Below are 69,518 nucleotides of genomic sequence, written 5' to 3' on the forward strand. Positions count from 1 at the left end.
TAGTTACCCACTGGGCTTCTAGTGCTCAACCTTTACCTACTGACAATTGGGACACTGAGCTACAAATTAAGCTATATCCTTCTTCACCCCGTCCCACCAGTAAATCTCCTTATTATCATAGTACATTTTTGTTGTCCCTGGATGAATAGAGTAACAAGAATGATGAGCTTCTCCCATAATCTATCGGCGTAGCCGTGCAATATTTGGAACACATAATCTGCCTCGATAGCTAAGAACTCTGTCTTCAGATATTTCAAATGGTGACTTCTTTTTCTGAGAGGTCGTGTATCTATAATGAACTAGTATGGATCCTTGTACTGGCTCTCCTAGACCTCAGCTATTAATAATGAGGTTGTTGAATCTTGAATAGTAACTTCTACATCACTTGAGTCTAATAATCGAACACCTAAGCTAGCTAACTGGTGAAGCTGATGAGCTAATTCCCATTTCTCTGGCCGCAAATAAGATAGGCTACCCATGGATCTACAGCTAAGGACATCAGCCACTACATTTGCCTTCCCTGGATGGTATAGAATATCAACATCACAATCTTTCAACAGCTCTAACCATCGCCTCTGATGTAAATTCAACTCCTTCTTCTTGAAGATATATTTAATGTCACGACCCAACCCCGTAGGGGGCGGACTGGTGCCCGAGTGGGCACCCAAACACAATCACAAGTGTAAACAGAGATGGCTTATATGGACACAAATATCAAACGTGTCTCGGATTATATCAAAGGCGTCGCAAAACAAAACTCAAACACAACCGAATATATATCAAAGCGCAAGGCTATCAAATGGCGCATCGGCCCAAAACATATACAAATGCCGAAAGCGAGGCTAATTTGCCACGCGAACGGGATCGCCCGAACATATATCATACACACACAATCGCATGCATGGCACCCAACCCACATACATGTCCACGGACCTCTAAACGGACAAACGGAATCATATGACGGACGGGCCTGGCGCGCCCCCGAACAAATATATACAAATGCAACAAACGGATATATACCAAAATATAGGCTCCGGGGAAAGAGGGAGCACTCAAACGACGGAGAGGGTGTCCTGAATAGGTGGATCACCAAGCGTGCGTTTATTTTTGCGGGCATGAAAAACGCGACCCCGAAGAAAGGGGTCGATAAATATGTCGGGGTATGCAAAGCGAGAAAAATGTGGTATACAAGTACGAGTCAAAATCGACACGGAGGTACGAGAAAATAAATGCATTTCCAAAATATCTTACTTTAAAAAATACGAATCACGCACGTGGGGCACGAGTAAAATATGTCGCACCGCCCGTCGATGACGCCATAACACGGCATAACACCGTAAAAGTTTCAAATCTCCGAATCCCCGTCACATATCACAACACGAAGATAACGCCAAACACGACATAACGCCCGATATAAAAGCGGAACCGGCCCTCGAGCGAGGAGCTCTCATGGAACCGTAAACACAAAGATAACACCGAGTATATCATAATGCGCACGACAAACGAACCTGCACGGGGACTCGGCGAAAGATATAACAAAATGCACGAGCGGAGTCGTGGAAATCATATGCATAAAATCATTGTCATAAATCCAAAGATAAGTAAAATAGTCATATTTGAAATCGAAATAATAATTACAACATTCTCTTTCAAAAATTGTCGAAATTACATAAAGGAGCGTCGCGGGACCACGGACGGGCGTAGACCCGAGCCGGTCCGCTCATGGAAAACATACTCGTCTAACATCATACAACCTTCTACGAAAATCTCAAGGCAATCTGAGCTCTTCTGTGAAAGTTATGGGCGTTTGTAGTTTTTGGATCGTTAAAGAATAAACTCTTTAAAAACCAAACTTTCATGCAACCTTTACAAATCAAGAATTCCAAGAACATAGGATCAATATTTCATAACATCAACATATGAATGTCAAGAAACAAATACGTATCATAGACATGCTCGGATTGCGAGAGTAGAGTTTCCTCGAGGTTCGTATCATAGCCTACGTGAAACTAAAGCATGCAAAAGAAGGAATAGTTAAGCTTGACATACCTCGTACGCACTCAACGCTAACTCAAGACTCAAGATAAATCCCGGCTACGTCTCGGGCTGCCCAACGTCTACAAATAAATCATAACATGCCAAACATTAGATATGGACGTTTAGGCATTTAATTCCAAATTTGCCCTTAATTCTACGAAATTTGGGCAGACATTTCAGTAAAATGAGCCACCCCGAGAATTTAAATCGGCCAAATCAATCAACAACAACAACAACAACCAACCTAGCAACATCAAAAACCAATCCGGAAGGCAATACAACAATAAAACTCTCTTTTCCATCATTCAACAACATTCATAAATTCAATTCAACGTTACCTTCAAGCCAACATCGATGCTTATACAATTCTAATAATAACCGAACCCACATTACCAACAATATTTAAAGACATTTAAGCAATTATAACATTTCCAACAATCCAAAAATTGCTCCAACCTACCCGAGTAAATTTCAAACACAGAACCTCACTTTAATACATTCCTCATTTCCAAATCATGATTTGCATCCACAATTCACATTCTAACAATGCTATTCTCATCAATATACAAATTACATTAAAAACACAATAATCTCCAAATCAGTCCGCAACAATTACAACATCAATTTGAGTCGTTAAACATTCATTTCCAACCTAGAATTCATAACGACGACTAAAACATTAAGCGACATTAATTCGTTCTTTGTCATATTCCATGATCATTTTCTTCCCACACACAACATATATACATATGGATAATTCTCATTCATTCTTCACACTACAACCACCAGCATACTACATAGGACTTAATTCATCACTAAACATAACACAACACACACACACTTCACACGGCCAATCTTCACTCCACATGGCCTCAACTCTAACATACTATATTTCATGAATTTCCTTCATTTTAGCATACTACAACATACATACAACCTTTATAACACATAAAACATAATCAAATCTTACCTTTCTTCCTTCAACTTCACAATAGGCTAGGGTTTTCAAGGATGAAAACTAGCGGATTGATCGCTCCAACAACGCTTCCACGCTACTTAGGGACCTCAAAATAGTGGGTTTGCATCATCAAAATAATTTTAGAAGAGCTAGAAATGGGACTTGATTTTTGGGGTTCTTGGCCGAGAGTTGTTCTTCAACTTCTTGGTTCCCCCTTCTTTTTTTTCTAAGTGTTAGAATGAATGAATGAAGACTAGAAGTCATCTTTTGTGCTTATAATATGATGTGCACAAGTGTCCCTTGGCCCAGACAAGTGTTGGACCAATTAAAATTGTCCACAATTTGTGTGGGCCAACTCCACATCACAGCCACAACATGGAAAAGTGGATGATTTTCAACTTTCATTTATTCCATTTTTGGTCCCAAATTTTCCTAATTGATCCATGCCAACAAATTCATGCACAACTTATGTCTCAAAAAAAAAAATCGAAGGTCCAAAGTCTCGACTTTGTATCCCGGAATAGTTTTGTCCTTAACTTGCCATAATTAATCCGGATTGTTCCAATGTATAAAAATGCGGGTTATAACATTTAAGGCTCTTATGATTTGTATGTACGTCAACATGTACACCATATAAGTAATGCCTCCACATTTCAGCGCATAATCACTGCAGCTAACTCTAAATCATAGGTCGGGTAATTCTTCTAGTGCTTTCTCAACTGTCTTGAAGCATAAGCAATAACATTACCGTGCTGCATTAACACACAACCCAGGCCGATGCCTGAAGCGTCACAATAAATAACATAACCCTCAGATCTTTCTGGAAGTGTCAGGACTGGTGCCAAAATTAATTTATCCTTCAATGTTTGGAAACTTCGTTCACAAGAGTCGATCAACTAGAATTTAGTTTCCTTCTGAGTCAACTTTGTTAGAGGCACTGAAAGAGAGCAGATACCCTCTATAAACCTCCTATAATAAGTAGCCAAACTTAGAAAATTGCGAACCTCTATTGGTGTTGTGGGTCTAGGCCAATTCTTTACTGCTTCAATCTTCTGTGTATCAACCCTGATACCCTCTTTTGATATAATATGCCCCAAGAAAGGCACAGAGTTCAACCAAAACTCACATTGAGAGAACTTTGCATATAACTTCCGATCCTGAAGAACTCTGAGTACTGCACGCAAATAATTCGCATGCTCGGCCTTTGATCGAGAATACACTAGAATATCATCAATGAATACAATAAAAAACTGATCTAAGAAAGGTCTAAACACATGGTTCATCAAATCCATAAATACTGCTGAGGAATTAGTCAAGCCGAATGACATCACACGAAACTCAAAGTCACCATATCTGGTTCTAAAAGCTGTCTTAGGAATGTCCTTCTCTTTGACCCTAACTTGATGGTACCCTGACCTTAAATCTATCTTTAAAAAATATCTAGTACCTTGAAACTGGTCAAATAAGTCGTCAATCCTCAGAAGTGGATACTTATTCTTTATCGTCACCTTATTCAGCTGCCTGTAGTCAATACACATCCGTAACGAACCATCTTTATTTCTTACAAGCAACATAAGTGCTCCCCACAGTGATGTACTAGGCCTAATAAAACCTTTCTCGAGCAAGTCTTTCAACTGCTCCTTCAGCTCCCTCAACTCAGCAGGTGCCATTCTATAAGGAGCAATAGATATTGACTTAGTATCTGGTAAAACATCAATAGCACAGTCAATTTCTTGCTTTAGCAGAAGACTTGGAAGCTCGTCAAGAAACACAACTGGAAACTTATTAACCACTGGAACAGACTGAAGGGTGGGTGCTTTGCTTCTACATCCCGAACCAGGACTATATGATATATACTACCTTTGGCAATCATCTACCTTGACTTGAGATGGGAAATAAACCTACCTCTCAACGATTCTGTAGTACTCTTCCACTCTAAAACTGGCTTTCCTGGAAACTGAGTAGCATAACAAGAGGCCAATCAATCCATAACCATAATAACATCAAAGTCTACCATATCTAATTCAATCAAATCTACTATAGTATGATGATCATACACCATAACTACACAATCTCTATACACCCGTTTAGCTATCACTAGATCATCAACGGGTGTAGACTCCTCAAAAGGTTTAATCGACTCGAATTTCGCCCCTAACTGACCCTCAACAAAAGCAATAACATACGACAATGTAGAACCTGGATCTATTAACATATATACATCACGGGAAGATACTGATAGTATACCTGTAACTAAATCAGGTGAAGACTCGAGATCATGTCAACCAGCAGATGCATAAATGCAGTTCTGAGGGCTGCTCGAACTAGATGCTCCCCCTATGCATCTACCGCGGCCTACTAATGTCTGATAGCCTAGCCCCGAAGGGCATACAGATGATGAAAAACTATCTATTGATCAGGTAGGCTGAACTACACCTCTACTACCCCTCGATTGACACTCAAGCATAATATGGGGTGGGCAATAGCAAGCGTAGCAAACATTTGAACCCCGCGGCCTTGTCCAATATGTAACCTGGCCCGATTTATCATGGTAAGGGGCCTCATGCGCCCTGCTCGTCTCATCTCTCTGCAGGGGAACCTAATGCTCGGAACCTTGCCACGGTCTGAATAAGTAAGTACGATCAAGAAACACCCCTTGCATATGACTAGAGCCGCTAATAACCCTTTGAATGGGCTAAATGCTTAGAATGCTGCGCACTGCGACCCACACTGCAAATCTTGGCTTTGAAGATAAAGCTCTTCTTTATGTGGCCCCGTATCACGTTCGGTAATTCGCTATAGCCTACGCTCCTCAAGATTCTAAGCGTGCGCCTGAATGCGAGAAATATTTATACCTGTCTGAAATGAGGCCGTCATGCTGTCATGAATTAAATGTGGTCCCAAACTGCTCACAAGCTGGTAAACACAATCCTCCATCTCAACTACAATTGTTGGGGCATACCTAGCCAATTAGTTAAAACAAAGACTCCTGTCTAAGGTTCAGGAACATATCAGCTCGGGCCCATTAAATCTCTGGCGGAAAATAATGCCGATGGAAGGCATCTATAAGCTCCTTCCACACGGGTGGGAGTGCATTAATTCCTCTAGATGACACCCAGGTCTCACACCAATGAACAGTAACATCCCGTAGTCTATAGGAAGCCAACTCTACTAACTCGGTGTCTGAAGCATATATTACCCGCAACGTCCTCAACATCCCATCTATAAAATTCTGCGGGTGCTCATCTGGCTTCGATGTAAAGAATTATGGAGGGTCTAAATTAATAAAATATCGGACTCTTGGCACTAACAACCCTATCACCATAACCCGTACCCTAACTCTGGGCCAGAGCAGCTACTAACTGAGTCAACAATAGAATAGCATCTAGCATCTCCTATCTTGAGGCATCAGGTGGAGGTACTAGGGGTGCTGGAGCTCCTCTATACTTTCCTCCCAGCGGCGAGCATGCAGAGGCCCGAGATGAACCTCGTTACGGGACTCCCTTCTCAACATATACAAGTTGTACCCGACCAGTTCTCCTGCCGGCCAGTGACTTGCCCTTTTGTCCTGTTGAAGCTTTTCTCTTCACGAGCATTCCCGAAATCACAATACAAGGTCAGGAAAAGAGAATCCTCATAACATGGCTCTATCGCATGATCTATGATGAGAAAGAAAGGTAATCTTCCTAAATGTCTTGCAGCCTCCTGTTTATAAGTGCGGTGCACTTTACACCGATAAACAAGACTCTACTAAATACAGCTCGTAGACAGCCCTAGGATGAACTACTCTGATACCAAATTTGGCACGACCCAACCGGAGGTCCATGATGGGCACCCATATCTAACCTATCGAGTACTACAGAATACACATACGTCATCAAGTTGAACCCAAGAATATTCAAGCTGCAAGGCTGTTAAGATAATAATACAACAAAATATGGACCGAGAAGATCATAAGACATCTAACTGTGCATATCTGTCTACGAGCCTCTACTGGAGTGCATAACATAACAAGAATGGGACAGGACCCCGCCATACCCATATATTCACAAAAGAATCATACCAAGCTAAACTGCAACTATGGAACAAGTGGGTGCTCTAATAAGTCACCAGAAGGCAAATGACCACGGTTCGATCCGTCTCCCTGTCTACCTGCGGGCATGAAGGTAACACCCACAAATAAAAGGACATCAGTACGAATAATGTACCAAGTATATAAGGCATGAAGAACAATATAATAAAGATATGAAAGTACATGAGATAAACAGAAATAACTTGTACATCTGAATGCCTCTGAAGGCGGATGAAATGCATGCTTTCCTTTAAGAAAAACATTTTCATACATATATGTATAAGCCACACTATAAGTTGTATCATCTTTATTAAGCCACTCTTGGGCTATCATTATCATACCGTACCCACTGCAGTGATGTGCACAATACGTGTCGCTCCGACTATAGCGAGGCGCGGTGGCATAAAATAGCTACATATATATATATATATATATATAAAGAATGCATGAGAGTACAAGGAAGAAATACATCTCTATAAGAGGGACGTAAGGTCGTTATATCTCCGATTACCATTTTTGAACTATCATCGTCGACATATTTCACCTTGAAGGAACAATAACCATAAGATGAGATCACCATCCATAAACAATGTCAATAATCATGACACAAGATCAATAACATCATAGGAAGATCAAGAGCATAAGCCTGTAATATTTCTAGGAATGAAGTCATTATGAAGGACATTCGTATGTGTTCGTATCAATATGATCATGCCAAAGAAAAGAAAGGGACAGCCTTAACATGCCTCAAGTCTTTCAAGTAATCCAACAACAAGCTTATCTCCACTAAAGCGCCACTCCTATAACAAAAAATACATATACGACTTAGATAACGCTTGTGTTGACACCTAATTTTTGACCTCCAGTAATTTATTTCAATCACTTAGAATCCCCGGATAATAAATAAATGAGCTAAGCATTTTTAAAGTCCTTAAATGATTTTTATAAATTATCCAGATCAATATTTCTTCCACTTAAATTAACAAAAAGGGATTTTTATGTATCATAAATTTTATTTAGAGATTAATGAGCATTTTCATGATATTTTGTTAAATTTAATTAAAAGGAAAAGGAGAGATAGAGGAAGGGTTCTTATTTAATTATTTAAAATTATTTTGCAAATACTTATTTCCTTTTTATTTTATATTTGAAAATTTGAATAATTTAAGTAATTAACTATTTAACCTTTTTAACTTCTGATTTTTATATAATTTGCATGATTTGTCAAAATAGGCATTATTTCTAATTAATTAATTAATTAATTAAGTGATAATTATTGCAAAATTGTGCCTTTTATATAGATATATTTTTTTCCTTGGCATAATTAATTTAATCAGTTCATAATTTTAAGAAATTAGAGTTGTTTTGCAAAATCAGCCTGTTAACATTTGATCTGAAATAATAGGTTTAATTTAATTTCCAAAATTGATTAAAAAGACCATAATTGAAATAATTATGCTAGGCTAATTAATTAAGGCCATTTTTGGCCCATTGACAATTTGACCGACTTTTAAAAATTAATTTAATAAAATAATTAAAGGCCTAATTTTTCCCGTAATTAAAATTTTCTCCAATTTTAGTTATCTCTCTAATTATTTGGTTTTTTTAGGTATTAGATATCAATGTATACACCAAGTATTTGTTTTTTTTAGGTATTATCTCTTTAATTTAAATGGACCTTATAAGCTCATGCATACACCAAGTGTGTATATATATATATATATATATATATATATATATATGTATACACTATATATGTATGCATGATATTATATATATATTTAAATTAATATTGGAATTTGGACCGAGTCTAGCCCAAGCCAGGCTGAGACCTGGCCCAAGTCTTTTATTTTTTATTTTTTTAATGATAGGTATACCCACCGCCCAAATCCTTACTTTATTTTTTTCATCCCCCCCCCCCCCTCTCTCTCTCTCTCTCTTTCTTTCGCATGAAACCCTAGATAGCCGCCATGCTCTTCCTCGTCTCTCTCATGCCAAAAATGGCATTTTTACAGGCGTATGCTGACATGCACAACATTTGTATGCTCTTTGTGGTGAAATATCAAAGATTCACTTGGTTACATGATTTTATTTTGCCCAAATGTGATAACAAATCCTTACCTTACTCTGTTTTTCAGATTTTTTAGTCAAAATTGTCATTATTTTTACTTTAAAGTTTATTTTTTGCTTGCATTATTACTATTGGTATACGTTTGTTTGGTCAGATCGACCCAAAAAAGGGTCAGATCTGATCGTATGTTGGCTTGCCTTAAGATCTGGGTCATCGATTTGTTGTCTATTGGGTTTGATTGTAAAAAAAAAAAAAAAAAAAGAGGTTTTGTCCCCCATCATTGTTGTTTGGTTTCAGTTGAACTTTTGTGGTTCTATAAATACAAACCCAACCCTCGTACAAGAAAAAGTGGAAAAGGTGAGAAAAATAGAAAAAAAAATATAGAGAAATTTGTGAGTAAAAGAAGTGGAAAAACTCAGATTTTTCGAAAAACTTCTTAGTAAAAGAATTTTAAAAAAAACCTAGACTAAATAGTTGGGGTTTGTTAGTTAAAATATTTGGTCCTTACTTCATTTATTTTTTCGTGTGTGTGTGGCTGGGTTGCTGAGGTTTGGAAGCATAGAGGCTCCCAAATCCGTTCTTTTCTTGGCTGTGCACATAAAATGTAAACCTTAATTTATTTCATTTCATTTTATTTAGTATTCGGCCTAGTTTAAGTATGCTTGTAAGTTAGCTATGTTTATATGTCTAATGGTGCTTATTTGCTAAATATGCCTTATTTGGTTCTATGCTTAACATGTGCTTTATTTAATACAAACACAATACGAATTAGTGTAAAGGTTATGATGAAATTCATTTAAGAGGTAGGCTATTTGAACCACCTAATTGATAAAGAAGTGTGTGTGAAATACTTTTAAAATCCTTTTCCTTTCTCTTTCTTTCTTGAATGGTTTGTTAGTTTATTGATTATGATCTTAAGTAGAGTCAACATACAAAGTTCAACTTATTTTAAAGAAACGGATGAGACAGCCTATGTGTTGATATAGATGAATGTGGGTGATTGGCTTGTGGGTTGTGCTTGTGATTATAGTTAAGTCCATACTTTGTTAATTAGTCATGAACTGCCCTTATTGTGAAGTGAAGTCTTTTTGTCAAAAGTCTTAACTGTGGTTGTTTGAATTTGACAAGTTGGTTTGAACATAACTCTTGATGTGTTTTCTTTCTTTTAAAAATAAATAAGTAAATGAGCACTTAGGTAGAGTTTAAAACTGTTTACTGAACCTCTAAACATATAACAGTCGATTACCTTATTTCTTCTTTCATTTCCTCTTAAATGATCTTGCTCACTTAGAACAGAGTAAGACAGGATAAATTAGTGGTTTGTTTGTTTGTCAATATACTAAAACAAAGGAGTATCAGGTTCACATTTTAAGCTTATAGATTGGTAGATTGTTCATGCTAGTATTTGTGGTTGCGTTATCATCTAATGTAGGCTAGACTATGTGTAATCACCTGTGATTTGTTGCAAATGTGTGCTAATTGTCCATGACTTATAGCAAATCCTCGAATCATTATGATTAAGGCATTTGAGTGTGAATTCTATTTCCCTTTTTGGTTTGCTCAAGGCTGGTTTTCTTGACTGAATTTGTTGCCTATACACATGGTGTTCATAACTTGTTCTGTTGGCTTATGTCACAAGTCCTTCACCTGGGAATAGTCTACTCCTAAATGTGCAGAGTTTGATAAAAAAAGGAAAAGTGAAAATGGAAAGAAGTGATTAACTGTAGGAACTATAGGATTAAGTCCTCACTTAAAGACTAATTAGAGTTAATCTAGTTGACAACTGGCTAATAGGTTGACTGTCAACCTGTAGCTTAGTCATGATCATGTTGAAACTGAAAAGTATAAAAAATAGAATGAAATGGTGTCTAAGAGAGAGGTTTGTTCTCCTATTTGTGATTTCTTCTTGTTGGTCCTGCCCTATTAGTTATTTTACTTAAAGGGTGAAGTAAATTTATTATGAAAAAAGGACTGATATGCTATACTCTTGCATCTGTGTTGCTTTTCATCCATGTATGGGTCTTAATTTGGTAAGTGATCATAAGTGTTCCAATTTTATGATTTTAAGTGTTAAAAGAAGAATGAAAGGAAGCAGCTTGGTTTTGATTTGTCCAAGTCCTGAATAGTTTAGGGACAAAGGCTTTTGCCTTGAGACATGAATTCTTTCTTTGCTTCCCTGTGTGTATAAGGGGTTGATCTAATAATAATAACCCCTATTTTTAAAGCTGCCTAGGCTTAAAGATGGAAACAGATAGAAAGAAAAACCTTATGATGCTAGTCTAAGTAAAAGAAGAGTATGAAGAAGTAGAAAAGAAGAAAACAATAATTGAGAACTTAAGAGAAAAACATTTGTCTTTGATCTGTAAACTGTCTAGTATCTTTTAGTATGTGATAAAGGGTAATAAAAGATCATAAGTGTAGGGGTTGAGGTTGAAAACCACTTGGATAGATGGGGAAGGTCTTTTAAAGACATCTTAGGAGAGGATCGAGAAAGTGCTTGACCCATAGTATCTTTTCTCCCAAATAAAAGATTGTCATGGCATTCCTCTCAAGCCTATGGGGGTATAACCTCCTACCTTTGCACTTTGGTGTTTCCTTGTCATTCTGTTAAGGTTATTGAATCCTAAAAGATGAAACTTCTTGTACACTTGTTAGTTGTTCACTAGGACTGATTAGCCTGGCTTTGTTGTATTTTTCCTAATGTGTCTTAAGAAAATGGTTGGATAATGTATGATGATTTGGAAATTTTAATAAAACTGGAAAAGAGAAAAGCTATTTTTTTCAAAAAGAGAATACTGATTGTTTTGGCAAACAAAGTAGAAGAGTTTTTATTTTATTTTATGAAGATGATATGATAATATATGAAAGACTCTTTAATAGTTAGTTAAGTTAGGATAATGATTTAGACCCCTTGAAAGGTGATTTGTTCTCCCCTTGTATCCTAAGTCCTAACAAAGGGCTTTTTAAAAATAAGATTTTTATTCAAGATAGCAATGTAGGCTGGGTGGGGGGGGGGGGGGGGGGGATATTTGACCCTTTTTCTTTGTGATACTTTGGACAATAAGTCATGCTTCCTTTCCATCTTCTTCTTTGAACTGTGTTGTGAGTCCATTAATCTAAAGTCCCAGTAAAAGATAAAGCTGAACCTAATCTGGTTGTGTTGGAAGAATGTGTTCTCCTTCTGTGCAGCATTAAAAGTTAGTCAATAATATGTGATGTTTGTCAAGTTTTGAAAAAATGAAGATTAAGATAAGGCCATAGCTAAGTTAGGTGCATCCCTTTAAAACTAATCTAGGCTTTTCTGCAAATGGAATAGAATCAAGAGTAAAGGTGTGGAAAATTCCAACTCTGAACTTAGAAAAATGTGAAATTTCTGTGCATTCCTGGGACCTTGACCCTTCTATTTGCCTAAGTTATGTGTTAAGGTGTAATTGTTGTACCTGAGACTTGTATATTCTATATGGGATCATGATTGTTGTCTCTTGGCAGTTTGTTTCTACAAATGATCCTAGTTTGGTTTTTATTGTTGCTTTTGCCTTGAAATTGGTTCTGTGAGAAGTAATATAGTATCATACCAATAAAGGGTTGTTCCATTTTAAAGAACTCTGATTTTCACCTACTTGGTTTTGTTATACCATACCTGTTAAGATTACAATTTGGTTCCTTCTGTTTATTCTTTATCTTCCCTAGAGGAATCATTTAGACTTTGGAACATAATCTCTAAAAAAAATGGCAAGAAATCTTCACTTGAATTGTCCATAAAATGTCTAGGCTCATTTGAGGGTTATACTTAGATAGTTCCACATATACTTCATGCATACCAAACCTGTTGCGATTGTACTATACCTAGAGGATGGTTTTTCCTTATCCCTGTGTGTCTCTATACTTTACCACATCTACTTGATTCAATATTGTCCAGAATTGCATTGTTTCCATGTGACTGTCACTGTTGTGATTATTTGGTTTAAGTTTAGTCTAGGCCACACTGTGCCCATACAGATTGCTTTCATTTTCATGCTCAAGTCACTTTATCTCTTCTCTACTTGTCTCATCTATTCTTGTTGGCTGATAGTTGTTCCATACACATGTATATTGGGCCTATCCTATTTATTCTGAGCCTTGTGCATGTGTATGTGGATCTGTGTCTTCCATGGTTGTTGGTTGAGAGGTAGTTTAGGTAAAGAAGGGTCTTGTTTGAACCCTTCCCTAGTGACCAGCCATGCTGGAGGTTCATGAAACCTCTTGGAACTTGTGCGGCATCAGGAATAAAAGAGGGTGATGACTTGGCCTTCCATCACCGAGTTTGGATTTGAGTTTGAGGACATGGAACACACATATGCCCCTCACATGAGCTTGCGAATAAATATGATATGTTCCTTATATATGTGTATATTTATGTATAGAATGGGACTTGTAAACAGTAGTGCGTTGTGTATATTATGTGCATATATCATGTATATGATAGGAACAGTAAAATATAAACTAACCGGGGTCTTTTGTTTTCTCCCGCCCTCTCCCCTGCATGGCCACTTGGGCCAAAGTCCAGCCACCCTATTGTGCTAAAAGCCTAATAGGGAAAATTCTTTCAAGTGTCTTTGAGTCCAAAAAGAAGAAAGAGAAGCGAATATATTGAAGGCCCAGTCATGGGTAAAAATGACATGAAGGCCCAACCATGGGTGAAAATGGTTGTGGTTTGGTACACCCCATTTCACTTTGCTTCATTATATTTTTCTATTATGCTTCATTGCATTGTATTCGTTACTTCTAAAACCCACAAACATTATTGAAACCATTATATTGTGAATTAGCCATCTTAGGAAATATGGTACATATGCCGTTTAGATTGGCTTTAGCACCCAAACCTTTTTTTCAAAAAAATCTGGAAATAATGCGTACTGATTTTTGAGATAAAAATGGAAAAAAAACTACTTTTTATCTTAATAAACGGGGAGCCAAAGAGGTCTGTTTTGATAGAGATGGTATAACGTGTAGAATAAAATTAAGTAGATGAATACATTAGACGAAAAATTTCTTTTTATCTCTAAAAAAAAACTGTTAAAATATGTCTCTTTTCTGGTCATGAGTAAATAAAAATTCAAGGTTTTTGGGCCAAAATCCACCCGAGTCTTTTCCTTAAAACTAAATGTTTTCAAAGAATACTTTTGGGCCAAAACCCATTTCAGTTTGGTCTTTACAAAATAAGAATTTGTATAGAGTCACCATTTGGGCAAGGAAATTCTGTTTGGTTTTTTCTACATAAAATCTGAGGCAAATAAAAGGAAACTAGGGCCCATAATGTAAGTGGCCAAACGAGGTATATTTGGGCCAAGGCCATTGTTACACCCCATAGTTTTGCATGTTGATACTCGTTAGGTGTTGGTTGTTTTAAGTATGGACTCTGGTGTTACCTTCAAGGATATATAGGCTTATATGTGTCTATATAGGATTATATGTGTCTATCTTATTGCTATGAGAGTTTAAGTTTATATAATAAGCTATGGAAGGATTGGAGGGCAAGTGAATCAAGGAAATTAAGTTTGTTCGAACTTTGGAGAAAATAGGAGGGGCAATTTTGGCCCAAGTTTGAGAAAGAATATCTTTTAGTATATGAGGAGTTTTGAAACAAATTAAAAGCCTAAATTAAAGTTCATGAAGCCTAGTTTCCAACGCAACAAACCGCTCGTTGATAGGTCATCGGAGTAGAGAGTTATGGACATTACACGTTAGGCCGCCAGAGCAGGAATTTACCCTGCGTGAACGCGACCAAAGGGCCGCGAACGTGAAGAGTAGCAGGCATTAACCCTTCGCGAACCGGACCCATTGCCACGAACGCAAAAGGGAAATTTTCAAGTCAGTTTCCACCAACTTCCACACATTATATAAGGGTCAAACCCCTCATTTTCACCACAAATATTTCCCCAATAGCTCAGCAACCTATTGGAGAGTGTGTTGTTATAAAAGTGAGGAATTGGAGTGATTTCGAGTGGCGGAGTATTAATTCAGACCCGGGTAGCTATAGTTGTGATTATAGCATTATTTTGCGGTGGATCTTGGTTTGGATTCAAGGTGAATATTGAAGGTATTGTGACTCTAGTGGGAATAAGGTAAGAATCTCTCCTTATTAGTATTGAATTAAGCTTATTTACGGAGGAAAAACTATTAAATGATCGTATAATGAATTTGTTAGTTGAGGAATTTAGAAAACATCATGTGGGATGTTTTATGGAATATATTGGTATGGGTAATGGTATTGTTGATAGCTGTACTGTTGTTGTTGTTGTTGGTTATGGTATTGTAATTTTGGGCTAGGCATATAAACAGGGGAGATGCTGCCCGAACTTGGGCAGATTTTAAATGGATTTAAATTGAAGGTTTAAGACGAGCATTTGATGGTGAGCCTAACAATAGTATGAATGGTTTTATATGTAGATTTCAAGACAAAAGGTAGGTTGGAAAGTCAAGAAGTGAGCTTCCAGGTATGTTAAGGTTATCCTTTCTTTCATTTTGGCATGATCTATGATAAGTACGAACGTGACGATACTCATAATGAATCCAATCCTAGATGTAGAAGCTCATGTCCCTATGTTTATATTGGTGTTGTTCATATTCTGAGTTCCTTGGCTTCTTAAGTCCCAAATGGACATCCATAAGTTGTATGTTTCCATAAGGGTATCTAAATCCCGAAGGGGACATTCATAAGGTTTATTTATTCATATGCATTTCATATTTGATCTTTAAGTCTCGAAGGAGACAAATGAAAAGGGGAAGAAATTCCCATTCTGAACTAAAAGTTGCTACGAAGGGATTCTTTTGATGTTTTACAAACATTATTATGCATTTGCACTGATATATATGTACGACATGATATTATGGGGCATGGGAAGGGCTATGGCGTTATATACTTAAACCACCTGATCAGCTGGTACATGATGATTGAGATGCCCGAAGGGGCTGCCCGATGGGGCCATTATGGTATGATTCCTGATGGGGCGAAGCTCGAAGGAGCGAATGGGTAAAGGTGCATACATATATATATATATATATATTTATATATATACACGTTTTCAAATGTACATTATGCTATTATGCCCGAAGGGGCTACGAGCAGGGCGAAGGCATGCATTATATACATATATATATTCATGATGTATTAAAAGTTCATATGCACATACATGATTGGTAGTGTTGGTCACAGGTATAGATTGAGTCTACTACTCCTTTATCATTTGAGTTGAGATATACTGTTTCAGTTCTGCCTTAAATACTCAGTACATTGTCTGTACTGACGTCCTTTTTGCCTGGAAGCGCTGCGTTTCATGCCACACAGGTGTATACAGATGAGTAGAGGATGTTTGCTGTAGGATGTTCCCAGGCTATCAGCTGGATTGGTGAGCTCCGTCTCTGTTTGGAGTGTTGCCGAGTTAGAGTACCTATGTATGTTCTTGAGTCAGATGCATTACGGGTATGCTAGGACCCTGTTCCAGCTCATGTCATGGTATCTCGTTTTTGTTAGAGACTTTTGCAGACAGTGTCCTGTGGATAGTGCTTCGAGATTTCGACAGTTGTGTAAAGCGGTCATGTAGGTCGATGTGTTCGTACTTTGTTTTTAAAGATCTTTTTGTGACTAAAGGTTTTCTTTGAGTTAACGATAAGTAAGAAGTCTCTGATTTGATGAAAGAGTGTTACTAAAAAGTTTTTCATGTTTTACTTGATGGAAGTGTCATTTCATAAATTAAATGTTCACAAGAAGTTGTGCCTCATGGATAGAATGGTAGAATGGCACTCAGTCGATTAGGGTCTTAGGTGTCAGTCGCGACTCTCCGGTTTGGGTCGTGACAAAAGTGGTATTAGAGCAGTTCATCCTAGGGGATGTCTACAAAGTCGTGCCTAGTAGAGTCTTATTTATGGTGTGTTGCGTGCCACATTTATAAATAGGAAGCTACAGGACATCTAGGATTGTTGTCTTCTTTCATATCTAAGATCGTGCGATGAGAGACAAGTCATAGGAAATGAAATTGCACTAATCCTCGATTTCAGCAGAAGAATGGTATTGACAAAGTAAGTGAATGATGATATTGGGATTACAGGGACAATAGAAGTTGAAGGAATTAGTACAGAGGTAAGTATTGGAAAAAAAAAAAAAGATTATGAGTCAGATATGGTAAGAATGTTGCACGTATGATTGAAATGTATAGCTAATGAATGGAAGAGGAAGTGATTAGGGAAGTATAAAAGGTATATTCTGAGTTGTGACATAGGAGGTAAGTTTCTTCATCTTTGCATTTCTGTTCGATATTGAGAGCCCTATGTGGCTAAGGTGTGCTAAGTATGTACATATTTGGCCCTGTGAGGCATTATATGTATTTTTTGGTTTGCGTGCAGGTTTTGGATAGTAAGAAATATAAGGGACACTCTGCCAAAATTTTCCTAAAATTTAAGGACAAGGACCAAAGATTTAGGAGGTCATGAAGATTATACGTTTATGATTGCTACGGATTGATTAATGGGAAAGTATGGGACAAGTTGATATGGAATGATAAGATGAAGATGCTACAAGTGGGCATCAGGCATTAGTTATTGGAATAAAAAGTACTGTTCTGGCTGGACAAATAATTGGGCACATCAGTATTTCGACTATCCCCATGGGTTATTATAGGCAAGATTTCAGATTTAAAGTAGTATTTTTGGATAATGATAAGTAGAGAACTTGAAGGATTCATAAATGTAAGAACATAAGCGATGACGAAAGGATTATTATGGGATGAAATTTCGTTCGAGAATGGCAATGGAATATAACACCATAAGGTAACACCTTTAAAGGGGGAAGCAAGTAAGCTTGAGTACGAGCACAAAGACTGAAATAATATGTCGTAAATATTGTATTGGGAATAGATTATAGATATAGTTTGAAGTAAGAATTGTTATGGAAATAAGATTGGGAATGGATTATAGATATAGTTTGAAGTAAGAATTGTTGTGGAAATAAGATTAACAAGATCTGAAGGCTAGTCAGCAAATGAATAGAGTAACTAAAGAGTATCTTTTGAGACTAGACTGGAAAAAATTCGTGAGGAAGAAAAGAAATTGAATGATATTCCAGTGGGGAACTTAATGTCTATAAAATGGGAAGGACATGACAAAAAAATGGAAGGGAATGCAAGGGAATTTTAAGATGGTCTTAGTGTGGTTTGAAGAGTGATTTATGAGGAAGATGATTAGTAGTCCGCATGATTAAAATAGGTTACATTCGAGGTTTTGTAGGAACAGGGTCTATTGGGGGATTCAGGGAAAGTCGACAAATGAGTTCCACTGCGGCTTAATATAAAGAGAAGGTTTTTACGACTAATTCAAAGAAATGATTTATAGAAAGGATTATGGAATCGATTATATGTTAAAGTTGAGTTAAAGAATGTCATAAAGATATGAGTTGTTCTTATTATACTTTGGGATGCTGGAAATATTAAGATGATTTTATATAGGTTAGATTAATGACTTAGGGGGTACTTAGTTCCTACAGATCGGGAGTTGTCAGCAAAATGAAGTAAAGTCAGAACTTATGTTTTCCATTGATACAGAGATGATTACGTTGAGCAGAGCTATGACTAGTTAGAGAGTTAACATAATTGCAGAGCAAGGGTTATGAGAGTTTCAAGAGTTAAGTTATGAGATTTAAAGGTAAGTAAGGTAAATACCAATAAATGCGAGTAAGAATATTGACATCCACCTCAGAACTAACTCTGCTCCAACATTTGAGGACGAATGTTTTTAAAGGGGGGAGAATGTTACACCCCGTAGTTTTGTATGTTGAGATTCGTTAGGTGTTGGTTGTTTTAAGTATGGACTCTGGAGTTACCTTCAAGGATATATAGGATTATATGTGTCTATCTTATTGCTATGAGAGTTTAAGCTCATATAATAAGCTATAGAAGGATTGGAGGGCAAGTGAATCAAGGAAATTAAGTTTTTTGGAACTTTGGAGAAAATAGGAGGGGCAATTTTGGCCCAAGTTTGAGAAAGAATATCTTTTAGTATATGAGGAGTTTTGAAACAAATTAAAAGCCTAAATTAAAGTTCATGAAGTCTAGTTTCCAACGCAACAAACCGCTCGTCGATAGGTAATCAGAGTAGAGAGTAATGGACGTTACAAGTTAGGCCACCATAGCAGGAATTTACCCTGCGCGAACGCGACCAAAGGGCCACGAACGCGAAGAGTAGCAGGGATTAACCCTTCGCGAATGCGAACCAAGGCCATGAACGCGAAGGGAAATTTTTAAGTTAGTTTCCACCGACTTCCACATATTATATAAAGGTTCAAACCCCTCATTTTCACCACAAATATTTCCTCAAAAGCTCAGCAACTTATTGGCGAGTGTATGTGTCATAAAAGTGAGGAATTGGAGTGATTTCGAGTGGCCGAGTATTAATCGAGGCCCGGATAGCGTATAGTTGTGATTATAACATTGTTTTATGGTGGATCTTAGTTTGGATTCAAGGTGAATATTGAAGATATTGCGACTCTAGAGGGAATAAGGTAAGAATCTCTCCTTATTAGTATTGAATTAAGTTTATTTACAGAGGAAAAACTATTAAATGATCGTATAATGAATTTGTTAGTTGAGGAATTTGGAAAATATCATGTGGGATGTTTTATGGAATATATTGGCATGGATAATGGTGTTGTTGATATTGGTACTGTTGTTGTTATTGTTGGTTGTGGCATTGTGATTTCGGGCTAGGCATATAAATAGGGGAGATGCTGCCCGAACTTCGGCAGAGTTTAAATGGATTTAAATTGAAGGCTTAAGACGAGTGTTTGATGGTGAGCCTAACAATAGTATGAATGATTTTATATGTAGATTTCAAGACCGGAGGTAGGTTGGAAAGTTGAGAAGCGAGGTTCCAGGTATGTTAAGGTTATCCTTTCTTTCATTTTGGCATGATCTATATTGGTGTTATTCATATTCTTAGTTCCTTGACTTCTTAATTCCCGAAGGGACATCCATAAGTTGTATGTTTCCACAAGGGTGTCTAAATCCCGAAGGGGACATTCATAAGGTTTCTTTATTCATATGCATTTCATATTGGATCTTTAAGTCCCGAAGGAGACAAATGAAAAGGGGAAGAAGTTCCCATTTTGAACTAAAAGTTTCTCCGAAGGGAGTCTTTTGATGTTTTGCAAAGATTATTATGCATTTGCACTGATATATATATGTACGACATGATATTATGGAGCATGGGAAGGGCTATGGCTTTATATAAGCAAACCACCTGATCAGTTGGTACATGATGATTGAGATGCCCGAAGGGGTTGCCCGATGGGGCCATTATGATATGATGCCCGACGGGCGAAGCGGGAGAGAGCTCGAAGGAGAGAGATATATATATATATATATATATATATATATATATATATATATATATATATATATATACATGTTTTCAAAAGTATATTATGCTATTATGCCCGAAGGGGCTACGAGCATGGTGAAGGCATGCATTATATACATATATATTCATGATGTATTAAAAGTTCATATGCACATACATGATTCGTAGTGTTGGTCACAGGTACATATTGAGTCTGTTGTTCCTTTATTATTCGAGTTGAGATATACTGTCTCAGTTCGGCCTTACATACTCAGTACATTGTCCATACTGACATCCCTTTTACTTGGGGACGTTGCGTTTTATGCCACGCAGGTGTATATAGATGAGTAGAGGATGTTTGCTATAGGATGTTCCTAGGCTATCAGCTGGATTGGTGAGCTCCATCTCTGTTCGGAGTGTTGCTGAGTCAGAGTACCTATGTATGTCCTTGAGTCAGATGCATTACGGGTATGCTACGGCCCTATCCCAACTCATGTCATGGTATGTTGTTTATGTTAGAGACTTTTGCAGACAGTGTCTGGTAGATAGTGCGTCGAGATGTCGGCAGTTGTGTAAAGCGGCCATGTAGGTCGATGTTGTTACACCTCGAAAAATTTCCTGTTAGCGTACAGTGAAGTAGGCTAACGAATGGTAAGACGTATGCGATGTTTTGATAAGTAAGAAATAGTATTTGATGGTCCTAATTAAGATTTTCGAAGACATTCGAGTTAAGGAAAGAAAGTTATTAAGAGAAACAAGTTACATGTTGTGTGTCGGGCAAGAATATCGAGTATTGAAATAATGAGAGTTTAGAGACATCTTGGAGAAGAGTTATGAAGACCCTTAGATTATTAATGAAGTGCTAAACAAGTGTTAAGAAGGTTCCACAAGGATCGGAGATCAAACGAAGTGATGAAAATAGGATTCAAAGGAACTGATGGGTTATACGGTCCGTATAATGTTATACGGTCCGTATAATAGACCGCAGAACCATCACAGTGAAGGTTCCTCACTGGTGGGATTATACGGTCAGTTATACGGATCGTATAAAATTATACAGCCCGTATAATGGACTGTATAATGGTCACAGAGAGCAGAAACTGAAGGGTCCATTTAACGGTCACTTATACGGACCGTATAAATTATACGGACCCTATAAGTGTCCGTATAATTGCCCAACGGGATCAGATTTTAAGTTATTAAAAGGAGACCCAAGTCATTTTAATTCATTTCATTTTCATCCCACACAAGTCAAGAACTCTCTAGAATATTCTCTACACTTCATCCTCAAGAAAACAAAGGAAATCAAAGATTAATATCAAGAATTTAAGGGAATCAAGTGTATGAAATTCATCAAAGTTCATCTAAGTCAAGAAATCCCAAGAGAAGTGAACTAGGGTTTTGGAGTAAGAAGAGTATTGCCACTCAAGGCTTGTTTCTACACTATCTAAGGTGAGTTTCATGATCTTCTCATATTATTTGAAGTATTGAAAAGTTGAAACACTTGGATTGTAGAAGAGTATAGAAAATGGGTCATAAAATGTGTGAATAGTGTCATTGTTGAGTAGTAGTTGGGAATGAATCATGAAAATGGATATGTTGTGATTATGAATATGTTATAAATGTCATTTAGAACATGGAATGAGTATTATATGTGAAAGAACATGATAGTGAATTATGATCATGATTTTGGAGGATTGGAGTGAAATTGCGAAATGTGGATAATGTGAACAAATGACGATTATTGTTTATGATATTGTGATTGTGGTTATGAATGTTTGGGAGTTGATATGGAATATGGAGGAAGTCATATAGACAAAGGAAATGCTGCCCGATTTTCTCTAGCTTTAGTAAGCACGTTCTTATGATTATTTAGCTAATGTCGATACGAATTCTCTTGAAGGTAAAACGTGCGCATTAAAGGAGAACGAGCAAGCGATAGATTAGCTAAACGACAAAGATATGTAAGGCTAGTCCTTTCTTTCTAAGGCATGAGTCTTATGGCATGATTTTTCCTCCTCCTTCATGAATTACTTATCTTCAAGAAAACTAAGAGTCCTTGTTCATGATTAGCCATACGACATAAGAGATACACTATGAGTAAGATAATGATGATGATAAGTTTAAGTCTAAAGATGCTATAGTCCATGATATGATGTTCCTATAAAGCTAATGATGCGACCTATAATCCATTGATGTTTATCATTACATACACTCACCTTATATAATAATTCCTTCAAGGTGAGGCAGAATGTTTATAAATGTTCCATAATGAAATCGGGGGTTCACGACCTTCTGTCACCCCGATAAGGTATAGTTGTCTCTGAGTTCCTATGCATGCATTATGATGATTACATTATGATGAGTTATGATAAGTGCATTATGATGAGCATATGATGATGATATTACACCGCGCCTATATGGCCGGGCAGTCACCGCTAAGGCGGGCAGCTATACACCATGGCCAGAGGGCATGGGCAGACACCACTAGTGGGCGGCAGGAAATGGTACCCCGGACGCGGGAGGCCTGGACGCAGGCTAATGCTAATGCTATTGATTATCACACCGCACCTATATGGTCGGGCAGCTTATACATTTATGCATATATGACATGATGATGATTATGACGATGCTTGCATGCATTATTTCTTTTATGAGTCAGTCAGTTATAGATTGCTCCTCATTTGATGCCTCCTCATTTCATTGATGCTTCATTATTGTTTATGCCTCATATACTCAGTACAATGTTTGTACTGATGTCCTTTTCCTTGGACGTTGTGTTCATGCCCACAGGTAGACAGGGAGATGGTACAGATTCATAGGAGCTATTAACAGATTTCTAGGAGCCCTCCTTTATCCCGGAGGTGCTATTTTGAGACAGTATTTTTGTGTACATATATTTTGGGCACGACGGGGTCCTGTCCGGTCCATATGTCTAGTACTCTAGTACAGGCTCGTAGATGCGCAGTGTGGGTAGTGTGGTCTCACAGTCTTCATGTATATGCATGTGTATATATTCTTTTGATAGCCGAAGGGCCTATGTTTATGAAAGTAAATATGTTTCAAATGCTAATAGTTTCTATGATTATGAGTATCTATATTATGAATGAGAGCAGAATGAGCGGTGTTCGGTGGTTAGCCCCGGACAACCGTCATGGCCCTATTCGGGTCGTGACAGATGTGTTCCTATACTTTTTTTTTTAAGATCTTTTTGTGACTAAATGTTTTCTTTGAGTTAATGATAAGGGAGAAGCCCTTGATTTGATGAAAGAGTGTTACTAAAAAGTTTTCAAATTTTACTTGACGGAAGCGTCATTTCGTAAATTAAAGGTTCACAAGAAGTTGTGACTCGTGGATAGAATGGTAGTACGTCACTCAGCCGAGTAGGTTCTTGGGTATCATTCGCGGCCCTCCGATTTGGGCCGTGACAGCCCAAGGGGGTTGTTTCTTCAAATAGATAAAAATGTTTCTTTGGGTCAAAGACCCATTTAATTTTTTCCTAAACCAATGAACCCATGACTAAAAGGATTTTTCTGGCTAATGCCCATGTTTTGAAGAAATTTCAGGGAAGTATACTAAGGCCCAAAAACGAAATGGACTTTAAAATCAAAGTCTTATCTTTTGGAATTAAATCTGGAATTTTTATAAAAACATATATGGAGAGTATATTCTGTAAAAGGGAACGTTTACGACATTTTAGGCCACAAACATAATTCATTTTCCTTTTAAAAAACCCAACTGCGCAAATACAAAGTGTTCTTTCTTAAAAGGGTCAAAACACTCCAATTACGCCTAGTTTATAAAATTTAGGTAAGGGTATTCTATAAACGTATTAAGCGGATTAACCCGGCCTATGTGTGAGTAAAGCATGAATAGAACTTAAATCAATAAAACAAATAAATAAACTTTCCATCTTTTTTTTTTCTTTTTTTTTAGAAAACTACTATCCTTATATATAAAAGAAACTAATTATACCCGGATATTATAAGTCCGAACCTAAATACCCTCTATATAAAGGGGATATATTCAATTCTTTTTTCAAATAATGATATGCAACATGACAGTTTTTGCGTGAAATAAACACTAAATAAACAGTTCATGCGAATACTCACAAATTAGAATTCGAAAGTCAACTGTATAGTACGGATCCTTAATACTAGGGTGCCTAACACCTTCCCTAGGGGATCACCAGAACCCTTGCCTAGAGCTTTGGATTAAGAAGGTTTTTTCACGGTGTATGAATAAACCCTTCAAAACTGGTTTTCCTAATTTCCTAAAAATTAGGTAGTGACTCTTTTAAAATAAAGTCCGAAAGAGCACCAACGATTTTGAAGTAGCTTTTTCGAGCGCTAACCTCACCCGCAAAAATGTGAACCGTTGCAGATGATGACTTTGCTGGGGACTTAAAGATTCTAACCATAAGGGTTCTAATATAATGTGGGTATATTTGCTTTAATTGTTTATGTGTTTACTTTCCCGCAATTATCAATTGTCATTGCATGCATATCATAACTCCGCCACTCCTGGCATTTATTTTACATTTTGTTCCAAAGGCGACTTTGCGGAGCACGCGGTCGTACCTTCACTAAAAACCAAAATACTTCTTTTGGAACCGTTATAAGGGGGGTTGGTTCGTGATCGTCCAAATGCCTTGACGGTTAAGCCCCAGTTGTCTGCTCGGGTTCCCGGTCTTTTGTGAAAAACCCACTCTAGTAAAACTAGGATAGAGCTAAGCCAAATCCCTACTGAACTAGAGCATTCATATATAGACGAGCTTTGGGTATCTCAGACCTACCTGAAGCTCATTAAGAGAGACCATCTTGTGCTCGGACGGTCTATGACCCAAAGAACACTACATCTCATTTATATGCTATGTGGAAGCATGCTTAGTTCCTATGTGATAAACCATTGACCGTGTGGGGGATAGGGGAATCCTAACGGTATTCTGTTTGTAGATGGAAGGCCGCATCCGCTTTGACATAATTGTCGAGGCTTCGGATCTATTGAGGGTTTGGTGAGCATGGTTAGGTGATGCTCACAAAAAGACAATTAGCTACACTCTAGGTCACTTGCAAGCTATCATGACGATGAAAGGTCGTGCGGAACTAATAGAGGTATTAGCCGGACATTGGAAGATAAGGAAATGTTGTTCCACTTTAGCGAAATTGAGATGACTCTGACCTTGAGGAGATTAGGGTTGCCATAGACAGTAATGGAGCCTATCTAAGGAGACGATACAAACCAGATCACCACCTGTTATTTCCACAGCGGCCCACAGTCGGCCAGATCATGAAGTTCCTTACACTGACTGAAGCACCCTGGGCATGAGGGCCCACTGTAGCCTTTAGAGATTTGTATCGGAGATGCCACCGGATATACTCTGTATCAGAGAGAGTTCAAGAGTAGAGAAGAGTGGGAAGCTGTTAGACCCTTGGCGTTCGCCATAGCCTTGCTAGGCATTATGGTATTTCCACAGGGCGATTCGATGACCATAGACACCCGAGTGATCTACTTAGCCCATGCTATTTTCTATGGTATAACCAAGGACTAATAAACGAGGTACTTTGATTTAGCACCCGTCATCCCGGCAGACATTTTTCGGGCTTTGGACAAATGCCGGAATGTTTTTCGATACTTCCAAGGATGTAGCATTTTGTTACAATGGTGGATTATCAAATTCATAAGTATGGCTAAGGAAGTAAAATATCTGAGCAACCACAACAGGGTAGACCGTCTTACAAACTATTGCCCGAATCTTGGTTACATGTCCAAAGGGGCATAGGCAGGCTTCTTTGAAGAATCGGCTGAAGGTAGAATCCAGTGGATGTTTCCTAACTTCATATCAGAAAATGTGGTGGTTCGAAGCAAGAATTGTCCTTTTGTGCCATTAGCTGTGTTATACGCCATTTTAACCGGGTCAAAGCAGAGTACAACATATTGGTAATTCTTAAATTATTTAACTTAAGGAGTCGCCACCTAATTTTTTTATAGGTGAATTAGGACACCTATTTTAACTAAATAAATGCTTTAAATTAACTCTCATTGATGGTCTACTTAACTAATGTGATTCTAGGTAAGGATTCTCAGTTATTCTAAAGGGAAGGGGTAAGGCATCCTTTAAGATCCGCTTAAATATGGTTAACCGGCCAAACTTAGGTTAATGAAATTAAAGCTAAGGAAACGTAGATATAACCTTTTAGATATTTAAGAAAATAGCTGGCAACTATATGCAAATATTAATGATGTTACAAAGAGAGGTTTATAAGGATAGTCGTAGTTAAGTTAATTAAGGCAGTATATGTAGAAAATGATTTTAGCACCAGTCAAGATCTCTAAAGTTTAAAATAACTCACTGTTAAAGTATCAATTTGTTTAACTATTGAAAATAATATTAAGTGATCAACTAGCTAATATTAATTCGCAAAGTAGCTTTGAAATCCCTTTTTCGTTAAAAAATAATAGGTCCAGACTTGATAAAAAGAAGGCTTCATAAGATACGAAACATAGTTAAAATCTAATTCCAAAGATGCACTAAAACAGTTTACAAAAATCATTTTTCCTTCATATATATATACACCCTCCAAAGAAATACATTTTTCCTTAAATGTATGAGGTAAATACTCCATCAGATAGAATAAATGCACTACAATAAATTCTCCATTAATAATAAGAGTGGAAATTCTAAAGGGCTTAAGTGAAATATTCCTAATTAATCCTATGTTAAGCAGTATGTCCAACCAAAAACAACCCAAATCACATAAACAAAAACAACAAGAAGAAAAGGCAACAAAGTAAATATATAAAAAGGCGACTCCAATGCACGGGTTTTCTAGGGTATGTCGAGTCTCGTCTTGACACTTCCAATTTTGCGAGAGCCTCGAATTAAGATTCCATTTGCTCCAAAGTGTACATGTAAAAGAAGGGGAAATAAAGAATTAGCAGGAAGTCATGATTGATAATATATGGAATATACATATCAGTAACATTTGACTCAACAAACTCTTAAGCAATTTGACCATAACATTTTTTTTACACCGAGTAAAGCAAACTTAAAATCAAGTCCCAGAATCAGTTACAATAATATTAACTAGCTCATTCCATATGCATATATACCACTTACAAAAATGCCACAAGACATGGTATTTGAACAAAACAACATTTTTATATTCATGCTCTTTATTACGAATGCAAACAGATAGTAAGGTGCAGTACATGAACATACGATGGCACTTTAGCTTTAAACAGATTCATGACGAGAGGATTTTAAAAGTAGGGATGTCAATCAAAGTGTAAAGACTACTTAATACCCAAGCATTTTTAAGTACAAAAGGGTATAATCAGATTTCCTTTTTTTTTTTTTTTTTTTTTTTTTTTAAAACTCAAAGTTCACTATTTTTCAGATGTGAATAAGAAAACGCACAGGCTACAAACCAACAAAAGTTTCTGCGACATTATAAAAGAATTTACTACCTCAATATTAGAAGACAACAAGATAACACAAAATCCATGTTCAACTACGTGAAACAGTAAGCGCATAAAAGAAATTCATATATTAATATCTTGAACATACCTAGGAGTATTCCACATTTTATCTAACAAGGTAGTAAAAGATGAATAATAACTTCAGCATAATTCTAGTCAAAATGTTTCCCCTAAATCAGTGTTTCTAATCACATACACGAGAATGACATTTTCTGACAGAAATCAAATAAAGGCTTTCAGACATCAAGAATACTTACTAACAATGCAAAAAAAGGAAAAAAACCAAACTACATTCAGATTTATATTTTGGCCACGAACTAAGCTAACGAGATTAAAAAGAAAAAGACTGACCTTTTTTTGGTGCAGTGAAACTGGGGTGCGAGGCCTTAGATCCGACGTACTCCGACCTCCCTCACAAACAAAACGACACGATTACAGCCGAATAAATTTTCTCAAAGGCTAAAGACAACAAAGAAGGGAGAACACGTGATTTAAAGCTTATATTTTGGAGGATAACTATGTAAACAAGGAGTATTGCAGAAGTTTGAAGGGGGAGAGGAGGCGGCTCCAAACTTGGTTCAAAATGAACTTGAAGAAAATATTTATAGGGAGAAGAAACAGCTATGGTTTCACTGGCCGGGAATCTGAGAGATTACAATTTTGAAATGGGTTAAGCCTGTTCAGATTTGAACGTTGGAGGCCTAGGACCGATTCGTCCGAACGAAATCAGAAAAAGAACAGAGGAGAAGAGATTTTTACTTGAAATTGGCTAAGAGAAAGTGGAAATGAATAAAGTGTAAACTACCTTGCCTCTTTGTGTTAATGCAGCAATGAGAAGAGATGAGTTTGCTTAGAATAGACATACAATTCTCTGATTTTTAGATGTGAAAGTCAAATCTTTGTTAATAATGTAGAAGAATACAAAAGCTTCTCTGCCATAGCCGGGAGAAAGAGAGAAGCGGCTGACGCACAAACATGAAAGTCCTACAATATTCTAGGGTTTCAAGGGTATAAAGGATATTTTAGGTGGGTTATGTGAGGGCAAACTAAGACACTCATGGAAAAAGCAAAGCATGTGGGGAGAGGGTGCTGGGCGTGTGTTGGTGACCGTTTGGCACCTACATGGCGCGGATGTGGCACTTGCGTGGCGTCCAAATGGAAAGGAGGCATGGGCTTCGGATTGGGCTTCTTTCTTTTGGGCTATTTTGGTTGAAGTAGAGATCATAAATCATATAATTGGGCTAATATGAAGTCTTATGATCTTGGACTAAAATTACCTTCTTCCTTATATTTCTTTGGGCTTCTAAATTGAAAGGAAAGACTCTCTTTAGTTAATTATGTATTAACGCATGCTAAAATATTACTTAATATAAAAAATATATTTATTAGTACTCAAATAAAAAATATTTATAAAGTTTAAAAGTAAGTAAATGTTATCGTTTTATTACATATAATAAACGTAATGCCCTCTTGCGAAAGACGATTAAAATGTTAAAGCGACATCATGATTATGATACAAAAATGACGATAATAATAACAATAATAGTAGTAGTAGTAGTAGTAGTAATAATAATAATAATAATAATAATAATAATAATAATAATAATAATAATAATAATAATAATAATTGTAATATTATTATTATTAGTAGTAGTGGTAGTACTAATAATAATAATAATAATAATAATAACAATAATAATAATAATAATAATAATAATAGTAGTAGTAGTAGTAATAGGGGTAGTAGTAGTAGTAGTAATTATAGTAGTAGTAGTAGTAGTAGTAGTAGTAATAATAATAGCGATAGTAACTAGTAAAAAGCCAAAGTATTTGATTTATTACCAATTTAGAAGCTCGAGGAAATAAATTGGAAGAAAGGAGGGTCAAAATTAGGTGTCAACAAGCTGGGGTTCGAGAAATCCGCCCTTATTATCTATCTCGGGTTTTGAGGCAATTCAGTAGGAGGCAAGTGGTACCTCAGGTGGGAAATCCTGAGCAATTCATCATTGAGCACATGGGGCAGAAGATCAAGAACGCCGGGGTGATCCTCAAAGAATGGAATGGTCACATGAGTTGGGGTCCGGATATTTTAGCTCCAGACAGGTTTGAAGCAGGGTGTGACTCGGGGTATCATAAATGGCTATAGGGACACCTGGCTCGGGAATCTATCCTAAGGCCTGAACCTCCTCATGATGCTTAAGAAGAGGAGCGTCTGAATGAATGTCTAGAGAGCACGGACGAGCACTTAGCCCAGATTTTAGAAGAAACCGATCCGGTAATAGTCAAGAAGGAAATGTACCAAGCACGACTTCGGATTCAGACCACCCTTCGGAGGGTGAAGAAGGCCAAGACAAGCTAGTCCTCGACATCAGCTGCTGGAGGAGAACCCTGCTCATTTACTGCTTTATATTGAGCCCCTTGTCGGCTGCATCATCTTTGTAATCCCTTCAGGAAAGATAGTTTTATTACTATTTTATTAACTAATGATGATTTTTATAGGCAATGGTTCATTTTCACAAAAGGCACTTGCATGCTTTAATCATTTAGGAGAGCCTTAACTAAAAAAGGTTTTAGGAATGCGAGTAGTATAAATAATATGTCAAATTATATGAATGCTTGCTACGTGCTTCACATGCCTACTTGCTATATGTGTTATCATGTATCAAGGCTTGAATACATTTGATCCGATGAACTAAAAATACAAACCAAAAGCTTAAAACTTACCCAAATTTGTCTCCGTAAAAGTTGACTTTCCATGACAAACCAGGGAGAGCAAGAGATGCGGACTCTGGGAGAGACAGCGAAAAAGTTGAGAGACAAAGTACTACAAATGGTGAAGCACCTCCAAGAGATAGGGAGGAAAATTGAAGAAGTGAACCGACTGCTAGAGATGGTTGGGAACCCTCTCGAGGGCATACCCCAAGAACGATACTATGGGAATGTCCCAGAAGGAGTAAGAGAGTTAGTGTTGAACTATATACATCTAGAGAGGAGGCCCATGACTCCTAGAGAAGGGACTCCAGGAGAAAGGAATGAAAGCCAAAAAGCGGGATCAGATCATTGGGTAACAGAGTCGGACCCCCAAGAGGAGTCAGAGCCCCAAAAGGAAGCCTCTGAACCTATTGAGGGGGAGGAACCAGAAAAGGAGGCTCCCCAGTATATGGAGGAAGAAGAATTGGAGCCTATTGAGATAGAAGCTGAGAAAGAAGAACTATTTGGAATGTTTGCTGAGTTTGGTGAAGAGAAAAATGATGCCAATGAGGAGTCTGATTATTATGCACCAACCAATGAGAGATCTGATTTCTATGCACCCTCACCCATGTTAGTACCTGCAATCTCCACCATGGCATCAGAGAATTTTGGAAGGGTAGGCCCTACTGAACCTGCTTGGTAGGGAATAGCCTTCAAAGCCCACTCCTCCCATTCAGAGTGGCTCTATGGCCCGTCACTTGTAAGGAGATATATGAGACGATGGTTGCCACAAGTTGCCCTACTAGGGCTAAGTTGCCACCGCCCAAGTTGGTGTATGCATACAAACGGTGTTCGTTCCATCGCGACCAGGCTGGTCATACCTTGAATGAGTGTCTGGGGTTGAGAAGAAGAATTTATAGTCTGATTGATGATAGGAGCATTGGGATTTTGTGGGGGCCACACACCTTACTAGTTCATGACCCTATTAGCACTGGAGAAGGAGTCACCGCCAGTACTCAGCTCTGGTGATATGATTTCACGGTCTTCGAGGAATTGTACACCTGTATATTCCCGACTCTGGCTAGTCTAAAAAGGATTAGACCCGTAGAGCCTTCCCACGAGCCCGTGCCGTTGGGGCCTAACAGGAACCAGTTATGCTTGTATGATACAAGAGCAATGGGGCACGACATAGAAAAGTGCCATGCATTCAAGCTCGAACTTGAGCATAGGATCAGCTCCAGAGAGATTTTGGTCATCTTACCACCATAGTATTGAGAAGAAAGAAGAATAAGAGAGAGTGGGTTCGTAAGGACAGCGACTTGCGGAACTGTATTATTGGGTAGATATTAGGTGTGCCCATTTTTGCACATAAAAGGTTGCCCCTTCCCCCCATAAATATTGTAAGGAACCACGCCGACCTGACGTCCCTATGGAGAGATACGCGGGAAGCCCTAGCTGGGCCTGGTCCGGGGATATGTTTAGTTAGGTTTAGCTTAAAGGATATATGTATCCTTCTTTTGTAAAACGAACTATGATAGGGCCTGATTTCCTTTGGTGGGATACGTAGGCAGTCTACTTAAGACTCGGCCCCCACATACTATAAATTACAATTCCCCCCATTTTTTTAACTTCTATAAGAAGGGAGGGTGTGCTAGAGTAAGTCAGCCATAAAGCCCATTGGACCAAGATCCACCCAAACATCAAAAGCCCATAAGCATCCGAGCCTTTAGGATAGAGGATCAAAAGTGTTCAAGCTTAATATATGACATTATGTGCTATTTGCGCTTTAAATATAAATTTGTGATATCTTGCTTTTATACTTTATGTCAAATAACTAACATTGTCTACCGTTGAGTTATTCTTGTATTATAGAACGAGGACGATTAGTGTAGTATCGAAAGTTGGCATACTTTACAAGATCCAAAACCGTGTTAGCATTGCTTGCAGACAAAAGCAAAGAGAAGATGATTGGTACTCCCGAGAACGGAACTGAGCTCGCCCACCGTGACGGAGATGCCCAAGATCTGCAATAGGTATCATCTCAAGAAGATGTGATTGCGACACTACTGACTACCGTTACAGCTCTAGAAGAAAAGGTAGTCAGGAATGAGGCAACGAATATGGGCAAGGATGCCTCGACAGAGGAAAGAAGGCCTCCTCCTCCATTCCCTTCCCTGAACTCACCAATGCCGATCACTTCCCTATATACCCGCCAGGACCCATCCCACTTCCACTAAACTCCACCAACCCAAACCATATTAGAACTTCCTACCGAAATCCTCCTCCAAGAAAATACACCCAATTCCCAGGGAACACCCACTCAGTTCCTTCTTACCAGGCTCCTTATCCTGTTCACATTAATCCGGCAAGCCAATTACGTGCTCCAGCTCCACCAACTAGGAAAACCTCCACTGCCTTGCTCAACCATACCACCCACCAGGTCTCATTCTTCACTCCCAGCATCCCAGTGAATGCTCTCCAGGGCACAAGGAGCTAGACCATTATGAAGAAATGGAAAGGGCTTGGAGAGCCGAACAGGATAAACGGGAAAGAGATATGGAGAAAAACATAGAGGAATTATTGGAGAAATCCAACAGGTCTGCAAGAAAGGCTACAAGCCTTAGATTTGCAGATCTGTGCATGCATCTGAATCTGGACTTGCCAGAAGGGTTCAAAATCCTAAAATTTGAGATGTTCAATGGAGCAGGGAATCCCAAGGCACACCTCCAATCCTACTGCGACCAATTGGTCGGAGTGAAGAAAAATGAACCTCTAATCATGTGACTATTCAGTCGTAGCCTTACCGGAGAAGCCGTCGAATAGTTCGCAACCCAAGATATGCATCAATGGCAGACCTGGGAAGATATGGCAGAATATTTCATGGAGAGATTCCGCTTTAATGTCAAAATAATACCAGACTGCTATTATCTTGAAAAGGTCAAGTAGAGATCAACAGAAAACTACAGGGACTTTGCCAGCAGGTGGAGGGCCGAAGCAACCGACAAGCAGCCACAAATGTGTGAAGCAGAGCTAGTCTCTCTATTCATCAGGTCCCAAGAACACATTCCTATGACAGAATGTTGTCTATGCCTAGAAGACTGTTTGTTGAATTGGTCAAAATGGGAGAAGGTATAAAAGATGGTCTCAAACCTGGGAAAATAGTCCGTGTTTTCAACAAGGAATTTGGATAAGCTGATGCAGGAATCTTTCGCAAGAAGAAGGAGGACATGACAAGCATATCCCACATTCCAAACCCAAGCCCAAAAGAACCACAATCCACCCACATAACTAAACCCCTCATAAATTATCCAACACATGTGTACTACGCACAACCAAGATTTACCGCCACTGTACCAGCTTATATGTCTCCGCCTAGTGTCCGTGCGTCCTCTCCCACTTACCAAGCACCACCCCAACAAAATTACCGCCCAAATAACCAACCACAAGCATGTCAACCGCCCCAGAATTACCAAAATCAACCGCCACCCCCAACCTACAATGCTTCACATCCTTCTTTCGAGAGGAGGCTAGTAAGGGAATTCACAACGCTCCTCGAGCCTAGGGCTCGGCTCTTTGAAAGGTTATCAGCTGCAGGCTTGATTTAGAAGGTACCAGAAAAACCGACAACTGTAGGAAACGAGGTTTTGCGGGGCGGATCGGAGCTATGCCTATCATTCAGGAGGAAATGGGCACAACACAGAAGACTGTATAAATCTCAAGCATAAAATCCAAGATCTGATTGACAAGAGGGAAATCATCTTGCAAACCGCAACTCCCAATGTGAACACAAACCCATTGCCCAATCATGGAAACAACGGAGTCCGCATGACTGAAAAGAATGAGGACTGGGAGGCTTGCAGAGCATTAATCCCCGAAGCAATTGAATCCCTAAAACACATAGTAGCCTCCCTCACACTTCAAGAGCATCCGAATTTCAAGGTTCTGGTCCTAGCACCGAGAGCCATGACAACGACCTCGAGATTCAAAGCCTTGAATCCAGCACCCGTGGTAGCCCAGGTGGCGCAACAAATTGCTCCCACGAAGTCAATCACTGCACAAGAAGCCATCGTCCAAGGCATGACCCGTTCAGGGAGATGTGACCCTCCTGAGGAGTTAGCTCAAAATGCTGCAAGAAAGGAAAACACCCAAAAGTGGGCGATAACTGAAGAAGAAGCGAAGGATTTCTGGCGGTGCATGCAGCCAAAAGATTACTCCATTGTTGAACATTCAAAGAAGACACCCGCACAAATATCGGTGTTGTCATTACTAGCCAGCTCCCCATCACACAGTAAAGTTATCATGAGAGTGTTGCAGTACACACACGTACCAGCTGGTACAAGTAGCGAAGACTTGGCTGGACTAGTAGCCCATATCATCGGAGAATAGAAAATCTGCTTCTCAAAAGAGGATTTGCCAACAGAAGGAAACGCTCACAACAGAGCCCTTACCATCACTGTGGAATGCCATGGTAAAGCAATAGGGAGGGTGCTGGTGAACAATGGATCAGGCCTCAATATTTTCCCCATCACCACATTGACCCAGCTTGGCTACGATGTAGGCAAGATTTGCCAAAGTGGAACGAACGTCCGAGGGTTTGATAGATCTCTAAGTGACTCCCTTAGAGAGATAGATCTGCAGATCCAGGTTGGGCCTGCCACTTTCACAGCAGAATTCCAAGTCATGGCGATCACTTCCAACTATTATATGCTCTTGGGAAGACCCTGGATACACTCTGCCGGCGCAATCCCATCAACTCTACACCAGGCCATAAAATTTGAATGGCAAGGACGGGAAATTGTGGTGGCAGCTATGAAGGATATTTCCTTACAACATCTTTCCTATGATCGAAGGGAGCCCTCATTTGCCAAACTTTCATGTAGTGGAATATGTTAGGGCTAATCATGTGGAGGAAGAGGTTGGTAAGCCCATGTCGGCAGTCTACAGAATAATTTCCTCCACCATGCTGAAGAATGATTTCGAAATAGGAAAAGGTCTAGGAAGAGACCTCGGAGGGATAGCAGAGCCTGTCCCAATCTCAAAAGAAAATTACCACTTCGGTCTAGGATATGCTCCTAGCGAAGACAAGCTCACAAGGGCAATAAAGAGAGAGCCCAGGATAAGGAACTTATTTCATCCTATTCTGGGTCTATACCAGTCATTCCCTAGAAAGATGTCTTGAACGAAGAGGAAACGGATGGGAGTCTCAAGTCACTATTCCGAGAAGAGGGATGCTATGCGGTCATTGAAGAAAACCAAGAGACACCTAGCTTACGTAGTCTGAGAGCAGGAAAGCGCCTAAACAATTGGACATCCACCCCTCTCTTGGCTCCTTAGTAGAGAGATGAATTTTTCTTAAAATCTTTTGCTGCGGTGACATCGGCTGAGGGCCGAATGATCACCTTTTTTTTCTAAATTACTTCGTAATGTTTAAAAATGGAGATGGTCCGACGTTGTTCTGAACCAGGACCACAGTTGTAGCCAATTGCTCTTGAATTAATGAAAAGCCTCGATTTACATAAAACTGCTATCTTTATCAGATAATAATAATAATAATGAAGGTTTTTCTAACTGACTACGCATAGCAGGTAATAATAAACCTAACTTTTCTTTGCCTCACCTTTTTAGTATTAATCATAATAAAACAACTGAAAATGTCATGATGTGTCGTGAAATTAGCGAGGAAAACGGACAATAGGAATGCGAGGAGTACGATGAATCAGCAATGATGCCAGAGGGAATTTAGTTTAAGAATTAGAAGAAAAGAAAAAGCTGACTATGGATGAAACTGAGGTGATCGACCTCAGTAATGAGGATGATGTCAAAGAGACACGGATCAGCGCTCATTTGGGAGCTCCATAAAAAGAAAAGCTCATAGCTCTATTAAAGGAATATGTGGATGTCTTCACCTGGTCATATTCAGATATGCCAGGGTTGAGCATTGAGATTGTAGCTCACATACTGCCTATTAAGGAAGGCTTCGCTCCGGTTAAGCAAAAGACCCGGACATTTAAGCCTAACATAAGTATCAGGATAAAGGACGAGGTGGAAAAGCAAATCGAGTCTGGAATAGTGGAAGTGATGCCGTACCCCACCTGGGTGGCCAACATAGTGCCAGTACCCAAAAAGGATGGAAAGATCCGAATCTATGTGGACTACCGAGATCTCAATCGGGTCAGTCTAAAAGAAAACTTTCCACTTCCACACATCCACGTCCGATGAACAAGCTGCGCCAACATGATTTGCGATCGTTCGTGGCTTGTTTCATAGGTACCACGAGATACTTATGAGTGAAGAGGATCTTGAAAAGGTACCTTCATCACCCAGGGAGTCTACTTACGGGATAATGCGTTGAGCCTCAAAAATACGGCGCCACATATATGAGAGCTATGACTACCCCTGTTCCATGATATGATGCATCGAGAGATTGAGGTCTATTTGGACAATGTCATCATAAAATCAAGGGAAAACTCAGAGCATACCGTGCATTTGCATAAGTTCTTTGACAGACTTCGCAAATTCAACCTAAAGCTGAACCCTGCGAAGTGCGCATTTGGAGTGCCTGCAGGTAAATTGCTGTTTTTATGGTCAACTGTAGGGGTATTTAACTAGACCGTACCAAGATTAAAGCAATTCAGGAGCTACCTCCTCCCGAAACCAAGAAAGAAGTCATGAGCTTCTTGGGAAGGTTGAACTATATTGGATGATTGATTGCCCAGTCAATAGTGATTATAGAGCCAATCCTCAAGTTACTCAAGAAAGACGGTCCCAAAAATTGGACAGAGAAGTGCCAAGAGGAATTCGATAGAGTCAAGAGATACCTTTTCAATCCTCCTGTCTTGGTGCCACCTAGGCCAGGGAGTCCTCTGTTACTGTATCTGTCGGTATCAGAGAAAGCTTTCGAGTGCATACTCGCCCAGCGTGATGAAGAGGGCAAAAAGGAAGAGGGCAAAAAGGAAAATGCCATCTACTATTTGAGTAAGAAGTTCACCTCCTCCGAAGCACGGTATACACTCGTAGAGAAGACCTGTTGTGCTTTGACCTGGATTGCCCAAAAACTGAGGCACTACCTTTCAGTGTTTACCACTCACCTCATATCTAGAATGGATCTACTAAGATATATTTTTCGGCAATCGATGCCCACGGGAAAATTGGCCAAATGGCAGATACTGCTAAGCGAATTTGACATCGTGTACGTGGCGCAAAAGGAAATCAAAGGACAAGCCCTAGCGGATTTGCTGGCAGAAGCCCCATGTATGATGAGCTGGAACCATTACAGACTCTCTTCCTAGAAGAGGAAGTGATGGCCATGGAAGAAGAGGAGGTGGAGCCATATTCGAGTTGGAGACCGTTCTTCGATGGAGCAGTCAATTACAAAGGATCAGGCATTGGGCAGTGCTGATATAGGAAACAGGGTAACACTATCCAATGGCCGCAAAACTCAACTTCAGATGTACCAACAATATGGCAGAATACAAAGCATGTATCCTCGGCCTCAGGATGGCGCTAGACATGAACATACATGAGTTGTTAGTAATCGGGGACTCCGATTTTCTCATAAATCAAGTGAAAGGAAATTGGGCAACCAAAAATGATAAGATACTCCCATATATGAATCTGGTACAAAGGTTGTTCGGGAGATTCAAGAGTATTGACTTCAGGCATACTCTAAGGGCTCAGAATGAGTTCGCAGGCACATTGGCCACAATAGCATCTATAATCCAACACCCAGAGAGCACCCACATTGGTCTGTTGGAGATCACACTGAGAGAAGAGCATGCTCACTGTGCCTACGTAGAGGCCGAGCCAGATGGCCAACCATGGTACGCTGACATTAAGGCCTACCTGGAAAAAGAGGAGTATCCCCCAGAGAGTTCAGCAAATAAAAAGAAGACCATCAGGAGATTGGCCAATGGTTTCTTCTTGAACAAGGAAGTACTATAAAAAAGGACCCCTGATCTCGGGTTGCTCAGATGCGTGGATGCCGAAGAGGCCACAAAATTTCTAAAAGAAGTGCACGCGGGAGAATGCGGACCCCACATGAATGGATTCGTCCTTGCTAAGAAAATCCTAAGGACATAATATTACTGGATGGCCATGGAGCATGACTCCTATAAATTTGTGGAGAAGTGCCATCAGTGTCAAATACACAGGGATCTGATCAAGGTTCCACCTACAGAATTACATGCAATGAGTTCCCCCTGGCCTTTCGTGTCGTGGGGAATGGATGTCATAGGACCCATTGAGCTTTTGGCTTCCAACGGATATCGCTTCATCTTAGTCGCCAAAGACTACTTCACTAAATGGGTAGAGGCAACTTCCCACAAATTAGTGACCAAGAAAGTCATGGCTGACTTCGTCAAGAACAATCTGATATGCCGTTTCGGTGTGCCGGAACCCTTCATCACGGATAATGGTGCCAATCTTAACAGCCATTTGATGAAGGAAATCAAGCAATTCAAAATCACTCACATGAACTCTACCGCCTATTGGTCACAGATGAATGGAGCCGTAGAGGCTACCAACAAAAACATCAAAAGAATCTTGAGGAAGATGGTCGACAACTATAAGAATTGGCACAAGCAGTTACCTTATGCTATGTTAGGATACAGAACAACAGCCAGAACTTCCACTAGGGAAACCCCATACCTCCTCGGTTACGGTACAGAAACGGTCATACCCGTAGAAGTAGAGATCCCTTCACTCAGGATCATCCAGCAGACAGAGCTGAAAGACGCAGAATGGGTTAGAAATCATTATAAACAACTGGCCATGATAGAGGAAAAGAGAATGGTGGCAGTGTGCCACAAACTGATGTACAGACAAAGAATGTCTAGAGCCTTCAACAAGCGGGTCTGAACTCGACTTTTCCAGATCGGACAACTCGTACTCAAGCGAGTCTTCCCTCACCAAGAGGAATATAAATGGAAATTCGCGCCGAATTGGCAGGGACCATACATGGTCAGGAAAGTACTCTCAGGAGGAGCTGTAGTCCTAGCCGAGATAGATAGATAAGAGTGGCCCAAGGCTATCAATGTAAACGCACTCAAGAGATATTACATTTAGGATTCTATTTGCTTGTAATCGCATTGTTATTTCCTTGTAATCGTACCTTTACTTATAACCGTACTAGAATAGGAGAAAAAAAATCATCTCTGTAATGAACTACGCAATGACCTGAATTCCCCACGACGGGATACGTAGGCAGCCCATACTAGACCCAGTCGCTTTATTAGTAAAACCAAAACTCAGTTACTTTATTCTGAACTATGTTCTACCTGAATTCCTGCTGCGACAGGATGCGTAGGCGTTCTCGAGATCAGTCGTCCTAAAAGAAAAACCAAGAAACCCCTAGGAAACCTCAAAGACAATAAGGTAGAAGAGGTCCACAATATCAAGCTCGCAAGGGTCAGTGTAAAAACTGGACAGCGGAAACCCTACACTAGGCAGAATTATTAAGGAGATCTCAAAAATTCCTATCAGAAATAGTCAACGAAGAAAGGCACAAAGTAAAGCCATACACTGGGGCATAATTTTTGAGGTCTTCGCTTAGCAAGACAACACAAGGGATACCTAAAGCGAGCCCTGAAACCGAGGTAGAATTTTTGGGATCTAAAAAATTCTTGCTATTAGGAAAGTTAGCAACCATGTCTCCGAGAAGAACCGAAAGATCTCATTCAAAGAAAACACATGTCATGACATATAAAGACGCAACAAACATTTACCTTTAAGAAAAAATAACATGCGTTTTATAAATTTTATTTTTGAATTATCAAAAAAAAAAAATATATATATATATATATATATATATATATATATATATATATATATATATATATATATATATATATAGTGTAATTGCGTCCCCGAAGAGAACATCTCTCGAAATTTTGAGCCTAAGGGGTCCGGAGGACCAGGAGGAGACACCAGGCGGGAAGACGATGACGCTAATCGGCTTCTTAGGAAACTCACAATTTTTCTGTGGATGCAGGTTTTTCCTTCTACAGGACAGCAGATATACCACCAACCAGCTTACTCACAGCAAAGGCAAATGGCGAAGCCCAAACAGTGGAGAAAGACACAGAAAGGTCATAGCAGAGAAGGGGGTATTGAAGAGACATCTGACCGCGAGAGTCACGGAGCAAATGAACGACAAAGATGCATCAGACCAAGAGGGTCACAATGGATGGGCATAAAGATACATGCGACCAAAAGGGTCATGACAAGGCAAAAAGGGCATATCTGGCCATAAGGGTCAACAACCAATGCAATGAGCGAAAGAAAGACTATCCAGCCATAAGGGCCATAATTATCATTAGCATGCCGAGAGGGCCATTCGATTATTTTTCCAAGAGGACAATTCATTCAAACAAGCCAAGAGGGCCATTCATTCGAACAGCCAAGAGGGCCATTCATTCAAACAGCCAAAAGGGCCATTCATTCAAACAAAGCCAAGAGGGCCTTTCATACAAACAGCTAAGAGGGCCATTCATTCAAACAACCGATAGGGCCATTCATTCAAACAAGCCAAGATGGCCATTCATACTAACAGCCAAGCATACCATTCATTCAAACAAGCCAAGAGGGTCATTCATACAAACAACCAAGAGGACTATTCATACAAATAAGCCAAGAGGGCCATTCATGCAAACAGCCAAGAAGGCCATTCATACAAACAACCAAGAGGGTCATTCATACAAAAAGCCAAGAGGGACATTCATATAAACAAGCCGAGAGGGCCATTCATCTAAATTTCCACAAGAAGATCTGCATATTTTCAAGTACAAGAGAGGAGCACATAGCCGCCCAAAAAGGAGCCGGTTGCGGAATCAGATCCAGACAAATTGCGGAGCAAACGTGAAACTTTTTCTTACGCAGCGAGTCAAGATAGGGTACCCATGAGATTCAAGCTCTCCGGCCAGGTTTTGGAAGCAATCCCCTGAATCTCGGACTACGTCCGTGAAGCCCTTGCCTTGTTTTTATTTTTTCCACCAAAAGCTACAACGGTCGGATACACGGCTCGAAGTCGAAGGTACTCCCGCGTAAGGAATATATAACTTCTCGACAAGTCAAACTATATGTGACCTGATTCCCAAGAGCCAGGGATATGTGGGCAAACTCAAGCCCCGAGAGTCGGTCACATTCTAACAGTCTTCCGGAGAAACCCAATCACAATATTGGAATCCCCGAAAAATTCCTTCCAGATCACTTGAAGGTCTTTAGTTGAGTCGAACTACAAGCGGCCTGAATTCTCATATGACATGAGATATGTAGGAAACACAGAGATCAGGGTCCAGCCACACATGTGAAAATTGCATGGAGACAAAGGGTAAAATGAGCCGAGTCAGTCAAAAATTAGGGTTAGTCAAATTTCGTTGCTCAGGGATGGCCCTGCCATCCCCGAACACCAAAGGGACAGTTTTTGACACCTAATTTTTGACCTCCCGTAATTTATTTCAATAATTTAGAATCCCCCGGATGATAAATAAATGAGCTGAGCATTTTTATAAGCCTTAAATGATTTTTATAAGTTGTCCAGATCAATATTTCTTCCCCTTAAATTAACAAGAAGGGATTTTCATGCATCATAAATTTTATTTAGAGATTAATGAGCATTTTCATGGTATTTTGTTAAATTTAATTAAAAAGAAAAGTAGAGATAGAGGAAGGGTTCTTATTTAATTATTTTGAAAATACTTCTTTCCTTTTTATTTTATCTTTGAAAATTTGAATAATTTAAGTAATTAACTATTTAACCTTTTTAACTTTTGATTTTTATATAATTTGCATGATTTGTCAAAATAGGCATAATTGCCCTTAAATGTTTTAATTTGGCTAAATAATTAATTAAGTGATAATTATTGCAAAATTGAGCCTTTTATATAGATATATTTTTAGCCTTGGACATAATTAATTTAATCAGTTCATAATTTTAAGAAATTAGAGTTGTTTTGCAAAATCAGCCTGTTAACATTTGATCTGAAATAATAAGTTTAATTTAATTTCCAAAATTGATTAAAAAGGCCATAATTGAAATAATTATACTAGGATAATTAATTAATGCCATTTTTGGCCCATTGACAATTTGACCGACTTTTTAAAATTATTTTAATAAAATAATTACGGCCTAATTTTTCCCGTAATTAGAATTTTCTTCAATTTTAATACTCTTTCTAATTATTTGTTTTTTAGGTATTAGATATACTCAATGTATACACCAAGTATACATATATATGAGGTATATTTATGTATACACTTAGTGTATACATGAGCTTATAAGGGTCATTTAAATTAAATTCGAAATTTGGACCGAGTCCAGCCCAAATCCGTTCTTTTCTTTGTTGCGAAAATAAAAGGTAAACCTTAATTCATTTCATTTAATTTTATTTAGTATTCAGCCTAGTTTAAGTATGTTTGTAAGTTAGCTATGTTCATATGTCTGACGGTGCTTATTTGCTAAATATGCCTTATTTGGTTCTATGCTTAACATGTGCTTTATTTAATACAAACACAATACGAATTTGTGTAAAGGTTATGGTGAAATTCATTTAAGAGGTAGGCTGCTTGAACCACCTAATGGTTTTTGTTTGTTCATGTGATCTTAAGGTTCTATGTTTACCATAAAGAAGTGTGTGTGTGAAATACTTTTAAAATCCTTTTCCTTTCTCTTTTTTTCTCGAATGCTTTGTTAGTTTATTAATTATGATCTTATGTAGAGTCAACATAGGAAGTTCAAGTTATTTTAAAGAAACGGATGAGACAGTCTATGTGTTGATATAGATGAATGTGGGTGATTTTCTTGTGGGTTGTGCTTGTGATTACAGTTAAGTCCATACTTTGTTAATTAGTCATGAACTGCCCCTATTGTGAAGTGAAGTCTTTTTGTCAAAAGTCTTAACTTTGGTTGTTTGAATTTGACAAGTTGGTTTAAACATAACTGTTACATCTCGGAGATTTTGGATTGTTGCATTGGGAGTAGAATAACGTGGGCTTAGGGTGAACATGAAGTCCTTATGAGATTAAGAAGAGTATTTGATAACTTTAAGTGCGTACCATAAGATTTCGTAGACATATGAATCAGTGAAATTAAGTTTGTCGAAAGAATTAGAATGTAAATCATATTTGGGATGATTTCACAACGATTGAGTTATACTTTATTTAGTATTGACTTGAGGAGGAGCTATAGGGCCCCTTAGATGGTTAACGAAGTGTTATACAAGTGCCAAGAAGGTTCCATAAGGATTGCAAGTCAAACAAATCGACGAGAATAAGTTTCGAAAAAATGTGGGTTGTACGGCCATTTATATGGACCGTATAATTTATACGGACCATTATATGGTCCGTAGAACCATTTCAGAGAAGGGTAAAACCCTATATGGTCCGTAGAACCATTCCAGAGAAAGGTAAAACCCTATATGGTCCGTAGAACCATTCCAGAGAAGGGTAAAACCTTGGTGGGATTACACGGTCCATTTATATGGACCGTATAAATTGTACGAACCGTATAAATGGCCGTATAATCGGGTCGGGACAGTTTTTTTTTTTTTTTAATATATGGAGAACCCTTGTTTTTTTTTTTTTTTATTTCCCACTTTCCCCAAACTCCTAAAAGCTCTATAATCTTCTTTCAAGCATATTGCACTCAAACTCAAGAGAAATCAAAGATCAAATAGCAAGAATCAAGATATCCAAGTGTTGGGATACTCACTAGGGTTGTAGGATTCATGAATTCCTTGGGTATTGAAGTTAGGGTTTCACTCAAGTTGGTAACTTGATCTAAAGCTCATGCCTATGAGATAAAAGGTTAGTTTTCATGCCTATTTCATGTTATTAAGCATGCTTGGTTGTTGAATAACTTAGGTGAGGGAAGAAAGTAGGAGATGAAGCTCAAATATAGATTTAATTATTGTTGAGTAGTGAATTAACTTTAGTTATGATTCTTAGCATGCTCTAAGTAAAATATTATTGTGGGTGGTACTAACGATGTTGAAGAAGAATTGTATGTAAGTGAATATGGTGTTGTGTTGTAGCTATTGTTATGAAAGACCTTGAAAAGAAGTTTTGAGGGTTGGGTGATACTTAACTTGAATGAAGCCTCTTGATTATATTATTGTTGATAATGTCATTGTTGTTTAGGAGTTGTTTTGGATTTCGGTAGAATTGGCTTCCTATAGACTCTGGGATGTCGCGGTTCATTGGTATACGGTTGGGGTGACTTCTAGGGGAGTCAATGCACCTCTACCGTAATGGCAAGAAAGTCTTGATGCTTTTCTCCGACACTACTTGCCGCCAGAGGTTCGGCGGGCTAGAGTCGATAAGTTCTTGAATCTTAGGCAAGGAAGCATGAGTGCCCTAGGGTACAGCCTCCGCTTCAATTCTTTGGCAAGGTATGCTCCGACCATGGTAGCGGATATGGGTGATCGAGTGCATCAATTTGTGAGTGGATTAGGGCCACATTTGATGGATAAGTGCCTGACCGCATCACTTCAAGATGGTATGGACATTTCTCGCATTCAAGCTCATGCCCAGAATTTGGAGAAAATCCAACAACAACAAAGAAGTGAGCGTGAGCACGACAGGGGCTATAGCAAGAGGGCTAGATCTTTGGGTCCGACTAGTGAGTTTAGAGGAGGGAAAAGACAGCAGTTTTCTAGGCATTCAGGCCATTCCATGACTAGTGCGCCTCCACGGTTTACGGGCCAGAGATTTGATAGATCTATTCACTCCGAGCCGAGTCAGAGTTTTAGAGCTTCAGGTTCCCATTACAGAGGCAACTCGGGCCAGGCAAGACTACCCCTACCGCGATGTTCTTAGTGTGGGAACTTACATTGGGGCCAGTGTTAATTTGGCTCAGATTCTTGTTATGCCTTCGGTCAGCCAGGCCATATGGCGCGTGATTGCCCCACGATAGGTAGTAGAGGCACGGTTCAGGCCACAGGCAGCTGCTGGGTCTTCATCATCTATACGACCTCCAGGGCGGGGCTCACGTACACCGCTTAGTCTGGAGAGGCAGAGGAGGAGCTCCCGCCCGAGAGGGCCTCGGCCAAGATCGTATTTATGCATTGGTCGGACGATAGGATCTTGAGTCCTCCCCTAATGTTATCACAGGTCTATTATCGGTATTTTCTTTTGATGTATATGAATTGATCGATCTGGGTTACTCCCTATATTTCTAGTCGATTTGGGGTGAAACCGAAGTCAATTAAACCTTTTGAGGTATCGACACCCGTTAGTGATCCAGTAATAGCTAGTCGTGTGTATAGAAATTATGTAGTTGTGATTTGTGTTCATCACACTATGGCTGATTTACATGAGTTAAAAATGGTGAATTTTGTTGTTATTATGGGCATGGATTGGTTGGATTCTTGCTATGCCAATGTTGATTGTACAACAAAAATGGTTCGCTTCTAGTTTCCGGGAGAACCAGTTTTGGAATAGAAAGGAAATATAGCGTCTTCGAGAGGTAGGTCTATCTCAAGGAAAGGAAGATGATTGCTAAAAGTTGTATTTACCATTTAGTCCAGGTTTAAGATATAAAAGACGAATCGCCGACTCTTCAGTATATCCCCGTAGCGAATGAGTTTCCTGATGTATTCCCGGATGGCTTGCAGGCCTTCCCCCAAAGCGGGAGATTGATTTTTCTATTGATGTGCTACCGGATACCAAGCCCATATCTATTCCTCCATATAGAATGGCTCCCGCAAAATTGAAAGGGTTGAAAGAGCAATTGAAGGACTTGCTTAAAAAACTTTTTATTAGGCCTAGTTCATCTCCGCGGGGAGCAGCTGTATTATTTGTAAGAAAGAAAGACGGCTCTTTGCGAATGTGTATTGATTATAAACAGATGAACAAGGTGAAAATCAAGAATAAATATCTGCTTCCAAGGATCGATGATTTATTTGATCAATTGCAGGGTGCCAGATGGTTTTCAAAAATAGATTTGAGATCTGGGTATCATTAGGTGAGAGTTAGGGAGGAAGATATTCCTAAGACCGCCTTCAGAACCAGATGTGGTCATTTTGAGTTCCGGGTAATGTCGTTTGGGCTAACTAATGCACCGGCAGTATTCATGGATTTGATGAATAATGTATTTAGACCTTTCCTAGACTTGTTTGTGATCATGTTCATTGACGATATTCTGGTATATTATCGGTCCGAGACGGAACATGCAGACCATTTACGTACCATTCTTAGAGTTATTTAGACTGGGGAACTATTTGCAAAATTTTCAAAGTGTGAGTTTTGGTTGAATTCAGTGACCTTTTTGGGGCATGTTATTTCAGCTGATGGTATCCCGTTGGATACCCAGAAGATTGAGGCTGTGAAGACTTGGCCAAGGCCTACAACACCTATGGAGGTTCGTAGTTTTCTGGGTTTGGCAAGTTATTACAAAAGGTTTGTAGAAGGCCTTTCTTCTATTTCTGCCCCATTGACGAAGATAACGTAGAAATCAACTAAATTCCAATGGACGGATGCTTGTGAACGCAGTTTTCAAGAGTTAAAGAATAGATTAACTTCGTCTTGATCCGACACTTCCGTGAAGGATTGGAAGGCTATGTTGTCTATTGTGATGCTTTAGGTGTTGGGCTAGGATGTGTGCTGATGCAGTATGGTAAGGTAATTACTTATGCTTCAAGGCAGTTGCGGAAACATGAGAAAAATTATCCAACCCATGATCTTGAGTTAGCTGCGGTGATTCACGTATTGAAGATGTTGAGATATTATTTGTATGGTGTCCATGTTGATATTTAGACAGATCATAAGAGCCTTCAGTATATTTTCAAGCAAAAAGAGTCGAATTTACGGTAGAGGCGGTGGTTGGAGTTGTTGAAAGATTATGATGTTAACATTCTCTATCATCCTAGGAAGGCGAACGTTATGGCTGATGCTCTTAGCCATAGATCTATGGGAAACTTATGTGATGTCCAGCCAGAGAAAAGATAGTTAGCTCGTGTGCTCCAACAGTTAGCTAGCCTAGGAGTTCAGGTAAAGGACTCGGGCGATACGGGAGCTACCATTCAGAATTCAGCCATCTCGTCACTAGTAGTTGAGGTAAAAGAGCGCCAGTACAAGGATTCCATACTAGTTGATTACAGAAATACACTTCCTCAAAAGCAAAAGTCATCCTTTGAGATTTTTGGAGATGGAGTTCTCCGATGTCGAGGCCGGTTGTGTGTTACCAATGTTGTAGGATTACATTAGAAGATTTTGAAAGAAGCCCATAATCCCCGTTATTCTGTTCACCCCGGAGCAACGAAAATGTACCATGATCTGAAATCCATATATTGGTGGGATGAAATGAAGAAAGATATAGCAGAATTCGTGGCTCAATGTCCTAACTGCCAGCAGGTGAAGATTGAATATCAAAAGCCTGGTGGATTGTTGCAAACTATAGAAATTCCAACTTGGAAATAGGAAGTGTTTAATATGGACTTCATCGCAGGCTTACCTCGTTCTAAGCATAAATATGATTCTATATGGGTAATTATGGATAGACTTACGAAGTCAGCTCACTTCCTATCAGTCAAAACTAGATACGAAGCTGAAGATTATGCGAAGCTTTATGTCAAAGAAATAATACGACTCTATGGTGTTCCAAAGAGCTATTATTTTCGATAAAGGGACACAGTTCACAACCAATTTCTGGAAGTCCTTCCAAGAAGGTTTGGGGACTCAGGTGTGTCTTAGTACCGTATTTCATCCACAGACTGATGGACAAGCTGAGCGTACCATCCAGACTCTCGAGAATATGCTACAGGCATATGTGTTGGATTTTTTAGGTAGTTGGGAGGATCACTTTCTGCTTATTGAGTTTGCTTATAATAACAGTTATCATTCCAAAGATCCAAATGGCCCCGTATAAGGTTTTATATGGGCGCAAGTGTAGATCGCCATTTGGGTGGTTCGAAGTGGAAGAAACCAAACTAATAGGGCCAGACTTGATCCAGCAAGCCATAGAAAAGTTCAAGCTTATACAGGATTGGTTATTAACGGCTCAGAGTAGTCAGAAATCCTATTCAGATAACCGTCGGCTTGATTTAGAGTTCCAAGTGAAAGATTGGATATTCTTGAAGGTGTCGCCAATGAAGGGCGTCATGAGATTTGATAAAAAGGGCAAGCTTAGTACTTGGTACATTGGATCTTATGAGATTGTACGCAAGGTAGGCCAAGGGGCATATGAATTAGATCTACCTTCAGATTTGGAGTCAGTCCATTCGATTTTCCATGTATCGATGCTTCGCAAGGGCATTGGAGATCCTTCCTGAATTGTACCAGTAGATGATGTCCAAGTCACCGAGCAATTGTCTTATGAAGAAGTTCCCATTGCCATTCTAGATAGAAAAGTTCGGAGACTCAGAACCAAAGATGTAGCTTCGGTTAAAGTCTTACAGAGAAACAATAATAGGGAGGAAATGACTTGGGAAGTTGAGGAGGACATGAAGTTCAAGTATCCAGATTTATTTCCACCCCAAGAGGAGACTCAGGCAGAGACGCCATTGTCCTCAGGTATGTAATGCTTTCTTTGATGCTTTCCTGGTCATGTGTGGCCATTGTTGTTGATGTGTTGTTGTAGCCCGGTGAGGCAATATATTTTGGGTTGCGGTGACAGGATGGAAGTGCCATGTTACAAGGGAAACACTGGATTATTGCGTTGGACGTAGAATAACGTGGGCTTAGGGTAAACATGAAGTCCTTATGAGATTAAGGAGAGTATTTGATAACTTTAAGTGCGTACCATAAGATTTCGTAGACATATGAATCGGTGAAATTAAGTTTGTCGAAAGAAGTAGAATGTAAGTCATATTTGGGATGATTTCACAACGATTGAGTTATACTTTGTTTAGTATTGACTTGAGGAGGAGTTATAGGGCCCCTTAGATGGTTAACGAAGTGTTATACAAGTGCCAAGAAGGTTCCATAAGGATTGCAAGTCAAACAAATCGACGAGAATAAGTTTCAAAAAAATTTGGGTTGTACGGCCATTTATACGGACCGTATAATGGTCCGTAGAACCATTCCCGAGAAGTGTAAAACCCTAATGGCATTATACGATCCATTTATACGGATCGTATAAATTGTACGGACCGTATAAATGGCCGTATAATCGGGTCGGGCAAGTTTTCTTTTTTTTTTTTAATATATGGACGACCCTTGTTCTTTTTTTCATTTCCCACTTTCCCCAAACTCTTAAAAGCTCTAGAATCTTCTTTCTAGCATATTTCACTCAAAGAAAGAGAAATCAAAGATCAAATAGCAAGAATCAAGATATCCAAGTGTTGGGAGACTCACTAGGGTTGTAGGATTCAAGAATCCCTTGGGTGTTGAAGTTAGGGTTTCACTCAAGTTGGTAACTTGATCTAAAGCTCATTCCTATGAGATAAAAGGTTAGTTTTCATGCCTATTTTATGTTATTAAGCATGCTTGGTTGTTGAATAACTTGGGTGAGGGAAGAAAGTAAGAGATGAAGCTCAAATATAGATTTAATGATTGTTGAGTAGTGAATTGACTTGAGTTATGATTCTTAGCATGCTATGAGTATAATCTTGTTGTGAGTGGTACTAACGATGTTGAAGAAGAATTGTATGTAAGTGAATATGGTGTTGTGTTGTAGCTATTGTTATGAATGACCTTGAAAAGGAGTTTTGAGGGTTGGATGATGCTTAACTTGAATGAAGCCTCTTGATTTTGGTATTGTTGATAATGTCATTGTTGTTTAGGAGTTGTTTTGGATTTTGGTAGAAGTGGAAGAAATAGGGGAAATGCTCTCTAATTTTTGTTAGCTCATGAATTATTCTAGTTTGAACTTAAGAGTGTCTTTAAGACTTGACCTTGGTATGAATCCTTTTAAATGTAGATTTCTCAAGCTTTGGAGGTGAACGTTAAGTAATTAGAAGACGTAAAGGTATGTAAAGCTAACCCTTCTTTCTTAAAGCATGATCCCATTGTTGTATACCTTCACATGGAAATCCATAAATGTCTTTTATGACGACTTCATTCGTAGAATCACTAAAGCTCCTAGTTTTTGGTACTCCCATGAAATCATTAATTCCCTCCTATGATAATTGATCTTCTAAGGGAAAGATATAGTGGAAATTATGATGATGAGGATGGTGTTACTTTTACTTATGTAATCCTATATGAATATACTTATATATATAAATAAAGCTATATTGTGACACCGAGTCCCTTTGTGGCCGGGTATGCTTCACACCAAGTCCTATATGGCCGGATATGATATCTATTGTGCGCACACCATTGTAGTTGGGTATGAATAATACTGAGCCCTATTATGGCCAAGTATGCTACACACCAAGTCCTATTAAGGCTGGGTATGTCATAATGATAATGCTAAGTATATATGTATGTCTATGTTTATGTATGGAAAGTCTTCTCCAAAGAAAAGGGTAAATAAATATGATGAACACCTTAAGAGGCACTAATGGCTCTTTTATCTCATGTTATCACTCATGCTTTTATCATGTTAATGCCTATGCTTTACATACTCAGTACATTATTCGTACTGATGTCCTTTTGTTTGTGGACGCTGCGTTATGCCCGCATGTGGACAGGGAGACAGACTTGATCCTTAGGTTGCCTATTCAGAGACTGCTTAGAGGAGCTCTATTTGATTCAGAGCTGCAGTTGTTGGTACTATTCTTTTGTGTACTTATGTGGGCACAGCGAGGCCCTGTCCCGCCTTTACGATGATACATACTCTTTCTAGAGGCTCGTAGACAGTTGTGTATAGCTAGATGTCTCTTAGCCTTATCGGCTCATATTTTTGTATATCATTTTGTTAGCCTTGTCGGCTTTTATATATATATATATATATGGGCATAGTGTTGATGTTGATATAAAAGTGCCTAAGCCCCATAGAAATTGTGTTATTGATGTATAGAGATTATGAGTAAGCCATGTGGCTCACCTAGATATGATTGTAAAAGTATGATTAGAGGTTCCCGGTAGGTTAGCCTAAGGTTCCCTTCATGTCCCTCAAGTTGGGTCGTGATAATAACTCCTAATGTGTTTCCTTTCTTTTAAAAATAAATAAGTAAATGAGCACTTAGGTAGAGTTTAAACCTGTTTGCTGATTTGTAACACTCTGTAGATCCGAGTTAAGTGTGAAAATGTCTTAGAGAATTGGACTTTATTGTTTTTGTCAAATGTAAAATACATCCAATAATACGGCCCGTATTTTGAAATACGGTCCGTATACCTTAGGCGTATTTCACCCACCTTCTTAGGTGGCTCATTGTTTTTGGCTATCATAAAATACGGCTAGAGTTTATGGCCCATATTTTGAAATACGATCCGTATTTCTGGACGTATTTCACTCGTTCCCTAGACTGACCACTATTTTCATTATTGTTAAATACGACCATAGAATACGGCCCGTATTTTGAAAAACGATCCGTATTTCTGGCCGTATTTCACTAGCCACCAGCTATGTATATAAATAGTGGGGTTCAATTAATTTTATGACTTATTCTCATTCCCATAATCCCTAAGGACGAAAATCTTGTCTCCACGTCTTCAAACACATAGATAAGAACATCTTTAACATTATTAATCAATCCTAACAATAAACCCATGACTCTTAACATGATTCTTGAATGAAAAACCTAGATTTTGGAGTAATCCTTCTCAAGGTGACTCAAGCTAGGGTTTTGGGTGCTCTTCGTTGTAAAAGTAAATTGTTGAGCTACGTAAGGCTTAATTAAGGTATGTCTCTCTTTTAAAAACCTTATTATGGATGCATGTCTTCTTCTCAAAAGTTCTTTATTGAATAAAAAGGTGAACTTTTCATACAAAAATCTCATTCATGTTTTGATTGTGGTTGGTGTGTGTGAGGGGACAAGCCCACATTAAACCTCGATTGTATTATCCTTTATATACGTATATGAAATCATAATCGTTATCTACTATAAGAGATGGTCAATAAGGATGGCTAAGGGTTGGTAATAATGTTTTCATATTGAACTATAACATTGAAATCTTGGTTAAAGAGGTGTAAACATTTTCATGATGTCCTTTGAAATGGTTTATCTTTACGATATGGCATAATGAACTTTAATGCTAATTGATGGTGTGACTACGTTGAGACAAATTGTGAATCGGCTCCTATGCTATGAACATTATTGTTGTGTTTGGCCTAGGTACTCAGGAGGAAGGGTAGCCACTATAGATCCTAGTGTGATAATGCCTAGCCATTCGGGAGGAAGAGTGGCCACTTCCGGGTTCGCTACCCGGGGTGTGATTATGCCTAGCTATTCAGGAGGAAGGATAGCCAGTGTTGAGTTTCACATTCTGGTGTGATGCGCTACTATGATTAGGGAACCTCAAAGGTCATCCCTTCGTTATGATTGATTTTTTGGCCTGTATCGGCACGTGTGATATTCTTATTTTCTCATGGAATTGTTGTCGTTAATTATGATCAATTGAAAGGCATGTTTGAAGTTGTACCTTCACAAGTGGCCTTATAATCGATTTTGATAATTCTTATTGAGATACACAAACTGAATAACTGTTCTTACATTGGTTTTACATGATTTTCAGGACTAATTTCTTTATGCATTATTGTACTCTATTTTCTTATTACTTATTGTCCCCGAGGCACTCACTGAGTACGAAGTACTCAGGCATACCATTGTTGTTTTTGATGGTATGTTAGGTAACGGAGAAAAGCAGGTTCTTGATACTCCGGGCGTTTAGGAAGGACTTGCGGTTGTTGTTGATTTGTTGAGCCCACACGTTCGTTCATGGGATACCCTATTTATTTGTTTATTCATTATATTAGTTTTCCGGGCCGTGTCCCGATGACTCAAACTATTATTCCTTTATCTTAGAAGCTCCATAGTATACATTCTTGTGGTTAGTTGTTGAACTATTGATTAAGTCTCGGGCACGTTATTATGTTTGACTAAGTATTTGATTAATAAAGACTTCTGCTGATTTAATTCATATATTCATGATTTGTTTACATTTATTTTATAAACTGTTGGAGGCGAATATTAAACCTGGCGGGTTCAAGTATTATTATTGCATCTTTTAGGTTCTTTCAATGTTGTTCATGACGTCGGATGCCGGTCACGTCTAGGGTGGGTTTTTGGCCGCGACAAGCTTGGTATCGTATCTTAGGTTTAAATACGTCCTAGGATTATTGTCGGTGTCTGTGAAGCTGTGTCTAGTGGAGTTTTTCTTGTGCAGCCTGATCACCTGCATGACCGAGAAACTCCCAGGTCAATTATAGGTGTTTCCTATTTTCTTGATTCTAGATTGTACTGTAGAGCTCAAAGTCCTTTTAGGATCGTTCTAATTCACTCGTTAATTCATGCCTTGCTGAGATGGCTCTGAGATGCCTTGCTCGAGCATAACCCATGAGCACTAACCGAAATCTTGAGGGTGCGAACGCTGGTAACGGAAATGACGTTGGATATCAAGCACCACCTCAAGCAATGTCTGTTCCTATTGTTCCTGTTGCGGGTGTGCCTGAGATTGGTACTATGCAAATAGCTATTCAAATGTTGACTGCATTAGTAGTGGCTCAGTAGCAGCATGAAGGTGTGGGACCTCATGGTGGAGGCAGACTTATGCAATTCCTCGACTTGAAGTCACCAGAGTTCTTCAGGTCACGAGAGGTGGATGACACCAACACTTTTTAGATGAGACCTTCAAGGCATTGAGGGCAATAGATGCCCAGGACACTAAAGCTGTGAGGCTCACCTCTTATCAGTTGAAGGATGTTGCTCACGCATGGTTTGAGATGTGGGAATCTGAGAGGGGTGACGCTGCTTTAGCTCCGATGTGGGCTGAATTTGAAGAGACATTCATGGAAAGGTTTTTGTCTGATGAGGAAAGATTTCTATGGCTACGAAGTTCAAAAAGCTGGAATAGGGTAACAAGTCCATTCGTGAGTATAGTTTGGAGTTCACCCATTTGTCAAAGTATGCTTTATACATGATTCCGACAGAAAAGCATAAGTTAATTTTTTTTATGAAAGGCTTGGTACCACGTATCAAGTCTGCATGTGCTACTGTTATTATGTCTCCTACTTGTACTTTCTCATCTCTGGTTGGGTTTGCTGAACAATAAGAGAGTTAGAAAAATGAAAAGAGGGTGGATCGAGATCAGAACAAGAAAGCCCAATCTATGGGTGGTTTTAGTGGTAACAGCTATAATGAAGGGCAGAAGAGAGGGTATTCTACACCTGCTCGATGGTTCTTATTCCCATGCTACTGTGCCTTCTGGTAGGCAAGGCCAAAAAAATAATAATAATAGTAAGTTTTCGCAGGGAAGTAGTCGTTCGCCAGTGTGAGAAGAACGTATCTGTCATCATTGTGGGATTAGAGGAAATTAAGAGGGAATGTAGAAAGTGGCTACATGAGATGGCTGTTATAAATAACCAAAAGAATGATTCTCCCGTGTTTAACGCCCAAAAATCTGCACGCTTTACGTAATGCTAACAATAATAATCAGAATGTTCGTAATAATGGCAAAGGAAAGGAAGTTTCTAACACTTCTCGTTGAGGGACAACTCGGCTTTATGGGCTGACTCGTAGGGAGGTAGCTGATGCTTCGGATGATGTGGTTACAGGTATCCTTACCATCTGTTCTCATGATGCTTATTCATTGATTGATCCGAGTTCAAATTTATCCTATGTGACTTCTCATTTTGCTCTTGATATGGATACGAAACTCGAACCTTATACTAAGGGGTGTATTTACCATTTGGTGGCTGTTAATGATACAAAAGTCATAGTACCTGAATTTGCATCCGTTCCTATAGCTAGTGATTATCCTAAAGTGTTTCCCAAAGATCTCCCTGGTATTCCTCCCGATAGAGTTATTGATTTTGGGGTTGATGTTATTCCCATCACCCAACCTATTTCTATTCCACCTTATCGTATGGCTCCAGCAGATCTAAGGGAATTAAAGGATCAGTCGAAGGACTTGTTGGATAAAGGTTTCATCCGACCAAGTTCCTCACCTTAGGGTGCTCCAGTATTGTTTGTTAGGAAGAAGGATGGTTCCCTTAGAATGTGTGTTGATTACCGTCAGCTTAATAAAGTGACTATTAAGAATAAATATCATTTGCCTAGGATAGATGATCTGTTTGATCAACTTCAGGGTGCTACGTTCTTTTTGAAGATTGACCTGAGGTCTGGGTATCACCAATTGAAGATAAAAGAGGAGGATACCCCGAAAACAGCTTTTCGTACTCGTTATGGGCACTTTGAGTTCCTAGTCATGTCCTTTGGGTTGACTAATGCGCCTGCTGCATTCATGGATTTGATTAATCATGTGTTTAAGCCTTATCTAGACCGCTTCGTTATTGTGTTTATTGCTGATAATTTGGTGTATTCTAAAAGTCGTGAGGATCATGCAAATCACTTGAGGATAACTTTGACAACACTTGAGGAGAACGAGCTTTATGCAAAATTCTCTAAGTGTGAATTACGCTTCGAGTCTGTGTCTTTCTTGGGTCACGTGGTGACTGGGGATGGCATTAAAGTAGACCCTCAGAAAATTTCAGTGGTTAAGGATTGGCCTAGACCAACTAGTGCGACTAAAATTCGTAGTTTCTTGGGTTTGGCAAATTATTATCGAAAGTTTGTGGAAGGCTTTTCATCAATAGCCTCTCTATTGACTAAATTGACATAGAAGACTGCTAAGTTTCAGTGGTCCGAAGCTTGTGAAAAGAGTTTCCAAGAACTTAAGACAAAGTTGACTTCGACTCCTATTTTGACTTTACCTTCTGGGTCTGGTGGATATGTGGTGTATTGTGATGCTTCTAGAATTGGTTTGGGTTATATGTTAATGCAGAATGGTAAGGTGATTACTTATGCTTCGCGACAGTTGAAAAAGCATGAGAAGAATTACCCGACTCATAACTTGGAGTTGGATGCTATGGTTTTTGCTTTGAAAATTTGGCGTCATTATCAGTATGGTGAGAATTGTGATGTTTTTACTGATCAAAAGAGTCTGCAATATATATTCAAGCCGCGGGAGTTGAACCTCAGACAAAGAAGGTGGTTGGAGTTGTGAAAAGATTGTGACTTGAATATTTTGTATTATCCTGGCAAGGCCAATGTGGGTGCTGATGCTTTGAGTAGGAAGTCCATGGGCACGTTGGCGTATTTGCGTGCACATGACATGTCTATGGGAAGAGAAATTCGAAGACTTGCTAGTCTTAGTGTCCGACTTGATGAAACCGAAGAGGGTGAGTTAGTGGGAGTCACACCACCACGATCTGATATCCTGGAGAGGATCAAGTCAAAGCAGTATGATGATGAATTTTTGGCAAAAACTGCGAGATGGAGTGGAAAAGGTAAGTACACTTCATTCACTATTAGAACGGGCGATAGTGTTCTGTAGTTGCAAGGAAGATTGTGTGTTCCCGATGTTGGTGGTCTTCGATAAGAATTGATGATGGAAGCTCATAGTTCGAAGTATTCTGTTCCGGGATCCACCAAGATGTATAAGGATTTGAAACAACACTATTGGTGTAAGAGCATGAAGGTTTATATTTCTAACTTTGTGGTTAAGTGTCTAAACTGTCAACAGGTGAAGGCTGAACATCAAAGGCCAGGTGGCTTGGCTCAAAGCATTGAGATTCCTCAATGGAAGTGGAAGGTGATAAATATGGATTTTGTTGCAGGTTTACCTCGCACAAGGACCAAGTATGATTCAATTTGGGTGATTAAGGATAGACTCACGAAGTCTGCCCATTTTCATTCTGTAAAGATGTCATATGCCGTGGCGGAGTACGCCAAGTTATATTTGAAGGAGATTGTTAGGTTGCATGCTGTTCTGGCATCCATCATATCTGACAGAGGTATGCAATTTACGGCTCATTTTTGGTAGACTTTTCTAGAAGATTTGGGGACTAGAGTGAAATTGAGCACTGCCTTTCATCCTCAAACTGACGGGCAAGCAGAGAGAACTATTCAAACTTTGGAGGATGTGTTGCGTGCTTGTGCAATCGATTTTGGAGGAAGTTGGGATGAACACCTACCTCTGGTGGAATTCACTTGCAACAATAGCTATCAAGCGAGTATTCAGATGGCTCCTTATGAGACTTTTTATGGAAGGCGTTGTCGGTCTCTAATTGGTTGGTTTGAACCAACGGAAGTAGAGTTGTTGGGTCCTGATTCAGTTCATGAGGCAATTGAGAAGGTAAATCTTATTGTGCAGCGACTGAAGACCGTTCAGAGTAGACAAAAGTCTTATACGGACATGAGGTGTAGGTAATTGAAATTTGTTGTTAGTGACAATGTTTTCTTGAAAGTGTCACCTATGAAGGGGGTAATGCATTTTGGCAGAAAAGGCAAGCTTAGTCCTCGCTATATTGGTCCTTACGAGATTACAAAAAGGGTTGGGAAGGTAGCTTACGAGTTGACATTACCGGTTGAGATGTCTATGGTTTATCCGGTGTTTCACATTTCGATGTTAAGATTTTACAAACCTGATCCTTCCTATGTGCTGCACCATGAAGATATTGAAATTGATGAAGCTCTGTCTTATGAAGGACAACCAGTTCAGATTTTAGATCGTCAAGTTAGAAGGTTGTGAACAAAGGATGTAACATCGGTTAAAGTGTTCTGGCAAAACCATAATACTAAGAAAGCTAATTAGGAAGCATAAGAGGACATGAAGAAAAGGTATCCTCACTTGTTCTCTATGGTAGGTATGAGCTAGCGTATTAATAATTCGTAGATGAATCGTTGTGCTGTTTGAAACAACTTGTGGTTTAGTGAATTCTTTCTACGCTACGATCCAAATTCGAGGACGAATATCTTAAGGGGGGACAATGTAACACTCCGTAGATCCAAGTTAAGTGTGAAAGTGTCTTGGAGAATTGGACTTTACTGTTTTTGTCAAATGTCAAATACGGCGAAGAATACAGCCCGTATTTTGAAATACGATCCGTATACCTTGGGCGTATTTCACCCACCTTCTTAGGTGGCTCACTATTTTTGGCTATCATAAAATACGGCCAGAGTTTACGGCCTGTATTTTGAAATACGGTCCGTATTTCTGGACGTATTTCACTCGTTCCCATCTGTTCACTGTTTTCATTATTGTTAAATACGGCCACAGATTATGGCCCGTATTTAGAAATACGGTCCGTATTTCTTGCCATATTTCACTAGCCGCCAGCAGTGTATATCAATAGCGGGATTCAGTTAATTTTATGACTTATTCTCATTCCCATAAACCCTAAGGACGAAAATCTTGTCTCCATGTCTCCAAACACATAGGTAAGAACATCTTTAACACTATTAATCAATCCTAGCATTAAACCCATGACTCTTAACATGATTCTTGAATGGAAAACCTAGGGTTTGCAAGTAATCCTTCTCAAGGTGACTCAAGCTAGGGTTTTGGGTGCTCTTCGTTGTAAAAGTTAATTGTTGAGTTACGTAAGGCTTAATTAAGTTATGTCTCTCTTTTAAAAACCTTATTAAGTTATGTCTCTCTTTTAAAAACCTTATTATAGATACATGTCTTCTTCTTAAAAGTTCTTTATTGAATAAAAAGGTGAACTTTTCATACAAAATCCTAATTCATGTTTTGATTGTGGTAGGTGTGCGTGAGGGGAGAAGCCCACATTAAACCTTGATTTTATTATCCTCTATATACATATATGGAATCATAATCGTTTTCTTATATAAGAGATGGTCAATAAGGATGTCTAAGGGTTGGTAATAATGTTTTCATATTGAACTATGACATTGAAATATTGGTTAAAGAGGTGTAAACATTTTCATGACGTTCTTTGAAATCGTTTATCTTTACGATATGGCATAATGACCTTTAATGCTACTTGATGGTGTGACTACTTTGAGACAAATTGTGAATCGGCTTCTATGCCATGAAATTTATTGTTGTTTTTGGCCTAGCTACTCGGGAGGAAGGATAGCTACATGGATCCTAGTGTGACAATGCCTAGCCATTCGGGAGGAAGAGTGGCCACTTTCGGGTTCGTTACCTGGGGTGTGATTATGCCTAGCTATATGGGAGGAAGGATAGCCATCGTTGAATTTCACATTCCGGTGTGATGCGCTGCTATGATTAGGGAACCTTAAAGGTCATCCCTTCGTTATGATTGATTTTTAGGCCTGTATCGGCATGTGTAATATTCTTATTTTCTCGTGGAATTGTTGTTGTTAATTATGATCAATTGAAAGACATGTTTGAAGTTGTACCTTGACAAGTGGCCTTATAATCGGTTTTGATAATTCTTAATGAGATACACAAACTGAATAACTGTTCTTACATTGGTTTTACATGATTTTCAGGACTGATTTCTTTATGTATCATTGTACTCTATTTTCTTATTACTTATTGTCCCCGAGGCACTCACTGAGTACGAAGTACTCGAGCATACCATTATTGCTTTATGGTATGTTAGGTAACGGAGAAAAGCAGGTTCTTGATGTTCCGGGCATTTAGGAAGGACTTGTGGTTGCTGCTGATTTGGTGAGCCCACACGCTCATTCATGGGACACCCTATTTATTTGCTTATTCATTATATTAGCTTTCCGGGCTACGTCCCGATGAGTCAAACTATTATTCCTTTATCTTAGAAGCTCCATAGTATACATTCTTGTGGGTAGTTGTTGAGTTATTGATTAACTCTTGGGCACGTTATTAGTTTGACTAAGTATTTGATTAATAAAGACTTCCGCTGATTTAATTCATATATTCATGATTTGTTTACATTTATTTTATAAACTGTTGGAGGAGAATATTGAACCTGGGGGGTTCAAGTATTGTTATTGCATCTTTTAGGTTCTTTCGATGTTGTTCATGACGTCGGATGCCGGTCACGTCTAGGGTTGGTTTTGGGGCGTGACATGAAGCTCTGAACATATAACAGTAGATTACCTTATTTCTTCTTTCCTGTCCTCTTAAATGATCTTGCTCACTTAAAACAGAGTAAGATAGGATATATCAGTGGTTTTTTTGTTTGTCCATTAATACTAAAACAAAGGAGTATCAGGCTCATGTTTGTCACGACCCAACCCCGTAGGCCGCGACCCGTGCCCGAATTGGGCACTCGTACATACCTAGTATCCCAAATCAGAAATAGCGTACGAATAACTTATACCGTGTACAAATAACATATATTTACAGAAGAGTGGAACGTCGCCCCGAAGCTGTCACAAATATACAAATATACATATCGCTGTCATAATGTCACTACCCAACCCCGTAGGCCGTGACTAGTGCCCGAGCTGGGCACCCAAACACATTCATTAATCCGATTCACAAACAGATAGCTTATGCGCATACAAATATCGGAGGCGCTTTCTCGTATTATTTCAAGCTGTCTCAAACACATCTCAAACGCAAATATATATATATATAGAAGCGCAAGGCTATCAAATGGCGCATCGGCCCCAAAACATATACAAATGCAAGCCGACAAAGGCTAACTACGGCGAATAGGATCGCCCGAACATATAACATACAAACACACACGTACAGATAGGCCTAACCCACATATACGTCTACGGACCTCTGAACGGACCAACCGAATCATATGACGGGGGACGGGGACCCCGCCGTACCCCCCGAACAAACTCATACTTATACAACGGACGAGTATATATACCAAAGCGTGGGCTCCGAATAAAGGGAGCACTCCAAGCTATGAGTGGATGTCCTAGGCGGCGGGTCGCCGAACCGTACGTCCGTACCGGGCATGAAACGCAACCCCGAAGAAAGGGGTTAGTTTTAATATGTGCGAGTATGCAAAGCAGAAGATATAGTAACAAATCCGAGTCATAATCGAAACAGAGGTACAGAAAGTGAACATAATAACCAGAATACCAAAATGCTGTCATCTGACACGCAAGTCATGCAACAGAGGTACAGAAGACAAATATAATAATCAGAATGCCAACACGCTTACTCACGAAATACAGTTCATACATATACATACCGAGGAACATCATAACATCATATCTTATCATATGATCTGACATTAACCGATCATAATCCGGTACATCAAAATCACATATACACATACCGCGGTCAAGTACCCGGCGATCGATATCATACATACACACATACCGCGGCCAAGAATCCGGCGGCGTATCACATATACATATACCGCGGCCAAGAATCCGGTCAATATCACATACCGGCATACCCAGGACAAGAATCCGGCGGCAATATCACGGCCCGCGGTCAAGTATCCGATGACAATATCACACATCCTAAGGCATACCGCGAAAGAATCCGGCGGCAATATCACGACCCGCGGTCAAGTATCCAATAGGACAAAATCACACATACTGGGCCGGGACTCGGCGAAAAATGTAACAACGAATGCACGAGCGAGAATCACAAGTAACCAAATACGAGTTTAAAACATTTACAAAGACTTAGTAGGTTAATCGAAACGAACCGTCGCTTATAGGCCAAAACGTTAGTCAAATCGAGATTTTTGCACGACGTCACTCGGAACATATCAAAATCACATTCGAAAAATCCTTGTTTCGGACTCACGAGACAAATAAGTAATCATACTCGAGGGTCGGGAAGATGGTCATATCGAATTCTTTCAAAAATCGTCAAAGTACATAAAGAAAGTCGCGGGGCCCACGGAGGGGTGTCGACCCGAGTCGGGCCCGCCTATGGAAATCATAGTCATCATACATCATAGAATCATTTTTGAGCATATCGGGGCGATCCGGTTCTGTCTGTGAAAGTTACGGGCTTTCGTAGTTTTCGGAATCATTTAGGAACAAAATTCTTTAAAAGCCAACTTTTATGCAACTTTTGAAACTTAGTCATACAAAAGACATAAAGCCACTATTTCATCATATCAAACATACGAGGATTAAGAAACAAATAAGAATCACAGACATGGTCGGATCGCGAGAGTAGAATTTTCTCGAGGTTCGTGTCACAGCCTATTTACGACTAAGGCATGCCAAAAGAAGAAAGGGCCAAGCTTTACATACCTCATCTGCTTTCCAAGCTAATCCAAACTCCAACCTATGTCTCGGACTCCCCGAGATCTACATAATATCAATAAATGCCAATGTCAACTATAAGTATTTAAGAGTTCATTTCCAAACTAACACATAATTCTACGGAAATTTGGGCGAAGATTTCCCACCGTAAATAGATCAACCCCGAGAATTTTACTCGGCCAAATAAACAACAACAACAACCAACCTAGCAACATTAATAACCAATCCGAAAGGCAATATAGCACTAATAACTCTCTTTTACATCATTCGACAACATTCAATACCTTCAATATATTCGATTCAACGACTTACGTTCAAGCCAACGTCAACGCTTATATACTCAAATACCAATTCGAATCCATACTAACAATATTTAAGAACATTTCAAACAATTCATACAATATTTCCAACAATCCAACAAGGTTCCAATTTGCCCGAAAACTGTCCCCAAACCCGAGAACACCACTACCACCCATTTCTAACTTCCGAATCATGATTTGTATCAACAATCCATACTATAACGATAACATTCTCATAAATATACAATTTACCTCAAATGCACAATAATCTCCAAATCAGTCCGCAACACTTACGATATCAATTTGAGTCATTAAACTATTCTCGTCGACATAGAATTCATAACGACAACAACTAAACGATAAGCAATATTAATGCGTTCATTGTCATATAATATGACCCATTTTCGGCCAACATACCAACATGCATATATGGATAATTCTCATTCATTTTTCCACTCTACAACAATTAACATACTACATAGAACTTAATTCATCACTTAAACACCACACACACACCACACGGCCAAACCTCACTCATATGGCCTCAATTCCAACTTACTATATTTCATGATTTTCACCCATTTTAACATACTACAACATGCATACAACCTTTATAACACATAAAACATGATTAATTCTTACCTTTCTTCTTCAACTCCACACTAGGCTAGGGTTTGCAATAATGAAAACTAGCGGTTGGATGACCCGAACAACACTTCCACGCTACTTAGGGACCTCAAATTAGTGGATTAGCACCAAAGAAATATTTTTGGAGTGGCTAGAATTGAACTTCAAATTTATGGGGGTTGGCCGAGAGCCTCCCTTTGTTCTTCACTTCTTGCTCTTTTTTTTTTTTAAGTGTTGGAATGAATAAGGATGACTAATTGATCATATTTTGTGCTTATATGTATATGCACAAGTGTCCTTGGCCCACACCATGTGTTGGAGCAATAAAAATTGAACACAAAATGGGTGGGCACCACCCCAATTCTACACGGCTAACCAACTTTCAATTATATCACTTTTGGTCCCAAATTTTCCTAATTGTTCCATACCAACAAATTTATGCACAAGTTATGTCTTAAAACAAAATCGAAGGTCAAAAGTCTCGACTTTGTATCCCGGAATGGTTTTGTCCCTAACTTATCATAATTAATCCGGATTGTCCCAATGTACAAAAATGCGGGATATAACATCCTTCCCCCCTTTAGAACATTCGTCCTCGAATGTTAAACTAGCCTTACGGGATCTCATAAACACTCGGGGGAATTTCTCTTATAATTATCACAAACAGTTCATACATCAATCAGTATAACCAATTAAGAAGTCTAGATTACCTGTATCCGCGTCTGGTAGCGCCCCTCGATCCCGCCACGGGTCAACGCATATAGGTGGTTCGATGGACCGCCCGAATGGGGCTCCGCCACGGCCTCTCGCCATGGCTACTTTCTTCAGGAGTCGGTATGCCCCGCCCCATCGGGCGCATAGATACGGGGCGGAAGGCGAACCCAAGCGACCCGACCGGTAGGTGGAAATTCCCCTGTGCCGCCCTAAGGGACAATCTCTCATATGAGTGGCCCTGCGGCCAGGTAAAGCAAGCACCCGTGGCATGATGACATTCCCCCCCCCCCCCCCCGAGTGGCGTCTCCTACAGTAAGGACATCGGGGTAGGGGTGGCCTCAACTGGCTGGAACCTATGTCCATCTGTGAGCCCGAAGCCCTGGAGCTCTGCCCTGCCTCTAAATACCCCGCACCATACTCGGTCTCCGTAGGGAGCCCCGACGGGGGTGTACTCGTGTGGGCCGGGGAGGATATACGCTCTGTTGCCGCGGCCGAGGCGCGGCTCCTCGAGACCCCCAAAATATCCCGCGGATGCGGCCCTCTTGGCGGCCCCCGTCATAATCTCTGTCGGTCGACGCCCCCCGTGTCGCTCCTCCATACCCCGGGCATGTGCTGAATCCGTGCACGTCCATCCCCCGACCGGCCGCCATCGGGTGCAACTATCAGCAAGTAGTCATCCCCACATCACGTATCGGTCATCCGGTCGGTCATGCTCACCCACATAAGCGGGCGCATATCTCGGCCGTCGAATCAAACTCCGGACCATGCTCCCGAACGGCTCCGCCCCCTCGCTCAACAAAGAATTGCCTACCCCTGCCCGCCTCGCACTCCGGAGGCCAGAAAATGGGCAAGGCTCGTAAACTCTCGCCCCATACCGCCGGGAGGGGCACCTCACCTCTCGGACAACATCGAGGACTCGTACCGATTAGCCGCTACATCGTGCAACCGATAGGATGCCATCTCAACCGCCTTCTGCCTTCGGAAGCACTAATCAATCGCGATTAATGGTACGCCGCACCGCCGACGAACTCACCGAGGGTCCTACGCCTGCGGCTTTGACCGAAAAATTACGCGGGCCTGGCGAAATCACGGGCCCTCTGTTGTCGTATCTATCCGCACGATCACCCCCTCGATCCGTGCACTGCGAACCCGAGCCGCCATCAATTTCGTCAATAACCGACCGCATCTTGCATCGCCCGATCCTCCGCCCCTGGATGAGGAGCCGGAGGCTCGGGTACTCGAACCTCGGGGGCTGGCGGTGGAGCCGCCCCTCGTCCTGTAGCTGTGGCTGCTCCAAATCCCTCGATGCGCGGGGTAAGCGAACTAGCCATCGGAGGCACAATCTCCGCTCGAAAAGCCGGGCACGGCCCTAGCAGCTATCCGGCCGGCCCGGGCTCCGGTCTCGCCCGCCGTATAGACTTGCCCTTCGGGGCACTGTGGCCTTCCCCTCGAAGGGATCGGCGAAAACATAACATTCCGTCGCAGAAGAGTCATCACCGATGACACGGCCTCTATCGCACGATCTAAGATCGAAGGAAAGATAACATCCTAAATGTCTGTAGCCTCCGTTTATAGATGTGGTGCCTGACACACCGATAAACAAGACTCTACTAGACACGGTCGTAGACATTCCGAGGATGAACTGTTTCGATACAACTTACGTCACGACCCAACCCCGTAGGCCGTGACTAGTGCTCGAGGCTGGCACCCAAACACATTCATTAATCCGATTCACAAACGAGATAGCTTACGCGCATACAAATATCGTACGACTGTCTCGCATTATTTCAAGTACGTCTCAAACACATCTCAAACGCAAATATATATATATATCGAAGTCGGCAAGGCTATTAAATGGCGCATCGGCCCCAAAACATATACAAATGCAAGCCGACAAGGGGCACGTAATAATATGATCGCCCGAACATATAACATACAAACACACATGTACAGATAGGCCTAACCCACATATACGTCTCACAGACCTCTGGAGCGGACTAACTAAATCATATGACGGGACGGCCCCGCCGTACCTCGAACAAACTCATACTTATACAACGGACGAGTATATATACCAAAGTGGGCTCCGAATAAAGGGAGCACTCCAACTCTTGCAGAGTGGATGTCCTGATCGGCGGGTCGCCGAATCGCGTACCATGCACTGCCCGGCATGAAACGCGACCCCAGAAGAAAGTGGGTTAATATGGAATATAATCGAGTATGCAAAGCGAGAAGATATAGTAACAAATCAGTCATAATCGAAACGGTACGAAAAGTGAACATAATAACGAGAATACCAAAATCTTGTCATCGACACGCAAAGTCATGCAACAGAGGTACGTAAGACAAATATAATAATCGAATGCTAACACTTTACTCCCGAAATACGGTTAATACATATACATATCGAAGAACATCATAACATCATATATTATCATATTTGGCCGACATTAACCGACTGATCATAATCAAATACAAAATCACATATACACATACATGAGTCAAGTACCAGCGATCAATATCACACATACATACGCGCGACGAAATAAGAACATTATCACATATACCTATACCGCGCTAAGAATCGTGATCCATTATAATACATATCGATACATGCGTTAATCCGGCGGCATTATCATTAAAGTATCCATTCAATATCACACAATATCACATACATACCTAAGAATCCGGCAATATTACAGCCAGCGGCAAGTATCCAATGGACAATATCACACATACTGCCCGGACTCCTATAAAAATGTAACAATGTAATGCACGCGAAGCGAATCCAAGTAACCAAATACGATTTTTAAAACATTTACAAAGACTTAGTAGGTTAATTGAAACGAACCATAAACATAAACAAAGAGTCAAATCGTATTTTCGCCCCGAACGTCACTCGGAACATATCAAAATCACATTCGAAAAATTCTTGTTTGATTTCAATGTACAAATAAGTAATCATACCGGGAGCCAGGAAGATGGTCATATCGAATTCTTTTCAAAATCGTCAAAGTACATAAAGAAAGTCGCGGGCCCACGGAGGGGTGTCGACCGAGTCGGGCCCGCCTATGGAAATCATAGTCATCATACATCATAGAATCATTTTTTGAGCATATCGGGGCAATCCGGTTAAATACTGTGAAAGTTACGAGAACTTTCGTAGTTTTGATCATTTAGGAACAAAATTCTTTTAAAAAACCAAACTTTATGCAACTTTTGAAACTTAGTCATACAAAAGACATAAAGCCACTATTTCATCATATCAAACATACGAGGATTAAGAAACAAATAAGAATCACAGACATGGTCGGATCGTAGAGTAGAATTTCCTCGAGGTTCGGTAATCACGGCCACCTATTTACGACTAAGGTACGCCAAAAGAAGAAAGGCCAAGCTTTACATTCCTCGATCCGCTTTCCAAGCTAATCCAAAGTCCAACCTATGTCTCGGACTCGAGGTCTACATAATATCAATAAATGCCAATGTCAACTATAAGTATTTAAGAGTTCATTTCCAAACTAACACATAATTCTACGAAAAATTAAGCAAAGATTTCCCCAGAATAGATCAACCCCAGAATTTAACTCGCCAAATCAACAACAACAACAACAACAACCTAGCAACATTAATAACCAATCCGAAAGGCAATATAGGACTAATAACTCTCTTTTACATCATTCGACAACATTCAATACCTTCAATATATTCATTCAACGACTTACGTTCAAGCTAACGTCAACGCTTATATACTCAAATACCAATTCGAATCCATACTAACAATATTTAAGAACATTTCAAACAATTCATACAATATTTCCAACAATCCAACAAGGTTCCAATTTGCCCGAAAACTGTCCCAAACCCGAGAACACCACTACCACCCATTTCTAACTTCCGAATCATGATTTGTATCAACAATCCATACTATAACGATAACATTCTCATAAATATACAATTTACCTCAAATGCACAATAATCTCCAAATCAGTCCGCAAATACACTCATTTATATCAATTTGAGTCATTAAACTATTCTCGTCGACATAGAATTCATAACGACAACAACTAAACGATAAGCAATATTAATGCGTTCATTGTCATATAATATGACCCATTTTCGGCCAACATACCAACATGCATATATGGATAATTCTCATTCATTTTCCACTCTACAACAATTAACATACTACATAGAACTTAATTCATCACTTAAACACACACACACCACACGGCCAAACCTCACCATATGGCCTCAATTCCAACTTACTATATTTCATGATTTTCACCCATTTTAACCTACTACAACATGCATACAACCTTTATAACACATAAAACATGATTAATTCTTACCTTTCTTCTTCAATTCCACACTAGGCTAGGTTTGCAATAATGAAAACTAGCGGTTGGATGACCCGAACAACACTTCCACGCTACTTAGGGACCTCAAATTAGTGGATTAGCACCAAAGAAATATTTTTGGAGTGGCTAGAATTGAACTTCAAATTTATGGGGGTTGGCCGAGAGCCTCCTTGTTCTTCACTTCTTGCTCTTTTTTTCTAAGTGTTGGAATGAATAAGGATGAATAATTGATCATCTTTTGTGCTTATATATATGGCACAAGTGTCCTTGCCCACACCATGTGTTGGAGCAATAAAAATTGAACACAAAATGGGTGGGCACCACCCCAATTCTACACGACTAAGGGCCAAAAATTGTATGATTTACCAACTTCCAATTATATCACTTTTGGTCCCAAATTTTCCTAATTGTTCCATACCAACAAATTTATGCACAAGTTATGTCTTAAAACAAAATCGAAGGTCAAAAGTCTCGACTTCGTATCCCGGAATGGTTTTGTCCCTAACTTATCATAGTTAATCCGGATTGTCCCAATGTACAAAAATGCGGGATATAACACATAACTTCCAGAAAATAGTATCACATATAAGCCGATAAGGTTGTCATAGCATAGGGGGACGTCCAAATCACAAATCACACAGACACGACCGAATAGTGAGTACCCATAACCCACACATATATGTCTACGTACCTCTAAGGAGCATACCGTAATCATATGACGGAGATGGCCCCGCCGCACCCGTGAACAAACATACGCATATATATACAATAAATGCAGCCCGGATCAGCATAGGCTCCTGCATCATGTGAAGGCCTGTCACTCGAACAGAACTTAAGCCGGTGGATCATCC

The 69,518-nt window shown here is 39.5% G+C and overlaps 2 protein-coding genes across 2 annotated transcripts; both read left to right on the top strand.

Annotated features, from left to right (window-relative positions):
• The first annotated feature begins 38,175 nt into the window (after positions 1-38,175).
• On the top strand, positions 38,176-38,619 carry LOC132063938 (uncharacterized). The gene has a single exon (XM_059456720.1). The coding sequence runs from the start codon at positions 38,176-38,178 to the stop codon at positions 38,617-38,619; it is 444 nt and encodes a 147-aa protein (XP_059312703.1).
• Positions 38,620-54,053: 15,434 nt separating this feature from the next.
• Positions 54,054-58,248, top strand: LOC132063953 (uncharacterized). Its single transcript, XM_059456745.1, has 9 exons — positions 54,054-54,174; positions 54,339-54,513; positions 56,046-56,268; positions 56,338-56,637; positions 56,761-57,004; positions 57,098-57,195; positions 57,241-57,511; positions 57,554-57,852; positions 57,979-58,248. The coding sequence occupies exons 1-9, from the start codon at positions 54,054-54,056 to the stop codon at positions 58,246-58,248; spliced, it is 2,001 nt and encodes a 666-aa protein (XP_059312728.1).
• Positions 58,249-69,518: the final 11,270 nt, after the last annotated feature.

This window comes from Lycium ferocissimum, chromosome 1, assembly GCF_029784015.1.
Source record: "Lycium ferocissimum isolate CSIRO_LF1 chromosome 1, AGI_CSIRO_Lferr_CH_V1, whole genome shotgun sequence".
Taxonomy (NCBI): domain Eukaryota; kingdom Viridiplantae; phylum Streptophyta; class Magnoliopsida; order Solanales; family Solanaceae; genus Lycium; species Lycium ferocissimum.

Bases quoted from the DNA above. Each gene is read 5' to 3' on its own strand.
- LOC132063938 (XM_059456720.1), top strand. From the start codon at position 38,176: ATGGCGCTAGACATGAACATACATGAGTTGTTAGTAATCGGGGACTCC.
- LOC132063953 (XM_059456745.1), top strand. From the start codon at position 54,054: ATGAGCACTAACCGAAATCTTGAGGGTGCGAACGCTGGTAACGGAAAT. The intron at 54,514-56,045 runs GTTTTTGTCTGA...GTATTCTAAAAG, and splicing joins GAAGAGACATTCATGGAAAG to TCGTGAGGATCATGCAAATC. The intron at 57,512-57,553 runs GTATGCAATTTA...CTTTTCTAGAAG, and splicing joins ATCCATCATATCTGACAGAG to ATTTGGGGACTAGAGTGAAA.